The following is a 72089-nucleotide window of genomic DNA, read 5'->3' as shown; positions in this document are numbered from 1 at the left end:
ACATTTTGCTTCTATCAAGCTTATCATCACTTGGGTTCACAGGATGTGTGTAGCGATCTACTACCATATCCCGTAAATCTGCATCATATCCAAGAAAGAAGTTTTCAATTTTGTCCTTCCAATAATCAGACTTTTCTCCATCAAAGATTGGAGGTTTAACAGAGTAAAAATCATTGTTGATTGTATATGACATCTCACAAGTGGTAGATGTCATTTGTGTTTCAATAAAAAAAATTGGATCTTTATCTGACATGGTTAAGTGTTTTGATACAAAGTTGTCAATACCAGAACCGATGCTCTAATTCCAATTGAAGGTTCAAGAAACACAATAGGTAGGGGTAAATTGGGATTCAAGAATGATATTTTTCCGCAACCCAAAACAACACCTTAAAATAAAAAATAAAATGATAAATAACACAAGGATTTTTATCCTGGTTCGCCGTTAACAAGACACCTTCAGTCCACCCACCTGGGTGATTTGCCTTAGACAAGGACTTAATCCAATAATCAAACCTGATTACAAATGCAGTGAGAACCCGTCCCGTCTTTCTTCAGGAATCTGACCCAACTGATCTCCTAAGAAAACTGATGGTCACTGACTCCTTAAGACCTGACCTAATTGGTCGCTTAAGAAGATTTATCAATAATAACATGTTACTGACTTCTCGAAAGCCTAGCCTAACCTAGTCGCTTGAGGATTACAATCAAATTTGTAATAACAGTTTTTGTGTTTACAGATGCTTCTCAAAAGCAGATACACAAGTTTACAATCAAATTCTACACTTAACAAGAATATATAATGATCTTTATTCTAAGTGTATAAGTGTAAGCAACACTTCTTATTTATTTATGAGTGTGAGTGTTGATGTAGTTTAGTTCACATACCAAGTCTTTGTTTGTCACCTTCTTCAATCTTCAATGTCTTATTTAAATAGATGATGATAGACCAGTTGGAGGTGAAGATGAAAATATACTCTAAGTATCCGTTGGAGAAGATCACTTCAAGCGAAACATTAGAGTAAGGTTGTAACCTGTAGTTGGTGAAGATGATTGGATGCATAAGACTTCTTTTACACAAAGTATAATACCTCATGGAAAAAGTAGTTTTGCTTCCATACTTCCCTCACATCAAATCTTTTGTTTCCATTTGAATAACTTACATTTAAAGGCTTCTGATATTTGTTGTTGAAGCTTGAGTAGCATGTCTGTCTTCAAAATATTTTGTGAGACTTCATAGTCTTTAGATGTTGGTTTTTGAGACTTGACAAGCAGATAGTCAGAGCTATTTATATTAGAGACAGACTTGAGAACTTATGTTTAGAACATTGACTTTGAAAGATCTGAGTTGACTTATTTGAATGCTTCTTTTCTTTGGCTCAAAGTTTAGACATCTTTAGAGTCAGAATCTGTTCCAATTTTTCTGCACATTAAAGAAACTGGTTAGAGTACAAAATTGTTCTCTTAAAATTTTGTTATCATCAAAACTTAAGGATAGTCGTAGAACCAAACTTGTTCTAACATTTAGATAGACCACTTGGTTAACCTCCCAACCAAATATGGTCGATGGTGTACTTGCTTTAGTGTTATATCAGTGCGAACAATAATGATATGTGTTAGAAAGTACTATCACAACTCCTTGGATGCGATAGCAAGGGCCAAAGCTACATTATTTATCTTTTAGTGACGCTTTTGAGGCCTGATTAAGGATGTCAACATCCCATTCAACTTCATTACTTCTTTCTTAGTCGTTGGCGATGCCATCTTGATGAGTGTCTCACATTTTCCCGGGTTCAATTATATGCCTCTTTTTGTTAGGTAAAAGACCATAAATTTCTCATCACATACCCAAAAGTTATGTTTTTTTTGGATTGAGCCTCATGTTGAATACATTAGCGAGATTCCAATCATGTAGGTTTTCCTCTCTTGGCTATCTTTATGGTTGATATATATTTCTCAGGGAATCGTTGCCTTCTTTTATGGGCCACGTATTGTGCGAAAGGATTAATATTCCATTTATGGTACATCACACTGAAACCTATGTCTGACATCTAGTCAAGGGAGATTGTGAAAAGGTCGATATTGGCTCTGACACACCCAACAAACCCTTTCTTCATTATGGACGACTGATCAACACCAATACATACTGACCATGATAGGTTATCATCCAATTGGACGATTTCAAACTCGCAATTTGGAACAAGCCTTAAGGTTTTAATCTCGACTCCTGCAGACGAACTACCTTGATTATCTTGAGGGATTTTATCTTTTCACACGTCATGGTCGATTGCCAACCGCTTCACAAAAATTCTTCTTTCCCCTCTCAGAGGTGATGACAATCGCGAATGGGTTATTTAATACCTTACTATGTATAAGGAAAGCTCCACACAAATCAACTACAATAATGACTAGCTCACCCAACCTGTTATGATATTTCATTTTCAAATTGACTGTAGGGCCATTGCGTCTGATGCTTCCAGAAACGACCTTCCTATGATGTTGTTATAGAAGATCTCGCAAGGGATGATGATGAATCACACTTTCACGATTCTCTTATTTTTTCTTATCTAAATGAGACTGGTAGATCCATGATTCCACATGGACAGGTTAAGGAATCGTTGAAGCTAGAAGATTACCGCCTTCACATGACTTCAAATATTTCACGCGCAATCCTAACCTCTTGAAGACTCTTAGGTACATCAGGTTGCATGATCTTCCGTTGTCAATAAGGATCCTCAATACTGAGTAATTAATTATAACGACAATTACGACTAGTAGATGTGTCGTATTAGGATTTCCATCCATCTTCTCGTGGTCTCGAAATCTTATAATATGTCTATCTCTTTTTTGTTTTTAGACTGTTGTTGATGATTTGAGTGAATTTTTAGAATATCTTGAAGCAGTTGAATTAACGACGAAGGTAGAGCATGATCTGAATGTTAATGGAGTTATGGCATTTTTTTTGTGGTTGGATCGAAAGTCACTTTTTTTCGTTCAAGTGTAATCGTTATTGTGATTTGTGACTTTGAATTAAAAGAAACCTAATTATGAAAATTTGCAGGAATTAGAAATCGATTCTCACAGATGACGTCATTGTTCAACTAGGGAACCAAAAGTACTTGGTGAAGTGGTCGAGTGGGGTCTTGATGTAGTGAAATGGATCTCCAATACACTAACGCAGAAGTAGATATGTAAAGTTAATACTCCAACGCCTCAACCACTAACAGAATGGGGAGCAAAATGAGCTATGTGTGTGTGTGTGTGTGTGTGTGTGTGTGTGTGAGAGAGAGAGAGAGAGAGAGAGAGAGAGAGAGAGAGAGAGAGAGAGAGAGAGAGAGAGAGAGAGAGAGAGAGAGAGTCAAACCTCACGTGGATGCCTTATATGTCAATGTCGGTTATAGACATTTTCTGCCATTTTATCATGAAATACGGGAGGTTGTCCAATGACATCTAACATTAGACAGTAGCCTCTGACTTAGATTCATCGTGAAAAGTTCCAAAGTTAGGTCACATTGTACATTAGGTATTTTGATGAAATAACTTAAACGAATGATTGGACTTTCTCCTTTTGAACTAGTGGCTGACCCAAAATAAAATTCATTCAAATAAAATTTCCAAGTCTAGCATATTTTAGTTAAGCAACCCGTGAATGATTTATTATAATTATAATTTTTGAATTTTCAGCACTCTTTTATTATTATCTTAGGTATTTTTTCCACATGAAATAATTTTGTACGATCCATTACTAAATAGTAAATGTGAATAACTTTTTAATCGAAACTTAATTTCAATTTGCACTTAACCCTTTTTACTAGTCCAAACTCCACTTGACTCTTGGGTAATCATTCTATTCACACACTTGAACAAATCTCTTATTGGATATCACATATTTAAAAGATCTAATTACTATGTAACATCATGTTGTTACATTACATACTAATGTGCTAATATGATTATGATTGAAGGTTCTTATTTGTTTACACAATTAGTATTAATAAACTCATATTAATTATTACTCTAAAAGAAAAAATAATAATTATATAAGACCATCTAGATCATTACAATTAGAGTGACTAGTACTAATTTTCAACAATATATGAGGTCATGATTGAAAAGAGAAAACTAGTAGTACTTTATATAGCAATCAAATTTCTCAATTTATTATATTCTGCTATCAATTTGTCTATTTAGCAGTTAACCAATAGGCCCTATTTATAGGACAGGCCCTTGGCCCATGGGCCCCATCCCTTAACCCATCTCCATTATTCCTTCACCAACTTCACCTCTTCATTTCCTCTGATTATGTAACTGTGTCTTTATTGATGAAACCAATAAAACCCAGTCAAAGGGGCAGTGTGGGACCCACTTTCCAACCCTAAAATCTTAAAAACCCCATTTGATAAAATCTTTTCACGTCCACTAGGAAAGTTAGAGATTACTATTAGATTAGATTCCCTCACTCTTTTTTTGGCGGGTAAATCCCTAATATTTTGCCCAAAAAAAATACTAAAATAAAAATAAAAACTTTTTTGTTTTTTTTCTTTCCATTTTACACTTTTTATATTGCATCCATTTTAGAATGCAGCTACTAAAAAAACCCTCAAAAGGATGAAATTCAAACTCACAACTTTACTTTAAAACACTCTTACAAATTTAAAACTAGGGTTTTGTTTTAAGGTCTTTCATTGTCACATGTCTGCTAAAAGACACTAACTAAAAGGACAAAGGTATAGTTTTTTAAGGTTCTGTTGGCATTAAGCATTAAAGTAAATGATGGGTTTATTTACTGCTTTCAGAAATTTCAATTCTTTTTTTTAGGTTAGAAAAAGATATCACTCCTTCCATCAAAGCTTTTTGATACCAAAAAAAGTTCATGGGTCCCTTCATCTTTATTGCAACATTGATGTCAAATTGAGTATTCATTACCCTTTTTGTTTCATGAGTTGGTTGTAGCCACTACAATGCTGCTTCTTTGTACCTTAGTTATGAGGTTTTGAAAGGTTTAAACTTTGTAATGAGTTCTAAAGTTTGATACTTGAAGGTAGGGTTTTCTGTTGCAGTCTACATTGTACTTGAAAGAAATTATTTTGGTTAGAAATATAAATATTATGTTTTTATGTTTTCAGATCTCTAAAAATCTACTCTTTTTTGCTTTTCTGGTTAAGTTCAGTGCATTTATGTTTTTGTTTATTATGTGTAGTTATTGTTTTGTCTCTGTTAAATCTACATTGCATTAGTACAATCTATGTTTTTTAAGGATAAGCTTCTGGTTTTATTTGGTGGTTGTTTAGCATTTTATGACTCCAAAGTTTTTTATTAAATTTCTTATAAAATGCTGTTTTTTCTTTTTCTTGCAGAAGATTAGGTCACTGTAAATTTGAAGAAGCTATATTGGGTTTTCTGGGTTTTTGAAGATTGAGCTTACTTCTATGCTACTTTCTTCCACAAGAACAAAAAAAGGGTATTTTGGAAATTTAATTTGTACATGTTCGTTGAAACTTGTGAAAAATACTAGTTGATATATCCTTTTGAGCTAGAAGAGTGAAAGCTATGAAGCTCTTTACCCTTTTTGTGTTATCTGCATCTTTCTTTACCATTATGGGGCAGCTTCCTTCACAGGACATTTTAGCATTGTTGGAATTTAAGAAATGCATCAAGCATGACCCTACTGGTTATGTCCTGAATTCATGGAATGAAGAATCCATTGACTTTGACGGTTGTCCGTCTTCATGGAATGGTGTTCTTTGTAACGGTGGTAATGTTGCTGGTGTTGTCCTTGATAACTTAGGTCTCTCTGCCGATACTGACTTGAGTGTTTTTTCTAATCTGTCAAAGCTTGTGAAACTTTCCATGGCCAACAATTCCATATCAGGAAAATTACCTGACAATGTTGCCGATTTCAAAAGCCTTGAATTTCTTGATATTTCTAATAACCTCTTTTCCTCGTCCTTACCGGATGGAATCGGTAAATTTGATAGCTTGCAGAATCTGTCATTGGCTGGAAATAACTTTTCCGGTCCAATTCCGAATTCTATTTCAGAGATGTCTTCCATCAAATCTTTAGACTTGAGCTGCAACGCCCTTTCCGGAGCGCTTCCGCAATCGTTGACTAAGCTGGATAGTCTTGTATCTCTTAATGTGTCTCATAATGGCTTCACTGGAAAAATTCCCAGAGGTTTCGAGCTTATTTCCAACCTTGATAAACTTGACTTGCACGGGAATATGCTCGACGGTACTTTAGATCTTGAATTCATGCTTTTATCAAGTGCTAGCTATGTTGATTTAAGTGATAACATGCTGCTGAGTTCCGATTCCGGCAAATTTCTTCCGCAAATATCTGAAAGTATTAAGTATATGAATCTAAGCCATAACCAGCTTACTGGTTCATTGGTTGGTGGAGCTGAGCAACCGGTTTTCCAAAACTTGAAGGTGTTGGATCTCAGTTATAACCAATTGAATGGTGAATTACCTGGATTCGATTTTGTTTACGATCTCCAAATCCTTAAGCTTAGCAACAATAGATTTTCAGGATTTATTCCAAGTGGCTTACTTAAAGGAGATTCTTTGGTTTTAACTGAACTTGATTTGAGCGCCAACAATCTCTCAGGTAGAGATTGTTAATTCCGATTTTTCTTTTTACAGTCAAAATGGTTTCACTTTCTGTCTTATTTTGCTATTAATCTAATATTGTAATTGTCTTGCAGGACCGCTGAGTATAATTACATCCACGACACTTCACTTTCTGAATATCTCGTCGAATGGTTTCACTGGCCAGCTGCCGCCACTGACTGGAAGTTGCGCTGTACTTGATCTGTCAAATAACAAATTTGAAGGAAATTTGACGAGGATGTTTAAATGGGGGAACATAGAATATCTTGATCTCAGCCGGAATCGTTTGACTGGGAACATCCCCGAGGTAACTCCTCAGTTTATGCGATTGAACTATTTGAACTTATCCGGTAATGATCTCGGTGACAACCTTCCAAATGTGTTAACACGGTATCCAAAGCTTAGAGTGCTTGATATCAGTTCCAACCAATTAAAAGGCTTTCTTCTACCAGATTTTTTCACAATGCCAACATTACAAGAGCTTCATCTCGAAAATAATTTGATCGATGGTGGCATCAATTTATCGTCTACTCTTGACCAATCTCATCTTCAAGTTCTTGATCTTTCTCACAACCAGCTTAGTAGCTTTTTTCCTGATAAGTTTGGATCATTAACTAGCCTGAGAGTGCTCAATATCGCTGGAAATAAATTTGCCGGTTCTCTACCAACTACTATTTCTGACATGAGTTCTCTAGACTCCTTGGATATATCGGATAATCGTTTTACCGGTCCACTTCCAAATAACATGCCAATTGGACTCAAAGACTTCAATGCTTCGGAAAATGATCTATCTGGAGTTGTCCCAGAAATTCTTAGGAAGTTCCCGACTTCTTCTTTCTTTCCTGGAAATGCAAAGTTACATTTTCCAAATGGTCCTCCCGGATCAACCGTTTCACCGGCCGATAGTTCCAAGGGGAGGAAGTCTATGAAGACGGTTGTTAAAGTAATAATTATAGTGTCATGTGTGGTTGCTCTCTTCATATTAATCTTACTGGCTGTCTTCATACACTACATACGTATGTCAAGATCATCTACTCAAGAATATGATACAAATAAGGATATCCGCGGGCGCCCTCAACCGGTAATCTCTGGACCTATTCGTCCGACAGAGAGAGGCGCCCCTTTGGTTGTATCAGCTGAAGATCTCGTAGCCTCACGTAAAGGATCACCATCAGAAATAATTAGCCCTGATGAAAAAACTGCAGCTGTAGCTGGATTCTCCCCATCGAAACATAGCCACTTTTCATGGTCACCAGGATCTGGCGATTCATTGACTGCCGAAAATCTTGCAAGACTAGATACGAGGTCTCCAGATAGGTTGATTGGTGAGCTGCATTTTCTTGATGATACAATATCGCTGACACCCGAGGAGCTATCTAGGGCACCGGCTGAAGTTTTGGGAAGAAGTAGTCACGGTACTTCTTACAAGGCAACTTTGGATAATGGCGTGTTGTTGAGAGTGAAGTGGTTGAGAGAAGGAGTGGCGAAACAAAGGAAAGAATTTGTTAAAGAGATAAGAAAGTTTGCAAACATCAGGCATCCGAATGTCGTCGGTTTGAGAGGTTATTATTGGGGTCCTACGCAGCATGAGAAGCTCATTCTTTCAGATTACATTTCACCAGGAAGTCTTTCAAGTTTTCTTTATGGTAATATCTCACTCTACTTCTTTTTATTATGAATATTTGCTTGTGCTGCTAATAGATGTTTCATATTTCATCCATTGTATCTGTTTGTTATTATTCTTAAAATATTTGAAGTTTGAACTTATCGACAATTTGAAATCCTCAGATCGACCAGGAAGAAACGGTCCACCATTAACATGGGCTCAGAGGCTCAAAATAGCAGTTGACGTAGCACGTGGCCTGAACTATCTCCATTTCGACCGAGCTGTTCCTCATGGGAACCTTAAAGCTACAAACGTCCTGTTAGACACACCTGATATGAACGCACGCGTTGCTGATTATTGTCTTCACCGACTTATGACTCAAGCTGGCACTATTGAACAGATTCTTGATGCCGGTGTCTTAGGTTATCGTGCACCAGAGTTAGCCGCTTCCAAGAAGCCAATGCCGTCCTTCAAGTCAGACGTCTATGCTTTCGGCGTTATACTTTTGGAGCTTTTAACTGGAAGGTGCGCTGGTGATGTGGTATCCGGTGAGGAGGGAGGTGTTGATCTTACAGATTGGCTAAGATTACGGGTAGCAGAAGGTCGAGGCTCGGAGTGTTTTGATTCTACTCTGATGTCAGAAATGGGAAATCCAGTTGTAGAAAAGGGAATGAAAGAGGTCTTGGGAATAGCAATCCGATGTATTCGATCGGTTTCCGAAAGACCTGGTATCAAAACTATATATGAAGATCTTTCTTCTATATAGTTTGGTGGCTCATGTTAACTACTTGGAATGGAACTTTGACATGTCATGAAAATCAATGTCTCATTGGTATCATCCTATGTCTGTTTAGAGCATGGCTTTTTAACATGTTTGTATTAACCATTTTTTCTTGATGTAAAGCACATACATGGCTAGTACATGGTTGGATATGACCATTTAATTTTATCTTAAAATGTGAATGTGTCATGAGATGATCATTTGTTTGCATGTACAAGAAATGAAAGGTTTAGTAGTTCTATTTTTGGTTCATTTTAGACTAAGTGTTTATTCTAAAATGTTAGTATTTGCAATAATTCCCTTTATGCATTCTTTTTTCACCTCACATGGTATCATTTGAATCTTTTACATGATAAAAGACCTTTAAAGAACTATAACTAATCACATGTACCTACCAACATCCATCATGATACTGTCCCACCTCAACCTTTAACAATTTTTTTTCACATTCCACACTTTCCACTACACCTTCACTTCCTTCCCCTAACAATGAGAATAACCCTCAACAACTTCTTTCAATCAGAAAGTCCAACAAAGCGGTCAAATCTCCTATGCTCAGTTGTTACTCTCTACCCCTTGGCTGATGTATCATCTTACAAGTTATCATTTATGGGAGAATCCGAAAGTTAAATTTCGAACTAACCCTCGCGACAAACAATAAGTTTATTACAAATTTGACATATTTTAATGAACTTTATATTTTAAAACATTTATACAAAATATTCATAATTGTTAAAATAGTGATGCATCTTCTTGAAAAACACCCGAAACTGTAGCAACAGGTTGGACTTCTGAGTCAACAACAATGGTTATTTCACGGTTTTGAAAAACTGCCACTGAAAAATTATCGGGTTGAGTCGGGAAATAAGTTGTCCTCTTTAAGACATTTCACGACCCTGCTCAAAATTGTGCAAACGAGTCACTCAACTTTGACACATCCAAGATAAAACAATCCACCTCTATATTGTACGGTTACTACTTGCATGATAGGTAATCAATATAGAATTATACTCTCTCATGGTACTATGATCATTTGAATATGGTATAAACTAATGTTTTAAAAACTGGATCGAACCGGCCTGTTCAACCGGTTGGACCGAGAACCGGAGATGAATCCGGTTAGGTCAATCTTTCAAAATTGTTAGTGCGTTAAAACCGGAGTAAAACCTATATTGTATTTTGTTGTCAATTAAGACTTGTTTGTCGTAGTTCAACTCAAATTCGTTTTTTTTTAATGAATTATAATGTATTATTTATTTTTAATACTCTATCTTATATAATATAGGTATTCTTAATTATTTGAAATTTATTTTAATTATTATATTCTATTATTTTAATATTAGTTTAAATTAGTTTAACTTATTTTATTATAATTCTTTAATTTGGTCAAATTATTCTTAAATGAAGGTTGAAATGAAGTGAATAACTATGTTATGTTATTATAAATACTATAAATATTGTTGTATTAACTTTGTAATAGATTTTTGAAATATTTATTTTATTAAGTTGTGAACGTATGATTATGTATGATACATTTATGAAATTTAGTTTCATATTATTAGTTTATTTAATAAATGGTTCAATCGTAGGTTTAACCGGTTAAACCAATTAGACCTTAAACCGCAAATTTCACCGGTTCGATCTTCAGTCCGGTTTTTAAAACATTGGCATAAACATCACTCTCAATATCTGATTTTTATATCAGTCATAGATGACGCGAATAAGCCACTTGAAAATAAAAAACAGGAAAGAAATTTTGAGATAAAACGGAGATGAGAGAAAGGAGAAAGAGTTCGGAATTCGTAAGTCCGGAGTGAAGAAAATGAGATGGGAACACCTCTTTTTATAGGCAAAAATCTGACTCGAATACGAGAAAACATGGGGGAAAAGGAGGCGATTCGACCCAAAATTAGTCGTTATGGAACTTGGTCAACAAAGAAGTGTGGGAAAGTGGTAGGAAAGGCAAAATCGTGGAAGCTTGATAAAAAACTAGAGTTACCGTTGTGGGATAGGACACATATAATTAATTCATAATTATTAATTAATTTACAATACACAAATTAATTAACATTAATTAATATTAAATAATTTTCACCACTTTGGGTATTAAAAAATAATGGATCACCTTAGTTCAAGTCCGGTGTAGCCCGAACCGAGCCGACCAATCGTCCAGACAACACCGACATGCGTATGCATGTGATGGTTCTTGGTCGTGCGTCTTCACTTTTTTACAAAATTGTGCACCCCTTGAGGCACACCCCAAGTGACCAACATTCCATATATAAACACTACTAAAGTGTGGTATCCCTCAAACTTAGAACTTTAATGAACTTTTTCAATTTCACCTCTACATACGCTAACTCTTACTTGTTCTTATTTATTGTCAACTTAATGCCAACAATCCTTTCCAATTTCACATTAGATATTTCATTTCAAACAATCTCCCATTGAATTAAGAAAAGTTATTTTACAAGTAGCGTGAAACTTTTATAAGATTATGCATAAGCAAAAGTGTCTCCGACTTGAACCTTTACTTAGCAAGTAGAATTTTGATTCAACAAGAGTGATACAATTGTATTAAACTCTATCTCAGACATTAAATAGGTACACATCATTTTCTTAATGTGTATTCTAATAAGCTTGTGATTTAATGGCCCTACATGTCTATCACAGTATAGTGAAAGCTCTAGGAATTCTGCCTTGAAATTCCATATGAATCGATCTAAGCTCCATAATCACACATGTGAGTCTATCAAGGGTACTCATGTAGCTAGGTACTCGCTCATACAAATATATCTCATTAAGAGTTTATATCATCTCATCCTCTTTTCACTTCAGGATTCATGCTTCTCTTATTATACTAGCATGATCACCTTATATTACTCACAACTTGTTATTACCAATTGAACCTATTTCTTGGGATCTCTAATATACTAGGTCAGGTTACCACCATGAGCAACTCATTTATCTATAGGCATTAGTCCCATATTTTCATATGTATTATGAACTTTCTCTCTAACTAATCATTTCGTCAAAGAATCTGCTAAATTTTCATCAGTGTGTACATGATCCACTATTACAACTCCTTTAGAGATACAATCTCTAACAGAGTTGTGTTTCTTTCTTAAGGTGTTCCCATCCACATAACTGCATCCTTCAAGTACAACAGGAAATCTATGATGATGTAAACTGAGATTCATGGTCCTCTTAAGGTATCACATGACTCTCTCAATGGCTTGCCAATGCTCATTGCCCGATCTACTTGTAAACCTGTACAAAAATCCTACAACATATGCAATATCGAGTCTAGTACAATAAATGACATACCTAAGACTGCCAATGATGCTCACATACTCATTTTGTCTAACACTATAACCAATGTTCTCAAACAGTTTTACACTTGAATTATATGATGCGTAAGTAGGTTTAGGGTCAAAGTAATTATATTTTTTTAAGATCTTATCCACATAATGAGACTGATCCAAATAAATTCCTTATTCGAATCTAGTGAGCTTAATACCAAGAATCACATTGGCTTCTATGAGGTATTTCATATCAAATTCTTTGCACAACAATGATTTCACATCATTAACTGCATGAAGGTTTGATCCAAATATGAGTAAGCAGTCTACATAAAGACATATGATAGTGCAAGTGTCATTTTCAGAATTGTAATACATGAATTTTTCACCTTGATTCACTTTGTACCCATTCAATATTATTAAGTTATCAAACTTTTCATGTCATTTATTTGGAGCTTGTTTTAGACCATACAAAAACTTATCTATCTTAGAGACCTTGTTTTCTTGCCAATGAGTCACAAACCTTTTAATTATTCCATATATATTTCTTCTTCTAAGTTACCATTTAAATTTTTTTTAACATCCATTGGTGTAGTATTAAGTTATAAATAGCAACAATTAAAATTTGTACCTTAATGAATGTAATTCTAGTGACTAAAAAAAGGTATTGAAGAAATTTATATTTTCTCTTTGCCTAAAATCTTTGGCTATAAGGCGAGCCTTGTATTTATCAACTGTTCCATCAGGTTTTAGTTTCTTTTTCAAAACCCATTTACATCTGATTGGTTTGCAACTAGGAGACAAGTCTACTAAGTGTCAGGTCATGTTAGATTGTCGAGAATCCATCTCTATGTTAATAGCTTATTGCCACAAATCTGCATCCAGAGATGACAAGACTTCTTGAATATTTATTGGATCTTCCTCTAATTTATAGGCCGTAAATCGGGCCCATAGTCTTTAAAAAATCTTACTCTTTTACTTTCTCGAAGTTTTGTGTCTACTCCATCGATGCTTTCGGTGTTTTTTTAATCATAGGAATATGATTTGGTTCAGTGCCCTCACTATTTTTCGATTTGAAAGGAAATTTGTCTTCATATAATTAAACATCATTTGATTATATTATCACTTTAGCATTTATGTCATAAAACCTATATGCCTTACTGTTTACTGAATACCCAATGAATACACATTCATAGGCTCTACTAGCAAGTTTAACTCGTTTCGTATCTGAAATTCTAACATAAGCCAGACAACCCCAAATTCTAAAGTAAGACAAGCTTGATTGTCTTTTCTTAAATATCTCATAAGAAAAGATATTATTTTTAGACTTGGGAACTTTATTTAAGACATAATAAACTGTCAATAAAATTTCCCTCCACCAGTGATATGCGACACAAAAACTCAATGTAATAACAACGACTGGTTTAGTAAGAGTTTTATTTTTTCTTTCTACTTTACCATTCATTTCGGGAGAATATGGTGCAATCTTTTCATGTATAATTCTATGTTGTTTATAAAATTCATTATATAATCTGGAATCATATTCAATTCTCCTATCAGTACGAAGTTTCTTAATCTTCTTCCTAAATTGATTTTCAATATCATTCACATAAGTCTTAAACATGTCAAACACTTCACTTTTATTCTTCATTAGGTATACATAAGTATAATCAGAGAAATAATCAATAAAAGTGATAAAATAACATTTATTATTTCTAGTAAAAGTGACATCTAGTTCACATATATCTGAGTGTATAAGATCTAAGGGATCAAAATCTTTAATGATTGATTTATGCAAAGTCTTAGTTATTTTAATTTGATTGTAATATTCAAATTTATCTAACTCATTGACATTTAATTTTGGTATTAGACCTAAGTTATTTAAATTAGAAATAATGTGTTATTAACATGACAAATTCTAGCATGTCAAGCATTAAAATCACACAAGGAGTAAAAAGAAGGAGAAATTTATTCAATTCAACATTAAACTTAAACACGCCATACATAGCATACACTTTCCCAACATAAATACCATTATTAGAGATGTTATAAAAATATGTCCCTATAGAGTGAGTAAACTCCACCTTATTCAAAAGAAACCCAGAAACAAGATTCTTTCTAATCTCAGGAACATGCATGACACCCTTTAAGAATAAATTCTTTCCGGAAGTGAAATTCAACTTCACGCCTCCAATTTCAACAACATTAGTGGTGTGAGCATCTCCCAATATCACTTTCTTATCTTCAACATTTATGTATGTTTTAAACATAATACAATCATAACAGACAATGACGAGAGGCGTCAATTTCTATCCATCAACCATCATATCCATCAACCATATTAATATTATTGATCATAGCAATAAATTGCTCATAATTCTGGTTAACCAATGCATTATAGCCAACATCAGGTTTAGGCATGCTCTTACGTCTCTAGGCCATATGAACCATTTTTCCATAGTTAAAGCAAGTGAAAACAAGAGCTTCATTTCTTTGAGGTGGTGGATGTTGCCTAGAAATTGGAGTAATTGTGGCCCTAGAAGGGTATCTATTCTTAATTCGTCTCACATCATTAGAATTCTGATTATTTAGTGGTTTTCCATATGGCTTGAGAACAACACCAAATTTCATTTTGTTGTTAGAAACAACCAAGACTTCAATCTTATTAATCTTGTCTCCAAGATTCTTCTTCAATTTAGAGGTGAGTAATCAGACTCTCAACTGAGAATTATTTTATTTTGTGGCAAAACAAGTTTTTAAAAATCTTTCTAACCATGGGGTAGTTTGTCAATAATAACAACAATTTGAAATTGTTCATCTAAGGGCATATCATCAGTGATTATATCGTGAGCCATATTTTGAAGTTCGTGACATTGAGCTTTCACAGACCTTTCATATACCATTAGATACTTGAGGTAGCGACTAACATCATACTTCTTCGCTACTGCTTCTTCAGTATCATACTTCTTTTTCAGAGCTTTCCAAAACCTGTTTTATAGACTCGTAATTATACTAATAATCATACATATCATCAGTGAGTCCGTTTGGAATGTGATTTTTGTAGAGATAGTCATTCTCTTTCCATAGGGTGACTTCTTTCCCGAGTTGTAAACTGCTCGCCTTAGTTTGTGCATCAGAGGAATCTAACTCAATTGAATTTATAGTTCCATATGAATCCATAAATTTCTTGTTGTTAGTTTGTTGTATTGATCCAAAAGGAGCAAAAAAAATGTCCTTAGTCAGAATGTTGACAACATTTTTCATGGTTATGAAAATATTTATTTTTGTTGCCAATGTTTAAAGTGACTTTCCTCAAACTTGAACGATTTATTAGAGACAACAGTCACAAAAGTACCAATAATTTTTTGGTAGCCATGGTAGTTTGAATCATCCTAAAATTGTTATTTTATGGTTTTGAAAAATTGACATTAAAGAAATTACCAGGTTGACTCGCAGACTATGTCACTCTTTTTAAGACGTTTTGCGGCATTGCTCAAAATTGTGCAAAACAGTCATTTAACCACAATGCCTCTAGAATAAAACAACCTTATTCTATACTATACAATTACTTCTTGTAGAATAGGTAATCGATCTATAATTACACCCTCTGATGGTATTATGACCCTTCGAATATGGTATATATATCAATCTTAGTATCTGGCTTTTATACTAGTCATAAATTACACGAAGAAGCCACTCAAAAATACAAATGCAAATTTTTTGAGATGAAGCGGAGACAAGATAAAGGAGAAAGATTTCAGAATGCGGAAATCTGAAGTGAAAAAAATGAGATGGAAAACCTCTATTTATTGGCAAAATATGACTAAATAGGAGAAAACATGGGGAGAAATGGAGCATATTCGGTTCAAACTAGCCGTTATGGAACTTGGTCAACAAGGAAATGTGGAAACATGGTAGGCAATGTAAAATCGTAGAAGCTTGATCAAAAACTAGGGTTACTGTTATGGGACAACACACCAAAAGTTAATTAATTATTATTACTTAATTTACAACACACAAATTAATTAATATTAACTATTATTAAATATTTTTCACCATTTTGGGTACCAAAAAATAATGGATCACCCAATCCCAAGTCTAGCTTGAACCAAACCGAGTCGTTCCAACAAAACAGACGACAACGACGGGCACACACTGTGAGGTTCATGATGATACATTCTCACTCTTTCAAAAAATTGCGCACCCCCTTGGGGTTCGCCCCAAGTGACCAACCTTCCATATATAAACACTATTAAAGTGTGATATCCATCTAATGTGAGACTTTAATGAACTTTTGCAAATTCACCTTTACACACATTAGTTCTTACTTGTGCTTATTTATTGCCAACTTAATACCAACAATCCTTTCCAATTTCCCACTAGACCTTTCATTTCCAACAACAAGGGACACATGCTTCTGGGAAGATGATGCTAGAGACATGTGAACTCAAAAAGACGATCCTTCTGAATCAAATGAAGTGGCACCAAAAATGCGAGTTGGGTCACTCTACCATGTCTCATTATTTCTTTGTTGTAAGACAATTTTCCTTTAATTAAACCAGAAAAATCACATCATAATCAAAGAAGTCAAATCCAGGGGACAAAAGAGGCAAAATTTTAAAAAAACTATGCATATCAGAAAAATCTAAAAGTTAACTTCCGTGCGAAATGAAACCAGAAGAACACATAATTGGTTGTATTTTAAGTGCGCCCGAAGTTTAAGTTATGAATTTTAGGGACATTATTGGTTTTTCATCATGGTGGATGATTACTACAAAAGGTACAAATAAAAATCCCCTAAAAATGGCATTACTTTATCCACCCCATGGGGTGAGGGTAAACACACTAAAAACCCGATTTTTCCCTTCCCATATTCCAGAGGTGCATCTTCGGATGCATCCAATACACAAAAAAAGGTGTTACAAATGAGCCACCCCATTTCTGCCAAAAACTAATTTGGAGATGCATCTCCAGAATCACCATTTTATGTCAATGATGATGTTTTAAGTTGATTAAGCTAGTTTAATCAAACAAGTGACAATTCCGAAGATGCATCTTCACACGCACCCAATACACATAAAAAGGTGTTGCAAGTGAGCCACACTTTGTTTATGCCAAAAAAATAATATGGAGATGCATCTCCAGAATCACCAGTGTATGTCATTGATGGTGTTTTAAGTTGAATTTAGGGTCATAAAGTAGACCTCTCTTGTTGATGTGAATAATATACTAGAGAATATTCTATAATACTATGACAATGAAAAAGTTGTGAAACTCGAGTACTATTCATTCTCGATTGACAACAAAGGGATGATTCAGTTTAGTAAGTTGAGTTGAAGACGAATTAAGATTTAAGGGTCATGTGGAGTATATTTCATTGTTACGAAATAAATGGTCTAATTGAAGTGTATGCGAAAATCGCAAGATCGACCGAAGATATTCTAATGATGTTGCAACATCCTGATGAAATGTAAGGTTAAGTTTATGTTAACGACTATCTATGTAATGTTACATATTTTGATGTTAATTTATGTTTTTCTTCAACTCTCTGCATCTGTTACCGGTTTGTGGTTTAAGCTAACAAAGTGTATTCCTGAGATGCATCTTCATAAAACTCAGAGTTTTGAAATAAGAGTTATTATAGACATGCACCTCAAGATTAATCTTAATATGGATACAAATGATACATCTTCAGACATTGTTTTGGGCAACATGGGGTGACTCACTCAGGATTTCCTTGAGAGTTTTTAATATGGGTCCGTTAGGGGATGCATTTTCGAAATTTATGGCTATTTGTGACTTTTCACCATGGTGAACTAGAACCTCATGGGATGGATAAAGTAATGCCAAATAAAAAGGGAATTGTTAATTTCACCCTAACTGGTGGAAAAACACCCTATAAAAATTAAAAAATACTTCTCTAATTCCGGAAATGCATCTCCGGGCGCGTCTCATGCACACACAACTCATTCGTTTTTGTGCCAAGTCCCAATTTTATGACTAAATTTATTCAAGAAATGTATTTTTGGAACCTACTGAATATTTCGGGTGCGACTAACAACTAACTTTGCTTGAAACAATTAATTTAGTGGTGAGTGACAATGTCTCAACCTTAATGATGATCAGAGGAAGGAGTATAGTCTGTTGTTAGAGAGCCCATTAAGACAAGGTAGAAAGCATACTCAGATAAGAGATAAGAGTTATGAATCCCATATACATACAAGTAGAAGTATTGGTGTTGCACACATTCGACACGGAGACCCTATGATACTTTCTACCACTTATTCTAGTAGTATCCTAATTGTTTTATAAAAATTACAGAAAATGTTTGAGATGCAAATAGGACTCTCAGAGCATTTCGTTTTTAAAACTTTTCTTACATGTCTAACTTTTCATAGATTATAATACCTTTTCTTACATTTTAGCAGTAGGTTTTGGAAATTCATTTTTCGAATGCATTTCTAGAATTCGAAAATGTATTTCTAGACTAAATTTAATCATAAAATTAGGACATGATTCAAAAGCAAATGAATTATTTGTGTTTAACGTGCTTGCGAAGATGCATCTCTGAAATCTAATAATATTTTTTTATTTTTCACAAAAGTGTGGTAGCGAATCTTAGGATGCCTTAAGCAATTCAAAAAAGAGGTGGGATTTCTTAATGCACCATATATATTACTAGGGCACCATGTGAAAAATACTAAAATGACCCCAGATTTCAGAGATGCATCTCCAGATGCACCCCAAGCACACACAACCTATGCCAATTCTGAGTGACGCCCTATGAGTGTTCCCTTTTTTGATGCGAAGATGCATCTCTGGAATATGTCTGTAGATGCACTTCTATAACATTGTGAAACAGAAACAGAAGCAGAAAATCAGAAAGTTGTATTTTGACAAAATAAAATTACCATTCATAACATAAAATCAACATTGTATAGGTGATGTCAACATAAAATTAAACACTACATTTCAATATCCAGGTGGACGTTTCAACATCCTCACAGTATCTTTGACCGATCTTGAAATCATCGCTTATAACTCGATCGAAACTTTTGTTTCAAAACGGAAAAATGCATTCCACACAGCCCTTACATCTGCATCTGTATTTAGCTCATAGTTGTTGAGCACAATCTTGCCTTTGTTGTTAATTTACGGTGAAAGATACTCGAGCTTCACAATTTTTCAATTATCTTCGTAAGGTTGGAGATTGTGCATTTCGTATTGCAGGTCTGCAAAATATGTATATTCAATGATGGAGGCAGTGAAGGTGATGGTTTTGGATCTAAAAAATTCTATCATATATCAGTGATGGTTTCAGAGATGCATTTTCTATACCATCCTAGTATCTTATTTCGGAGATACATCTCTAGAACCTCTCTTGAATTAGGCAGAAAACGAAACTTGCGTGTTTTGTTTTGCAAATTAACAATTTTTTTGGCAAACATCAAAATGTAAAATATTTGAAATTGTATATATTACACTTCATTAACATTAATACACAATTACATACACTTAATTGATGATGAAAAACTAAAACTAATTGAAAGATTTATTGTCGGCTAAATCTATAAGTATGAGTGCCACCCCTTTAACTTTTGTGCATTTGATTCTCTTTCAATGTTGCTCAATATGATAAACTCTTGCATCCTTTCCAGAAATTGGTCCGATAAAGTCTCGACCTTTTTTGTTGAATGAGTCGTCCACTCCACCGGTGTTAGCACTATAGGGCATCCCGATTTCAAATAAACTTGAACCCAAGTGTCGTGATTTTGAAATCCACCCAATACACATACTACGATCATTTGGATTTTGAGGGGGGGGGGTGTGCAATGGGAAAAGGTTTCTAAAAAATCGTATCTTTTAAGATTAATACACACTCTATCATACACACTTACTATGAGATGACCCATTTCAGGGAAGTGCATCCATTTTTCCTTCGGTGTCGGTCCACTAATGCAAAAAACAAGAGACTCATAAATTGCATCAAAGTTTTCTTTATTTTCATAAAGTCACGTGTATGATTCTTTATGGGTCCTCAACTCATGGATAAGTTGATGGTGGATAAGTGTGTGATTATCTTCTCCTTTATCGAGTAAAGATGAAACAACTCGATAACCGCAATTACCGACATTGACGATCCGTTCGATATATTTGTGTATAAAACCTGACATCTCGTAAATGAATGGAGTTTTGGGTGGAGGCGGTGAAGGTGATGGTTTGCTAATGTGAGCTCATTTAAAAACACTTTTTTTTTTGAGATTTTGTAGTTGACAAGTCCGAAAGAACTTTGTCAACATGTTTAAAATACGAAGGAGACCGCACCGTTGAATTGTCACTCGATGTAGGCTTGAGCTTCTTCGGAGCACCTTTTGTTTTTACCAGTTAAGAGGGTGGTTTCAAGTCAGTGGTTTCCGGATAAGCAATCTTCCTCAGTTGTTCTTTGATGTGGATTTTCATATTGTCCTCGACTTTCAGAAATCTCTCTTGTATAACTTCCCATTTGGTCAAGATAGGGATATTCAATTTACCGTCTTTCATGACACCGTCATCATCAAACCTAAGCCTTTTATAGTGATTGCAAACTTCATCCATTCTTAATGGGTTACCAAGTTTCACCTTCTTTGCTATAAGACAAGCACATTGGAGTCCATAGGTTTTCACAATCGTGCAACCACACTTTGCACTATCGAAACCTACATTATCAAGATATAATTTAAACCTTCTCAAGATATGTTGCCGACCAACTGAGAATAAAGATTGTTGTCTTTAAATCTGTGTTCCAAAACTGTGATGCTCCGACCAAATGATGTTTGTATCTCATTATGCTGGTTCTGTGTCATTTGGCTCACAAAGTATCAATCTCTACACAAATCACCCTTACTATTTCCCACCCAATTCTTCAATGTAGCATGGGCAGACTCAACTTAATTTGTTGTTGTATTCCCAAGGTGTCTAACCTGATCGGTCAATGCACAAACAATTTTCTCCTTCACCTGGTCCAAACTTGTGCTTTCAACATATTCCAAGAAATCTGGATATTTCTCGCACACCTTCCTAAAATGTATAAAAGGATTAATATATAACTCTTTAGTAGAAGAATTTACTATAACATTCCATGTATCCATTATTTTTCCACTATCACGCCTGCTTTCACCATTTTTCCATCTTCGCCCTTTATCTGTTTCGTCCCTACCGTGAGTTTAACCCGACGTCTCACATTCTTTATTATGTTATACCTACAAAGTAAGGCATAAGAAATAGGAAATACCTTTGCAACCAAATTCATCAAAGCAGTATCGCGGTCAGTAACAATTACTTTAGACATCTCTTCTTGGTCCTTCAACATTGCCCAACACACCTCTAAGGCCCAAGTAACATTCTCCTTTTTTTCGCTCTCTAGAAACGCAATCCCGACATAATAGGTCTTCTCAGTAGAGGTAACACCAGTTATCTCCAATAATGGAAGTATGTACTTGTTGGTCTTTGTAAGACCCCAATTTTGTCCCTAAGATCCCTCATGGCATCATATCATAACATTGCATTGCCTCAAGGATCATTGGACACCTTGCTTCCTTCCCTGTGGGTGGGATCCCTTTGAGAGTGGTTCTTGATCACCAAGCATGGCTTGCATTTGTATATCATTTCTTTTCTTTTAATCATTAGCCAAAAATGTACAAAAATATGTCATTAACCTTTGTTACTTACAGCTTAAGCAGTCAACAGGTCAAGGCATCAGATGAATTTATGGTACAAAGAGCAGATGGTATTTTCTTGAGATATGGACCATGAGATCATTTCATTGAGCTTATGTGAGCTATGGATTCATTATGGAGCAAGTTCCCAAGTGGCAAAGGCCCCAAATTCATCAGGACATTTTCAGGTCATCTGTGAATTTGGAGGTGGGAAGTGATTAGAAATACTTCATTCATGTTCAAACAAGTCTCATTTGACATTTCAAACACTCACATTGAAGAATTTGAAGTCAAGTCAAAAATTTCCCAAAATGGAAAGTGACCCATAATTTCAACTTTCCAAAAAAAAAAGGCAAATTTTTTATCCAACTTCAACTCAATCTTACATCATCAAAAAAGCTTCAAATGAAATTTCGTTAAACATGAAAGTTGTAGATCTTTCTCTCCCATTTCCAAAAAGTCCAAGATCATGAGCATCTGATGAATGGTTGAGAAGTTATGAGCAAATCATCATCAAGTGTGCATGGCCAAAATGTGCTATGTATTGATACATACGAGTTTCGTATCGATCCATGCAGGGCAAAATGTGCTATGTATTGATACATGCGAGTTTCGTATCGATCCATGCAGGGCAAAATGTGCTATGTATTGATACATACGAGTTTCGTATCGATCCATGCAGGGCAAAATGTGCTATGTATTGATACATGCGAGTTTCGTATCGATCCATGCAGGGCAAAATGTGCTATGTATTGATACATGCGAGTTTCGTATCGATCCATGCAGGGAAAAATGTGCTATGTATTGATACATACGAGTTTCGTATCGATCCATGCAGGGCAAAATGTGCTATGTATTGATACATACGAGCTTTGTATCAATACATAACTCTGTTTTGATCATGTATTGGCTACTGTTCACGTCCATATTACTTCATGCACCACTAATTTTCAAGATTTGTCAAAACACCTCATTTTTGCCAATTACCATTAACCAAGCTTAATTAACATTTTCAATGTGATTAAGACTTCATATAAATACCATAATCATAACAGAATTGAAGGAGGTTAATCACAATTCACATTTCTAGATACAAAATTCTCTCTCCCTCCAAAATTTTCTTCCATTCATAATTCAAATTTTCTTCAAATAACATTGCAATTTTACTTCATATTCTTGTTCTCTAGCTTTGATTTAGTGCAGATCAAGTGTTGTTTTGTTGAATTCGAGCAAGAACCAAGTGAAGCAAGCTCTTGAACATGGAGATGGAATTTCTGTTTTGAGCTAGATCCAGCACCTTTCAAGCTTCAATTGCTTCATCAAACATCATTTCAAGCATTGTAGAGTGGATTTGGATACTTCAAAGCTGTGGATCGTAGCATTTCAAAGGTTCTGCTCTTCAAGAGGTCAAGTTTCGAACCTCTTAATTTTGAAATTCATTGCTATATTCTTGTAGATCTAGGTTTGCTGATAATTCTGGTGAAAAAATCGTGTGACTTGATGCATTATTGACTGAGTTATGGTTGATTCAAGTTTTGTGCACAAATTTTCTTTTGCTCGATTCTCTTTGATTATGTTGATTCATGCTTAGCTTTTGATTGATCTTTGATCTCCATGGAAAATGCTACATGTTGATGTAATTGTTTTGTATTTCTGGAAAATTTCTGGAAATTGCATGAATGTTCTTGCTACTGTTCATCGTCTTCATCATGAAGAAGATGAAGTTCATCAATTAGTGACGGACTCTGTTGATTAGCGACGGATTCTGGAGTTTTGCCATGCTGTGCTAGGGTTTGGTTGTGATTGGTCCACGCGTGCGTCCACATTGCATTTCCATGGGTTTACAGCGCTTTGACTTGGCCATGCAAGCATTGACCTGCCACCTATTAAATGAAACGGTGCGTTTCATACGCACTGGCGCGCCATTTTCAAATTCGCCCAAGGATCGATTCCCAGTGAAGGCAATTTTTTTCAAATTGTTCATGATTTTTAGTGTTTCCCTCCATAAACCATGCCATGCTTCATATTGTTTTTTTTATTTTTTTCCAAATTGTAAAATCCATATCAAATTGAGAATTGATCCAAAAAACTACTTGGTTTTTTGCTAATTGTTCCTTGAGATGTCTAGTTTTTTATGATGATTTTTTCTGAAATTGTGCTTGGCTGAATTTTTGTTTATGCTATGATCTTTGAGCATGTATCCATTTATGACATTGCCTTACTCTTTCCTTTGTGAAATGCTTGATTTTAATCCAATGGACTTCAAATTTTACATTATGATTCTAGACACACTTATGGACATTGTGGTTTTGGTTTGGTATTTTTCTCATGTACCATTTCTGTTTTATGCTTGTGTTAACATGGTGCGACAATTTGTGTCACACAATTGATTGTCCAACTTGTGCAATTTAATTTCCATGCCAAATGATCTTTGATGCTTCTGATTTTTCGTATGATGATCATGTTGGATGTGCTGAATGCTCATGAATTTTTCCAGAATTATTTGGATCATTTCTGTTTTGTTTTGGAATTTTCATTCATGATGTCCATATATGAGCTTTGAAATTGCCTTTGACTTCTTTTGATCATGAAATGCCTTTGATGATTGATTTTGATGTGATCCTTTTTAGGACATGTTAATATGTGTTTGAAGTTGCTTTGTGTTGAATTTCAGCTCCTGTTTTGAATTTTTTCTTCATCTTTGACCCTAGGCTTTGACCTAGTGATTTGTTGCTTACATGTGAGCTTTGATTTCAGGTTTAAGCATCCAAGTTCCATGGTTAATGATGCTTCATCACTTGAACATTGATATTTGCTCTTGATTGCTAACACTTGCTGTTTTGTAGGTTGATGATAACTCATTTGAGTTTGCCTTATGGCTTTTGTGTTGTACATTGGGATTGTCTGTTGGTTATTAACTGTTGTCTTGTTTATCTGAAAGTTGTACTGATTAGTTTAGCTGTTTCCACAGGTACCTAAGTTGCTTTAAGTTCATTTGAAATTTGCTTTGCTTTTGCTTGTGGTTGGCATACCACTTAGGTATAATCTCTAATCATCATGTAGTCTGGAAGACTTGTCATGTTACTTTGGCAGGCACCTGTCTGAAGCCCTCCTTAAGAGGCCATGTCTTTGATTGTTTAATTTTTGTGCCAAGCAGGTTAAGTCCTCTTAAGAGGCAATTGGCAGATAAAAGGGATGTGTAATCCATCCCCTGCTATTCAGTTGTGTCATTCACTTTGCTCACACCATGTGTTGATGCATTGTGAATAAAAACCCAAGATCTCATAGGGTCAATCATTTGTGGAGAAGAGTTCCTACATTCTGAACTCCCACACTTTCTATTGTTTAAAGCTCTCCCAGGCCAGGGATAAGAGCTATGAGGCATAACCCTCATCACCATTTCATCTGCTTCACCCTAACTCTCAATGTTAGGGTTAAGAGCTCGAAACACCCCATTCCAGTTGGCTTGTTTCTAAAGCCTAACCTTGCTTGAGCCTATTGACTGTGTATAGTGTGTGCTAACTGATTGTTTGATTGCTTAACTGTGCATCCTTCATGTTTGCTTTTGCACATCTACTTGCATCATTCCATGTGCTTGCTTTTGCTTTTCATAGCATGTTTGTTTATGGGAGGAGTCAGATGTAAGACCATTGATTGGTTATCTGTTTCCTATGATCATTTGTTGTGGAGTCAGGTATAAGTCCATAGATTGGTTACCTGTTTCCTTGTTTGTTTTGTCCATTGAGGAGTCAATTGTAAGTCCATTTATTGGCAGTTGTTTCCTATGATTTGTTGTTTCCTCTTGCTTATTGCATTTGTTTTGTCTTGAGAGACTAGTGTAAGTCCATTGATTGGCATCTGGTATCCATGTTTTGTTTTGTGAGACTGGTGTAAGTCCATAGATTGGCATCTGGTATCCATGTTTTGTTTTTGTGAGATTGGTGTAAGTCCATTGATTGGCATCCGATATCCATTTATGTTGTTTATTTGTTATTCATTTGTTGCCTTTTCCAAAGGAATCACTTGGATCATCTACATATGATCTCAAGAGGTGAGCATCTAAGAAGTTTTGCATCCCTTAACCCTCACCCTTTTTGTTCTAAACCTCCATTTGCATGTCAACTCAAACCAGAAAAATATTGTGCAAACATTTTCACTTCTTTTCAAACTAGAAACCTAGGCCTTAAGCCTTTGATTTTCAAACTAGAAACCTAGGCCTTAAGCCTTTGATTTTCAAACTTCATTTTCATAATACTTCTTTTGAATTGAATTCTAATCATACTTTGACTTCATCTTTTATGAATAAATTCTAATTGATTAATTCCACTCATTCAATTGTTTTGTGGCTCAAGTCCACTTTCTTGATAAGTTTTCATACATTAGCCATAGATCTCAATTATCTTAGTGGTTGATGTAAATCTCACCTTTTGTCCTTAGTGATTGAATTGTAAGACTTCCTTGCTTATTATAGGGCATGGTCCCTCACTAGCAAGTTGAAGCTTTTTTTCACATGGTGGACTTGTGGTTGTATAGGTTGAGTTTTCTCCCGTGGATAATGAAAGACCTTAAGGCTTTTGTTTAAAATCAACCCATTCATGTTTTGGAAATCTTTTAGCCGAACTACGAGGTTTTGATCCTGTAAAGGTACGTAGGCAATGGATCCTTCCATCCAAACACAAAAATAATAAAAATTGTATATTCTTTCCTCATCCTCCCAATCAATGTTTGTACAATAAATATGTTCATAAACAATATCTTTTGCAACAATTTGTGAAAAGGGTTCCCTAGGAGTACCTAGGATGCATTGGGTGCCTAACACCTTCCCTTTGCATAATTACCCCTTTACCCAGATCTCTGACCTTTCATTAGTTTTCTATGTGTAAAACTTCTTAGGCTTTTGTTCGCTTTTTAGCCATTCCTTTGGATAAATAAAAGTGCGGTGGCGACCCTATCTTTGTATGCTTTGCTTTTGATTTAGTCAATAAATCATAAAGTGACGAATACACCGCTACAGTCTTGTACGTTGAATTAATGATGAGCACGGTAGGAAACATGTTGAGCAACTTAATGGAATGAGGATGAGTCCAAAATATGTATCTAACGGTTATTCCATCCTTACACGTTCGGTACCTAAAAACATAATTGTTATCATCCAAAAGTTTTAATAATTGTTCCATTTCACTTCTATCCCCCCTTAGCGCCTTGTTATTTTGGTACCGAATATTATACACTTGCTTGATATTTTAGAAGTTTTCGGATATTTTACGTTTCAAACTTGCAAGGATGTTTTTCGATTGAACCAAATTCAATGTCATGTCTGGCAAACATTCCTCTCTTTCGACATGAGGCGACACACAATTGGATGACATACTAACTTTTCACACAAGTCATGGTTATGTAAACCACATATGACATCAAATCTTTATTTCTTATTTGCCAACATATAACCACACAACTTAAAGTGACACTCACATTTTCTTGAACCGATGCCATCTCGTTTAAAATTCAAGAGAAGAGGTCTATATTTCCCTCTTCTTTCACATGTCATTGTAAAAAATGCACCTCTTCTATCTGAACAATTACCGGACCTTCCGATTACCACACCAAATCCTAGTTTGGAGGTCTTAGTACGAATCCATTGAAACATGTGATCACAAAAGTCAAATTCTTTCTCATTTTTAAATTGGTTGTCAACATCTACTTCCTTCACAACAACACCTTTGACATTCTGAGACACAACATGCTTGGAGAAAATATTGGGGTGCACCATATCTAATGAAAACAGTTACAACAAAATACTCAATAAATGCTAATAATGTAAACAAAGTTGAAAAAATGATAACAAACAACCTACAAAGATGCATCTCCGGACGAGTTCATATAGAATCCATAAATGTATCTATGAAAAAACGTTTTTAAGACTACAACAAGCTTAATGTGAGCAATGAGGATCTTGAGTGAAAACAAGTATGAGTCTGTGATCATGCATGTAAGTGTTTTATCAATTTATTCCAAAAATTCATTTTCGAAAATATCTGACATGCAAACGTGACAGAGATTTCAAAATTTCGCCTAAAACCTCTGTAGATGCATTTCCGAAATATCCACGAGACCACTCAAATAACAATTTATTTGTTGAAAATATCCAGAAATGCATCTTTGAAATAGTTTTTTGTTTTAATATGGGATAACACTTGTTTGCCGCATCATAAAAGTGATGTATAGTACGTCCGAAAATATATTTCTAAAATCCGAAGACATTTTCAATTTTCTATAAAGTATTTTTTCACTCGATATAGGGTGAGATAATAAATTCAAAAATAAAAGAGAATTCAATCAACATCCTTCTCAATAGGTCCATCATCAAGAAAAGACAAAAATAAACCCATTTCAAAAATTTAAACCCTAAATCAATTTTGTAAAAAATAAAAATCCTAAGGGTTTGTTCGGATTGATGGAATTGGATAGAGCGGAATGAAATAAAGTGAAATGATATTCTATTGTTTGGATTATTTAAAATTCTATGAAGTGGAGCACAATTGAATGGTATGAATTCCATTCCATTCCATAATTTAACACCATATTTCCATTTCATAATTTAACACCATATTTCTTCACCTTCAATTTGAATGGACCAAACAACTTACCTATTCCGTTTTAAAATTTCTAAAGAATGGAAGGAGATATTCAATTTTGTTTCATTCCACTCCGCGCCCCTCCGACTTTGATATCCAAAGATAGTCTAAACTAAATCAACAAAATCATCAGCTACACTAAACTCAACTCGTCGATGAAAGAATAGGCCAGCCGGAAAACGCAGGGTTGATCTTCAACTTCCAGAAACAGTGAGGAATACAGGGTTTCCCTTTATTTTCGTGATTGATAACATATATCCCAACATTTAGTTTTTTAATCAATCAATAGTTAATTACTCCACATCTCCCTTTATATGAGCTATTTTTTCGTTTTTTAGGGTTTGTATTGGGTTCACCAACACCGTGTGTTGTAGTTTCAATCTTGTGTTTGAAATCATTTTTCCCACTAAACATAATTGAATTTTATGCATAATTGATCTTCAGGGAATTTGCATTTCAGAGGATTAAGTTGTAGCAGTTGGTGTCGTCGTCAATGTAAGAAATGACTACAAACCCTTTTGATGGCTGTGATCCGGAAAATGATGATATCTCGAAAATTGAGATAAACCAGGATTATGCTCGTAGGTTTGAGCATAACAAGAGGCGGGAGGACCTCCATCGCTTTGAAGAGTTAAAACAGAAGGGTGTTATTGTTATAAAAATTTCGGAAAGATTAAAGGGATCCAGGCTTGAATTGTGAATGCAACACTTTCCTTATAGTATTTCAAGCACTCTCGATTGTCTTAGAGTTCTGATGCAGGAATACCCAGGATAATTCAGCCTTATCGAGTTAGCGCAAGACCGACGAAAACCCGAATGCAACGAAGAGCGTCTGGAATTATTTAGAGGATTTTCGGATTTTGTGTGTTTTATTCTAAATCCGGATTTATGCTTTTATAGGCCATGTTGATATTGTTTCACAAGGTAGCGACTCTTGGTGAAGCAATGTCCTTTTCCAATAATCATAATGGTTGGCCTGCAGCATGTTTCACCAACAGTTGCATGGTTTCGCGATGTGCCTAAGTGCTCAAGTGCCATCTACAAGCCGCCACTAGCGCCCTACGCCCACGGACCCGGTCCCGGTCCCGGTCTCGGAGTCGGAGTCGTAGCCGGTGTCACCGGTGGCGACACCGGCGAGTGGTTGTAAGGATGGGACAAGTGGCATAATGCTTGGGACCACCATATGTGTTCATGTGACACTTTATCCTCTTTTGTCCTTTTGTTGAGTTAATGATATTAACTCTTTATAAGGACTTACAAAGTGAGTAAATCTTCCAATGTGGGACTTTATCTCATGCATTTATTAGCATTAACTCACTTCCACCATTTGTCATTTTGGAACACACTTGTATTTAATAAATTACAACAATCCCCCACTTGTTCTAATAATGACAAATCCAATTCCAGAATATAGAAAGCAAAAAGTGTTAATACAGTTAGGTATCTTTCGATTTGAACTTAACCTTAGTAAAGACAACGCAAAGCCTAATCGGAACGTTAGGCAGCTATTCTTTGAACCATTATCCCATGTGATCAGACCGGCGTTGCTATACACACACTTTTAGAGGTTCTTCGCCTACATATCTCGCATAGCACTATTTATGGCCATGTGCTCTTCCTGTTTTCATGAATTTTTCATGAGATAAACTCCAACTCTCACCTTAAGACGACACCATCTTGAAGTTCATATAGGTGAAGTTCAATTCGTATCTATTTCTTGAGATACGTATCCTCCTTGATATAGCACTTCATTAAGAGTTTCTTTGAAAACTCAACCCTCAGTTTGTAATCGTCAACATTATCGCGGAATGTTGCATAACCTTCCGAATCAACGACTTGTTGTTACCCATTGAATCTTAGGTTAAAATGTGTTAACTTCAGATTGGGATGCTATCATTGTCGGAACCCTTATTCAAGGAGTTTTAACCCCATACCTTTCGAGGTAGTCTTTACTAAATCTCTGGCCAGTGGTTTAGTAAATGGATCAGCCAAATTATAGCTTGTTTGTATATATGTTAGTGAAATGATCCCATCCTTTATCATTTTTCTCACGAGAGAGTGTCTAAGACCTATGTGTCTAGACTTTCCATTGTACACTTCACTGAACGCTCTAGCCAGGGTGACTTGACTATCACAATGTATCAATACTTTTGAAACATTGTCTTTAGCTAACGGAACCTCCAATAAGAGGTCCCTCAACCATTATGCTTCTTGTCCAGCAGACGCAAGAGCCACAAACTCTGATTCCATGGTTGAGAGAGTAATGCATGTTTGTTTCTTGCTTTTCCAAGAAATCGCACCTCCAGCTATCCACCCAGTTGTAGATTTATAATCTCCTACACTTGATATCCAACTTGCATTGGTATATCCTTCTAGTACGGTAGGAAACTTACCATAATGAAGGCCAAGATTTTTGATCTTTAACAAATATCCGAAAATCCCAGTTATGGCCTTCCAATGTTCATCATTTGGATTGCTAGTAAATCTACTCATCTTACTAACTGCAAAAGCTATGTCAGGTCTGGTGCATTGCATTAAGTACATTAGACATCCAATTGCACTTGCATATTCCAGTTGTGCCACGGTTCTCCCATTGTTCTTTTGAAGTTTGACACTAGGATCAAATGGAGTGTTTACTTCCTTAAAGTTTAGGTGTTTGAACTTTTCCAACATTTTCTCAATATAATGTGTTTGATTAAGTTCATAACCCCCACTATTTCGTTTTACTTTGATCCCTAGTATAGTGTCAACTAGTCCAAGATCTTTCATCTTGAATGTGGGAGTCAAAAATTTCTTTGTTTCTAATATTCCATTCATTTCATTGCTGATAATCAACATGTCATCAACATATAGACATAGAAATATCACAACACTTCCGCGCACCTTTGTGTACAAGCATTTGTCACAAGAGTTTGGAACAAACCCATTTTAAATTATGGCGGTGTCAAATTTTTGATGCCATTGCTTTGGTGCCTGTTTTAAACCGTATAAAGACTTAACAAGTTTGCATACCTTTTGTTCATTTCCAGGAAGCATGAAGCCTTCTGGTTGCTCCATGTAGATCTCCTCATCGAGATCTCCGTTTAGGAGTGCTGTTTTAACATCCATTTGATGAACAATAAGGTTATTCAAGGAAGCTAGTGCAAACAAGATTCTAATTGTCGTAGTTTTTGCTACCGGTGCATATGTGTCAAAATAATCAACACCTTCCTTTTGTCTAAATCCTTTTGCTACTAGTCTAGCCTTGTAGGTGTTTAATGTACCGTTACTCTGAGACTTTTTTCTAAACACCCACTTGCATCCAATGGGTCTTGATCCCTTTGGAAGATCAACTAGTTCCCAAGTATGATTTGACATAATTGAATCCATTTCATCTTGGATAGCATCTTTCCAAAAAGAAGCATCCCTAGAAGCCACTGCTTCCTTATATGTTTTAGGATCATCTTCTACTTGAAGAATAATAGGAATTTTATGAACATCATTCTTGCTATTTCCTTCAACTAAATAAAGAGAAATGAGTTGGGAATTGATTTCATCTGGTCCTAGATCCTTAGTTTTTCGTGCCCTTTTGCTTCTCCTTGGTTCTGATTGTGTTTCAACAATTCGTGTCGAATCTTTGTCACGAGATTCTTCAATTGTGGGATTTTCAGGCCCCTTATCCTTTGTGATGAGATTTTCAAAGAATTCCACATCTCTGGATTCAATAGTTACATTAGACTCTAGATTTAGAAGTTTGTATGCTTTGCTATTTGGTGCATATCCTATGAAGGCACATCTGATTCCTCGAGGACCCAATTTTGTCCTTTTGGGATCCATGTTCTTGTAATAAGCTACACACCCCCATACTCTGAAATAACCAATACTTGGTGGTCTTCCTTTCCATTTCTCATATGGAGAAATACCAGTTGTTTTTAAAGGAATCCTGTTCATTATGTGACATGCGGACAATAGTGCTTCACCCCATAAATTAAATGGTAATTCTGAATGCATTAACATAGCATTTATCATCTCTTGATATGTTCTATTTTTTTTTCCGGCCATGCCATTTTGTTGTGGTGTGCGGGGCGTAGAACATTCGTGTATGATGCCATATTCTTCACAATATGCATCAAATTTTGCTGAGAAATATTCTCCGCCTCTATCGCTCCCAAGTACTTTTATAATTGTACTTAATTGATTTTCTACTTCTGCTTTATATGTCTTAAAGGCATTAAAAACATCATCTTTATGCTTTAAGAGATATACATGTGTGAACCTAGAGCAATCATCGATAAACATTATAAAATAACGGTTTCCCCCACGGGTCAACATACCATTAAATTCACACAAATCAGAGTGCACAAGATCTAGCACGTTTGTTTTTCTTTCAACACTTTTGAAAGGTTTCTTTATCATTTTTGATTTAACACATATTTCACATTTTCCGAAATCATGAATGTTGCATGATATCAAACCGAATTTAATTAGTCTATTCATAGTACTAATACCAATATGTGCCAATCTAGAGTGCCATAAGGAAATAGATTCAAGCATATAAGCAAAATTAGAAATTTCATTAATAATATTGTCGGTAGTACAAAGTTTGATCATTCCTTCAGCGGAATATTAATTTGCCCGATTCATATACAAATTTAATACCCGGTTTTCCCAATAAGTCCCCACTAACAAAGTTTCTATTCATATCAGGAACATGAAGCACATTAACAAGAGTGACTTTCTTTCCAGAAGTGAAGTTGAGTTCGACGGATCCTGTTCCAACGACTTTAGATCGCACTTCATTTCCCATTTGCACTTCTTGTCCATCATTGACTTCGGTATAGGTTTTGAATGCTGTTTTATCATAAGATACATGCACAATTGCACATGTGTCATACCACCATCCTTGCACTTTGCCTTTGATTGCCATAATTTCGCTTACCGTAGCGATTATGTCGTCATCGGCATGAACAACATTGACCTCATTTTTGGACTTATTGTGCCTGCAATCTCGAGCATAATGTCCGGGTTTGCCACATAAATAACAACCATTTTTAGTACCTTTTGGTCTGCCAGAATTCTTGAACTTGTTGTGTTCTTTCCTTGGGCCGAGATGGTTTTTCATGCCATCATATTTTTTCTTTCCTTTAGCGATAACAGCATTTGCTTTAGCAAATCCAGCAGACTCAGTTTTTTCTCGATCCTTCGTTTCCTCCTCGATACGAAGGTGTTTATGAAGTTTCTCCAAAGAAAAGTCCTCAGAACTATGCAACAATTTCTTTTTGTATCCTTTCCACGAAGGTGGCAATTTTGCTATTATTGCACCGACTTGGAATGCTTCAGGAATATCAATTTTCACGGCTTTTATTTTATTCACGAGAAACTGTAACTCGTGTACTTGTGCAAGAATCGGCTTGGAATCCAACATCTTAAAATCAAAGTATTTAGATATTAAAAACTTTTTCGTACCTTCTTCTTCGGCCTTGAATTTGAATTCGAGTGCGTTCCAGATTTCCTTTGCGGATGCAGTATTGGTGTAGAGATCATAGAGACGATCAGATAATGTGTTCAAGATGTGTCCACGACAAAGCAGTTCATCTTCTTTTCGTTTCTTTCTCTCCTTTTTTACTTCATCAGTGTCATTCTCAGTTGGTTCTGGAATTGCCTCCAGATCAGGATCCAAGACATATTGAATTTTCAGGGCGGTCAGGAGAAATGTCATTTTGTCTTGCCAGCGAGTATAGTTTGTTCCATCGAAACGATCTAACTTAACAAGGTCCCGGTTCATCAGTTTGATGCTTGAAATAGAAGTGTCGGTGGCCATGATTTGAGATACTATAAGACTGTTATAAAAATTTCGGAAAGATTAAAGGGATCCAAGCTTGAATCGTGAATGCAACACTTTCCTTATAATATTTCAAGCACTCTCGATTGTCTTAGAGTTCTGATGCAGGAATACCCGGGATAATTCAGCCTTATCGAGTTTGTGCAAGACCGGCGAAAACCCGAATGTTTCACAAGGTAGCGACCCTTGGTGGAGCAATGTCCTTTTCCAATAATCATAATGGTTGGCCTGCAACATGTTTCACCAACAATTGCATGGTTTCGCCTTTGCAACATCTCATGAAGAGTTACAATCGCGACATGCCTAAGTGCTCAAGTGCCGTCCACAAGCCGCCGTTGCATGGTTTCGCCTTTGCAACATCTCATGAAGAGTTACAATCGCGACGTGCCTAAGTGCTCAAGTTCCGTCCACAAGCCGCCACTAGCGCCCTACGCCCATGGACCCGGTGGCGACACCGACGAGTGGTTGTAAGGTTGGGACAAGTGGCATAATGCTTGGGACCACCATATGTGTTCATGTGGCACTTTATCCTCTTTTGTCCTTTTGTTGAGTTAATGATATTAACTCTTTATAAGGACTTACAAAGTGAGTAAATCTTCCAATGTGGGAGTTTATCTCATGCATTTATTAGCATTAACTCACTTCCACCATTTATCATTTTGGAACTCACTTGTATTTAATAAATTACAACAGTTATTAATTCGGAAGATGATGATGATTCGGGGTCCGGATCATCTGATGATGACTATGAGCAAAATTTCAATTCTAGAAGTGAAAATAAATTCTTTGAAGTCTTAATTAAGGTGAAGAAGAAGGATCCTATTCTTAAGGAAAAGGATGTTAAGTTTTTTTGAACCTGATCATAGTATTGAAGACGAAAGTGGTGATGAGAAGCGTGAATCAAAAGATAAGGACAAAAAGAAATGGTTTTTGAAGGATGTGATGGCAAAGCATTTGATCGAGGAGGGACCAGATTTTGGCGATGAGGAGGAAGGAAGTAAGGGTAAAAAGGCAATGTCTTTGAATCAGGAAGAGACAGATTTTGTGAATAGGGATGGGAAGAAGAGTTATGTTGATGAGCAAGAGGAGTTGAAAAGGGCTTTTCATGACGCAGCAGAAAAGGACGGTTTGGAAGGCGGGGAATGGGATTTTCAGGAGAAGGGAGGTGAAGACGAAGTTGAGAGTGAAGACAAGGAACTTAATGAGAAACTGGATGAATATTTCGGTAGAGATGCAGAAGTAAATGAAAATTCTAAATTTCTAAGAAACTATTTCAAGAACAAAATGTGGATAGACAAGACCGTGGAGAATTTGAATGTCGGAGAGGATGAATTTCAAGAAATTTCAGAGGATGAGATAGAAATTGAGAGGCAGGAAGAGTATGAGCATAGATTTTAGGAAAATCTGGGAGATAGAGTGTTGGGTCATGCTCGTAAGGTGGGTGGATCAGTGAGGAAAAAGACATACAAGGAAAGAGCAGAGAAAGAGCAAAGAGGAGAGAATGGCAATAGCACAAAAGGAAAGGGAGGAGTTGAAACATTTAAAGAATGTCAAGAAGCAGGAAATACGGGAAAAGGTTAAAAAGATCATGAAAACTGCAGGGATCGAAGATGATGATGTTATCCCTTTGTCTGCTGCAGAATTAGAAGAGGAGTTTGATCCAGAAGAGTATGATAGAATGATGAAGAAAGCATTTGATGATAAGTATTATAATGCAGAGGATGCTGACCCTGAATTTTGTAGTGAGGGCGAAGAAGACATGGAGAAGCCGGACTTTGAAAATAAGGATGAATTACTTGGGCTTTGAAAGAAAAGATTGAGAATACTAGTGATGATGATATCGTCGAAAGTGAAAATGAAAAAGAAGAAATTCCCAAGGAAGGTAGTAGTCGGAAGAGGAAGCGTAAAATAGCACTTTTGGAAAAAGCTAGATTCTAGACAGTTAATGATGGATGAGTACTATAAATTAGATTACGAGGACACAATTGGGGACCTGAAGACAAGATTCAAGTATGCCAAAACAAAGCCCAACAAATTTGGCATTATTTCTCCAGAGATACTATTGATGGATGACAAGGAATTGAATCAATTTATTTCCTTGGAAAAACTTGCTCCTTACCAAGAGGAGGAATGGAAGCTTAGCAAACAAAAAAAATACATGCTGAAGATGAGGGTTAAGGAGATCCTTCGCGCAGCAAGCATGGATAAGAAGTCAAAGGTTGATTCTAGCAAGATAACTTCATTAAACTGTTAATCAGGAAATAATCAAACACATTTATTGTAAATAATTTACATTCATAGAATAGAAAATTGGTCATTAAGAGCTGTAATTAGTTGTGATTAGTCATTATGAGTTGTAATTACCGACACTATTATATATAGTATCAAATGCAATAAGAAAGACATCAAGTCAGAATTTCTAACATGGTATCAGAAGGTTCGATCTAACCTGTGAATCCTTGTTCTCTTGGCTGAAATAGCGACACCCCACTGAGTCGCTCTTACCGGCAAAAATTATTCTGCATGGGAATTTCAATTCAAGATGTATGTTAAAGGAAAGGGATTATGGAGTCATCTAGATGATGTTTCTAAGGCACCGACGGAGAAAACTGCTTTAGATGCGTGGGAAACTAAAGATGCTCAAATCATCACTTGGATTCTCAAGAGTATTGATCCTCAGATGATCAATAATTTACGCACTTTTTCAACTGCTCAAGAAATGTGGAATTATTTGAAGCGCATTTACAACCAGGACAATTCGGCAAAACGTTTTCAGTTGGAGTTAAAAATAGCCAACTATAAACAAGGTGCTTTGTCTATTCAAGAATACTATTCTGGTTTCTTAAATCTCTAGACAGAACTGTCGCATCCGCGAAAAACAACCGGCGGGAAAAAGCAAAACAAACAGAGCCGCCACCGTGTGTTATATATCCCAAAAGAGGGAAAGAAAACGCTCGAAGTAAACCTGGAAAAGACATGGTCCCGCGACCAAAGAGAGATGGGATCGGGAGTCGGTTATGCGAAGGGAAGGTATTAGCACCCCTACGTATCCGTCGTACTCGACGGGATCCACGCTCAAAAAGATAGAAGAAAGGTTGCTAAACACTGCTCAAAAGAATGCACACTCACACTAGAAAGAAACACAGGTGGAAGAAGAGGGGAAAGGGCTCGCTAGGATATCGCATCCTATGCCTACGTATCTCATCTGGAATGAGAATCAGAGCTACCGTAGTTAGGCTCACGCACGCCGAAACAAAACCAACACAGGAAACCGACTGCCAATCGCTGGACTTACGTCAGACTCCACACAAACAGGAAAACATGGAAACCGAATGCCAATCGCTGGACTTACATCAGATTCCGAACCAAAAACACACACAGGAAACCAACTGCCAATCGCTGGACTTATGTCGGACTCCAAACACACACAAAAGGTTAACCGGACGCTGAGCCGTCAAAAGCAACAAAGAAGTTGAAAAAACAAGCTAACAGGAAGTCTGGTACTCGAGCCTGCTAGCTGTCAAGCAAACACACGCAAAAAAGGAAAAGGGTGAAAGGAAACAAGCTAAAAGGGAGTCGGGAACTCGGACCTAAAAGCTGTCAAGCAAAACTCACGCAAAAAAGGAAAAGGGTGAAAGGAAACAAGCTAAAAGGGAGTCGGGAACTCGGACCTGAAAGCTGTCAAGCAAAACTCACGCAAAAAAGGAAAAGGGTGAACCGGACGCTGAGTCGTCAAAAAGCAACAAAAAAAGTTGAACAAACAAGCTAACAGGGAGTCTGGTACTCGAGCCTGCTAGCTGTCAAGCAAACATACACCAAAAAAGGAAAAGGGTGCCCGGAGAGATCTCGAACGATCTCCTGCCTACGTACCTCATCTGGTATGAGGATCAGGGTAGTTCCCCTTAACAGGGAAAGAACTTCTAACCTAACCAGAGACTGGGAAATGACAAACTAGAAGGGAGCCTGACTCGAGCCTAATAGTTATCATGCAATCCACAATGGTCCTAGGTTGAGGTTTCTATCTAACTTGCACAGGCAACAAGCTATCCTAAACAGCACAGTCAAACACAAGAGCAAGCATACACACAGTTAGCACACACTATATACAAACAAAGTGGGCTCACATAGGGTTAGGCTTTAGTCAAGGGGTCATGTCAACCTCGACAAACAAGCCACTGTAACAGGTGATGTTAGCTCTTATCCCTAACATTGAGAGTTAGGGTGAAGCAGATGAAATGGGAAGTGAGGGGTGTGCCTCACAGCTCTTATCCCTGGCCTGGGAGAGCTTCAGACAAATAAAAGTGTGGGAGTTCAGAAAGTGGGAACTCTTCTATCCACATATGACTGACACAACAAAGATCTTAGGTTAATATCCACAATGCATCAACACAAGGTGTGTGAGCAAAGTGGATGACACACTGAGTAGCAGGAGATGGATTGCACATCTCTTTTATCTGCCCATTGCCTCAAAAGAGGGCTTTTCCTGCTTGACACAAAGATAAACAAACACAAGCATTGCCTCTTAAGGAGGGCTTCAGACAGGTGTCTGCCCAAGTAACAAGACAGGTCTTCCAGACTACATGAAGTCAGAGAGTTATACCTATGTGGTTAAGCAACCAAGTAAAAGCAAGTTCAAAATGAACTTAAGCAACTTATGTACCTGAAAAAAATCTAACTCAATCAGTATACCAATCAAACAATCAAACAGACAGTTAATAGCCAACAGTCAACAGTACACAGTCAAACAAGCAATGCAACAGTGTGCAAGGCACAAGCTCAACTCAAATGAGCCAATATCCACCTAAAAAACAACTCAAAGTTAACCAATCAAGCAAACATCAATGCTCAAGTGAAGAAGCATCCTCAACTATGGACTTGGATGTGTAACCCTGAAAACAAAGCTCAAACATAAGCAACAAACCACTAGGGCAAGGCCTAGGGTCAAAGAAGGAGAAATAATCCAAAACAGAACATGAAACTTAACATGAATCAATCTTAATCAATTAAGAACACAATCCAAAAGGTCTCATGTCAATATCATTCACCAAATTCATTTCATAAACCAAACATGGCAAGGTATGCAAGTTGAAAGCACATTGTGACAACAGAATGAACAAATGCACATTAATTCAAAAATGATTCAATTAATCTCAAGAAAATTCATGGGTAAACAGAGCACACAACATGATCAACACACAAAAAATTAGAGCAATTGGGCATGATTAGGCATGGTAATCAAATTTCATAAGGCAAGGCAAACATAAACAAGCACATGTGTGACAACAAATGTCACACCAACTTAGCACAAGCCTAAAACAGAAATGGAACATGATAAACACTTCAAACCAAAGCCAAAACAAACTTTAACATGTCTAGAAAGAGTGTGCAAAATTTCACATTCATAGGATAAAGCACAAGCATTTCACAAACAATTGAAATTCAAGACACTTCAAAAGTTCACAAATGATCATCCAGAAAGAAAAATCTCAATCAAATCAGGAATCAATCCAAAAATTCCACAAAATATCATGAGCATTCACAACAACCACGTGAAGCATAATACAAAAAATCACATCAATTGGAATTCATTTGGCATGGTAAATAAATTAATCAATTTGAGCAAGAAAAGGTGTGACACACATTGTCACACCTACATTCACATGATCATATCTCAGCAACCACAAATGATAAAAATGCAAACTCAACACCAAAATGTCCAACATGAAGTCTAGTTTAAGCATGTAAAATTTCATAGGCATTGGATTAAAATTGAGCATTTCACAACTGATTTAGTAAGGCAATGTCAAGAATACATACATGTACACAAACCCTAGGGCAAAAAATAAACCAGCCATGCACAATTTGCAAAATAATATTCAAAAAATTCTAGACACAAAATGTGAACTAATGAAAAAAACCACACAATTTTTGGATGAATATTTAATTTGTTATGAATTTTGAAAGTTAAAGAAAAAAATAAAAAATCATGTAATGCATATATGAACATGTGGAAGGAAAAAAATAAGTGAAGCATTGGAAAATGACCACAGCCTGGGATCGAACCAGGTAACATTTTGAATGAGAATTAGCACGCGCTGCATGGCAAGTCCATGCAGCCAATCACAGGCAATCCCTAGCGTAGCCTAAGGGAACGGTTTTCACATGAATCAAAGCGTGGCCATGCAATTCACAAAACCGTTGCCAAAAGTCCAACTTCATCTTCAAATTCGCGCGCGGCATGAACAGTAATCTCAAGAACAACTCAAGAACAATTTTCTCAGTTCTTAAAATTGAGCACATGGACAGCTAGATCTTTCAATGTACATCAATAATCAATCAACATTTCATCAATTAACACACAAACAAACACGAATCGAAAGGAATAAGTTTCACCACCAAAACTTTAAACGCATGGATCTCACTCAATTATGCACAAAATCGCTCGATTCAAAGTGCAGAATCATCACCATTAAAAGATCTACAAGAATATATCAACAAATTAGAGAATTAAGGAAGTCGAAAAAGTGACCTCTTGAAGTGCAGCCTTGCAATTTCACGTTTTCTTGGTCTTGCAATGCTTCAATCTTCGTCTAGCAACCTTGTACAAGTGTTTGGAATGGAAATTGAGGTCCAATTGCTCTTGATTCAACAGAACTTTGATTTCACCATTGATGAACTCAAGCTTGCATATGCTTCAATGTGCACGAATTCCACTGGATCTAGCTTCAATCTCACTCACACATGCTACCAGATGATGAATCAACCAAGGAAAATGCAAAGTGTTTGAAGAAATTTTGAGAAAAAAGTGAGAGAGAATTTTTGAGATTTTGAGAATTCTAGATCTAAGATTGGGAATTGTGATGAATTCTGTTAGGATTTTCTATTTATATGCTATGCTAAACATGATTAATTAACCTAAACCAAGTGCTAATGAAAATTAATTAAGTTTGGAGGTGTTTTGCAAAATTGAACTTTTCACCTTATGCATGGACATGCATGGATGAACAGTACGAATTTGCACTTATTTTCACTCAAAAACCTGTTTTGGAGCCAATGGTGATGGTCACATGTGCAAATAATTCACCAATTTTGAATTTCATTTTTCCCCCCAAAAATCAATTGAATTTTCAAATATTTATGTGAATGGAATGCATGCCATGTAATGCCAATTTTGGAAACTAGAGGTTAAAACAAGAATGTTGCAAAAAGAGCCACTTGAGTTGGACTTATGGTTTGAAAGTTATACCCCTTTGAAGTTCAATGTTCACTTGACCAATTTTGATCCATATCTCTTCAACCACACATGAGAAAATGATGATCTTGGACTTTTTGGAAATGGGAGAACAAGATCTACAACTTTCATGTTCAACAAAATTTTATTTGAAGCTTCCTTGATGATGTAATCTTAAGTTGAAAACCTTTCCATTTTTGGCAGTTTCAAATTACAGGTCACTTTCTATTTTTGGAAAGTTTTGTCCTGACTTTATTTTCTTCAATGTTGATGTTTGAAATGTCAAATGAGACTTGTTTGAACATGAATGAAGTATTTCTAACCACTTCCCACCTCCAAATCCAACAGTTGACTTTTGGTTGACTTTTGTTGACTGATAGATGACTTGGTCATGCACAGATGAACTTGAAGCTCAATCTCTTGATAATATGGCTCCAACATGAAACCCTAGCTACACAAGCTCAATAAAACCATGTAATGATCCCCATCTCATTGAAGACCTCATCTCCTTGAAGAACCCTGATTGACATAATGCAACTGATTAGGGTTGACCAGAGGTCAAAACCCTAACCCCAAGGAACATGATCAAGCACAATGAACCTCTTGGTGATGATAAGACCATGATGATGGTGATGTACCATTTCAACCAAAATAATGCTCAATCTCCTTGAGGAACCAAGAAACCCTAATTGAAGCACAGACCTCAGATGATTAGTGATCAATTCATGAGACCCTCAAGCTTGAATCTCTTAACCTCTTTATCTTCTGAGCAAAACTTAGGAGGATGACTTGCTCATTCACATGATATGCAATATGCAATGACTAATGCCCTAAAAATGAAATGCAATATGCTAAGCTAGTCCCAAGAGAGGAGGGCAAATTTTGAGGTGTTACAGCTGCCCCTATTCAATCCACTATGAACCTGTCGATATGAATAGCCTCGGCTTTCAGATGATCAGGGTGAAGAGTGATTGAATACCAAGAACAGACGAACAATTTTCACTCTGATGGGAAATAATTAACAATGCCTGTCAGAATCGGCAAAGAAGCAATCTCAAAAGAAGAATCCGTCTGGTACGGAGAAAGTCGGTTTGAATACCGAACAGGAATTTGACCTATATACCAAAATAAACGGTAACACAGGAATACCATGGCCTGAACGCCGCTCATCAATCTGAATACTGAACATCGAAATATGAGAGTATTAATGCCGGTCTGAACACCGAGAGATTGGCCTGAATGCCCAACAACTGGCATGAATTCCGTATCGGTCTGAATACCACTTCGGTCTGAATACCACTTCGGTCTGGATACCACTCCGGTCTGGATACCACTCCGGTCTGGATACCACTCCGGTCTGGATACCAGGAAATTGGCCTGAATGCCATAAGTACTTCAACCTGATAGTCGGAAACTTCTTCGATCTGAAAATCGGAAACTGGTCTGAATATCCACCTCGGCCTGAATACCGGAAAACTTGTCATGCCGGTCAGCATTGGCAGAAATGAGGAACAGTGATAAATGAAACGGCACGTGTGCCTACGACCCATGCTTGGGGATAACAAGCCATGAGCATGCTATCCTTTATTCAACCCTAGCAGACGAACAATTTGCGCTCATCTGGGGATTATTCTCTTCTTACTTTTTTTCTCTTTTTTTTTTTGCTTTTCTTGAACCCCAAAACTTCTCTTGATGTGTATTTCCATCTCCGCCCAACAGAAACTCTTCCTCCAATATCGCACTACTGGGGAATACTATTGATTTCAAAATCACGATGCCAAACTCCTAAGAGTAACATCTTCCAACTTCCATCTCGCCCGACAAAAATTCTTCCTCCAATATCGCACTATTGGGGAATATGGTTGACCAACACCACGACGCTAAACTCCTCGGAGTAACATCTTCGTCATCCGGCGAAACCAACTCTCAAGCGGTAACCACGGCTCGAGTAACTGATACTTGCAATGCTGCTGATTTTCCAACTAGCAAAACCACTCCTCAAACGGTAACCACGGTTTGAGTAGCATCTTCACCCACTGGCGAAACCAAATCTCGAACAGTAACCACGACTTGAGACTAGCTTATGCTTGCAATGATGATGCATGATTCTTTTCATGCGTAATGCTCCATAACCATGGAAATGCTACGCAATTAGGTATGTAATATGCCATGCTTATCTAAATGATGAATGCATAAAAAAAATCCCCTTCAAGGGACCCTTCTGGGGGCTCGAGGCACTCTGCTGAGGAACTCGACAACACTCCAATCTCCACCCTGCTGGGGAATAGCACTGTTGCTGGGGAAAGGATCACCCTTATCGGGGATGACTTCCACTGAACCCGATCCACTTGGGGACTTCGCTGGGGAAGAAACCACCAACGCATTCTGCGGGGAAAACAATAGTCTTTGACATGCTGGGGAAACGCCAGCAACGGACACCTCCGCTTGGGAAACAGCAACCTTCAGGCCTGGCTGCTGAGGAAACACCGATCTCAAACATGCTGGGGGAGATAACAATCCCGACCCTGCTAGGGAAATTACAGACCTTGAATCTGCTGGGGAGATAATAATCCCAACTCTGCTTGGGGAAACAAGGAAAGTCTGGCACAGAACACCCGTCGACTCGTCGATCCCTGGTATTCAACATCCAAATCCAGTATCAGCTTTCCACTTTTGAGAGCTCCCAGACTCGTCTGGACTTTTATGATGCATCACCTTGCATTCTCGACTCCTCCGTACTCGACGGAGATCGAACTCCTTGGATTTATACAAACTTTTCAATCCTCAGACTTTGAAGAGTCTTCTTGATTAATATCCAGGATCGTCGTTATCCCTCGCCGTCTTTTCACCATTCTTCCATTCATTGTCCCTGATTGGACTCCACGGGGATCTCTTGTCAAAAAGGCTTCACATCACAACCTGCAAGTGAGTGAAAATATCTAACAGCACCTGCAAAAGAGATCGTTAGATAAAAACGTGCCCCAGGCGTGCCAAATTTCAACACCTAGGTCACTCCACCTTCCGAATAAGATTTCAAGTTCTCAATCTTATAAGCATGCATGGAAGGGATCTCCATGTTTTAAAATGCAAAGATTCTTTATCAAAATAAATGGATGTTTTTGCAATCAAAGCGGTAATGAAAACAAAAAACAAAATTATTTGACTGAATATGCATTTTATCAATTGAAAAGGTGTGGCTCAAAACCGAGCAATACAAAGGAAGCAATTCCTGAAAAGAGGTAATTGCGCACAAAAGGAAAATCTATCCTAATGGCAATGTGAAACCGCGATCTCATCGAGTTCCAACTCGGTTACACCCCATATGTCCTCAGACTCTCCGTGCTTTCTGCCTTCCGAATAAGACGTTTCCGATTGATCCCTTCCAGGGATTATCCATGTGTCATATCCAAAGCACAAACGATCATGCCAGACGCAGTTGTTCGTTTCAATCCCTCTTTTGCCTGGACCGCCCTTTCGGGTTTTCAGTCCACCAGGATACCCTTTTTGCCCAAGCCGCCTTTTTAGGTTTTCGACTCGCCGGGTGTACAGTTTTTTCCTTTTATCCCTAATTTTTGCCCGAACCTTTTTTCATTTCTTTCTTGGTTCGCCGGGATGCCCATTTTTGCCTGTACTATTTTATTCTTTTCGTCCAGCGGGTCTCTTTATATGAAGTATTTTTTAACTGCGTCCGCATTCACAGGGGATGGAAAATCCTCGCCATCCATGGTCGTTAACAACAAGGCTCCGCCAGAGAAAACCTTCTTGACCACGAATGGACCTTCATAATTGGGTATCCATTTGCCCCTACGATCGTTCTGAGGAGGAAGGATCCTTTTCAGCACCAAATCTCCTACGTGATACACACGAGGTCGTACCTTCCGGTCAAAAGCACGCTTCATCCGCTGGGTACAACTGCCCCATGACAAGTAACTGCCAGTCTCTTTTCCTCAATCAGGCTCAACTCTTCATACCGAGTCCTTACCCATTCCGCCTCTTGCAATTTCACGTCCATCAGGACTCTCAAAGAGGGAATTTGAACCTCAACCGGTAGCACTGCTTCCATTCCATACACGAGTGAGAAAGGCTTTGCCCTAGTAGATGCACCGAGGTACAATACCCCGGATACAAGCTTCATACTTGCCGCATTGTCGGCGCCTTCAAATGTTAGCCTAGCAGCACAAGGAGTGGGGTCCTTTCGGCGTAATCAAAACGACACTAACTCATCCACATTAACCTTCCCCCATCAGACATCAGAATCCGTTCGGATTCAGGGTCAGGCCCCTCCTCCGGGATCGGTTCCTCACAATCTTTCGATTTGAGCACCTCGAGATGTCCTCATCAGGGAACTCAAACTTCCTTGGTCGATAATCCTCAATGGGTTGCTGGGCGAGGTAATCAGACAATACACTCCCCTTAATTGCTTTCTGCGAGGTATACTGAATATCATATTCAATCTACATCATTTGCCCTCTCGCAACCTGTCCGGTCACTGCTAGCTTCTCAGATATGTACTTGATCAGATCCATCTTGGAAATCCACAAAGTGGTATGAACCAGCATACACTGTCTCAGTCGGCGAGCAGCCTATGCCAAAGTACAACAAGTTTTCTCGAGCAGTGAATGTATTGTTTCAAAGTCGATAAACTTTTTGCTAAGGTAAATTGCATGCTCTTTTCGACCAGACTCGTCATGCTGACACAATACGCACCTCATAGACCCCTCGAAGACTGTCAAGTACAGGGTTTACGGTCTCCCTCCACAGAAGGCATCAGAATCAGAGGTTCCTGCAACTTATTCTTTTATCTTTCAATGCCCCTTGGCAATCATTATTTCACCTGACCGTTTGATCTTTTCTTTTCTTTTCTTTTTTTCAACTTGAATGGGCTCACACGTGGATGTTAGATGAGATGTGAACCATGAAATGTAGTTCAATCTACCTAAGAAACCACGAACCTCTTTTTCTGTTTTCGGTTCAGGCATTTTCTTGTATGCTTTTTTTTATCATTCATTTTTTTTAGCAGGATCAACCTCGATTCCTCTTTCACTTACAATGAACCCCAGCAGCTTACCGGACCGCACTCCGAAAGTGTACTGATTCAGACTCAACCTCAGTCTGAGTTGTCTCAACCGGTCTAACAACTTGCCCCGGATCCACCAGATGCCCCTCTTCTGCTTGGGACTTTGCTATCATGTCATCAACATAACATTTGATTCCACGATGAATCATATCATGAAACAAAGTCACTCTGATACGTGGCATCGGCGTTCTGCTTCACTAGAGGACAGTCTTCTCTCAGTGGTAGCTTGTGCACAACGATATCGGTATCCAACCCTGGCGTATCTTGATACAACCAGACGAAGGTATCCACATGTTCTTCCAACAGGGCTACCATCCTGCTCTCGACTCGCCTCTGAAGTGGCCCCAACCTTCACTCCCTTCCTGACCTTCTTGGTGCTTGGATTAACAATCTCAACTCGCTCCACGTGCGGTTGAATCACCTTCTCCTCTTATTTCAACAACCCGGCTAATTCCAGCAGATCACAATCTTCTTCGCCTTCCTCTTCGGCATGATAGATCGGATTGTCGAAGTCATACAGAGGTGTAACCGAATTGTTATCAATAAGATCCAGAGAATACCAAAGTCGAAACGAGACAAAGCACAAAGAAGGAAAATGAAAACAAACATTGCCATTTTTTATTTTTAAGCTGTAAAAATAAATGAAAAACAGGGAACACCGCTTTTAATGTGAAAAACATCCATTTATTAATGATGCAAAACGTTGCAAAATGAAACACATGAGGTGACCCTTACAATGGACCTTTACGTTTCGGGCAAAACGTATGGCTTTCATGCAAACAGAATTGAAAAACAGAAATATTACTCTTCAGGATGAGTGACAGTGATGATCTTTTTAGGCCTCCCAGTTCTGGATTTCCATCCCTGGTACGCACGGTTTTATCTACGAGTCAAGTTCACAGTCACTGTCAGTCTCTTCACCCACCGCACAGACGTGACCTGAATCTTCAGCAATTACACCCACCATCACCTGACCATGCGCGGGCATGGGATTAGCATGAACATTCAGTGATAGTGTAAAATTGAGGGCCTTGGAATCCACCAGGTCTTGGACGGCATGCTTAAAGGCTCTACAACCTTCAATGTTATGTCCCGATGCACCAGAATGAAATTCACACTTGGCATTCTCATCATAATTAGGAGGCCTCTGATCTGATCTCAATGGAGCTAATGTCCTCAATTGTACCATTCCGAGATCTTTCAACTTCTTCAACAGAAGAGCATACGTCATGGGTGGCCTATCAAACTGACGATCAGTCCCCTTTCCTCTCAATTGGTACCCAACTCTCTGTGTTCTCTGTTGAGGGAACTGATGCTGCCGTGGTACATATTGATTACCAGCAGGAATCGTTACCACAACAGTGTGCTGGTAGTAATGATCCCCACCGTATCCTCTCTGGGCATACACAACACTCGCGCCATCCTCCTTCTTATGCTGACCATTACTAAAGGGTTTCTTCGATCCAGACGACGAAGCATTTCCTGGTATTTTCCCCTTCTTCAACCAGCTTTCAATCCTCCCCACCTTCTCGGCAGTTGCTTTCTGCTCCAAGGCGAACCCTTGCATGATGTTAATCAGCTCTCCCATCTTCTCTTTCAGCTCGAGAATGTCAGCGTTGGACGAATCCATCAGTCTGGGTTTGTTGCTTCTGGTAGGGTATCTGTGCGTGCCAGGAATAATTCTGTGTGAGCGAGCAACGATTCCTGAAACAATCAATCACATTAGAAACCGACACCTGCAAAATAGAAGGCAAGTTATTATGATTCATGCATGAATGCAATGTCTATCCATATGAGGAACACTCTGTCTTTCGATCCTGGTTTCATCGAGACAGATAAAAATTTGACCATAACATTCTGACATCAGGATGTCTCTCAACCTGGATCTCAATCGAGAATGTACCCTGAGTATGGATAGACATGAGTTAGATGCCGATGAATGCAAAATGTGGATGATGTTGATGCGTGAATGCAATGCACTGTGCCATCCTCCAAGTCATCTGAACATTTACTGCACTGAGTTACGGCCTCTGAACTGATCATAACCATCTGAAGGAATATGTAACCACAAATCCGACTTGGGGTTCCGAAATAAACGGAACGGAATGATACGTCACCATCATCATCAGAAAGTTCTCTGAACAGATAACCACAAGACCCTCCGAACCAGCCCAGGGAATCCTGAAATAAACGGATCCCCACTGATAAATACTACGGACAGCATTCCGGCGTCTCATAAATAAATCCATAAATCCGACTTATAAATAGGACTCTGATCAATAACTGAACCATTAGTCACCATCAGAACATGCATCTGTAAGAATCAACCCTCCCCTCACAGGTGAATTCTAATCAGGTCATCCTAAGGCGGATAATGGTCTCGACAACCGGGCAAAGATACTCAACGGGTTTGCCCTTTCGGGTGTGCCGTTGCAGCTCTCTTAAGATCGTCTAAACCAAAGATCTGGGAAAGCACGGTCACCGAAGTCAATAGTTCAGATGAAGTTACTCAACCAAAGTGGATACTCCACAAAGGAAGAGCTCCCTCAAAGAACCTCGTCCGGCTTGTGGTATGTCACGTCACCCAAAACATGTTGACCTAACATGAAAGGCAACATGAGACCACGCTAATCCTAGGTGTATACTCGGGCCTGGGTTTTAGCCCCACTCAGAACACCCACCCCAAATCAGAGAAACCACCTGTACAGAATCAGCACAATGATAGTATGATGCATGCAAACATTTATGCAAATATTCACAGTATAATAATCATAAATGCAATAAATAGAGCAACACAAGCAACCTAAACTATCCTAGAGACCGCTAAGAGAGACTCGCTAAGGGAAGATGGACCAGCAAGAGGTCAACTTCTCTTAGTCCCCAGCAGAGTCGCCAGCTGTCGCATCCGCGAAAAACAACCGGTGGGAAAAAGCAAAACAAACAGAGCCGCCACCGTGCGTTATTTATCCCAAAAGAGGGAAAGGAAACGCTCGAAGTAAACCTGGAAAAGACATGGTCTCGCGACCAAAGAGAGATGGGATCGGGAGTCGGTTATGCGAAGGGAAGGTATTAGCACCCCTACGCATCCGTCGTACTCGACGGGATCCACGCTCAAAAAGATAGAAGAAAGGTTGCTAAACACTGCTCAAAAGAATGCACACTCACACTAGAAAGAAACACAGGTGGAAGAAGAGGGGAAATGACTCGCTAGGATATCGCATCCTATGCCTACGTATCTCATCTGGAATGAGAATCAGAGCTACCGTAGTTCGGCTCACGCACACCGAAACAAAACCAACACAGGAAACCGACTGCCGATCGCTGGACTTACGTCAGACTCCACACAAACAGCCAAACATGGAAACCGAATGCGAATCGCTGGACTTACATCAGATTCCGAACCAAAAACACACACAGGAAACCAACTGCCAATCGCTGGACTTATGTCGGACTCCAAACACACACAAAAGGTTAACCGGACGCTGAGCCGTCAAAAGCAACAAAGAAGTTGAAAAAACAAGCTAACAGGGAGTCTGGTACTCGAGCCTGCTAGCTGTCAAGCAAACACACGCAAAAAAGGAAAAGGGTGAAAGGAAACAAGCTAAAAGGGAGTCGGGAACTCGGACCTGAAAGCTGTCAAGCAAAACTCACGCAAAAAAGGAAAAGGATGAAAGGAAACAAGCTAAAAGGGAGTCGGGAACTCGGACCTGAAAGCTGTCAAGCAAAACTCACGCAAAAAAGGAAAAGGGTGAACCGGACGCTGAGTCGTCAAAAAGCAACAAAAAAAGTTGAATAAACAAGCTAACAGGGAGTCTGGTACTCGAGCCTGCTAGCTGTCAAGCAAACATACACCAAAAAAGGAAAAGGGTGCCCGAAGAGATCTCGTACGATCTCCTGCCTACGTACCTCATCTGGTATGAGGATCAGGGCGACGTAGTTCCCCTTAATAGGGAAAGAACTTCTAACCTAACCAGAGACTGGGAAATGACAAACTAGAAGGGAGCCTGGCTCGAGCCTAATAGTTATCATGCAATCCATAATGGTCCTAGGTTGAAGTTTCTATCTAACTTGCACAGGCAGCAAGCTATCCTAAACAGCACAGTCAAACACAAGAGCAAGCATACACACAGTTAGCACACACTATATACAAACAAAGTGGGCTCACACAGGGTTAGGCTTTAGTCAAGGGGTCATGTCAACCTCGACAAACAAGCCACTGTAACAGGTGATGTTAGCTCTTAACCCTAACATTGAGAGTTAGGGTGAAGCAGATGAAATGGGAAGTGAGGGGTCTGCCTCACAGCTCTTATCCCTGGCCTGGGAGAGCTTCAGACAAATGAAAGTGTGGGAGTTCAGAAAGTGGGAACTCTTCTATCCACATATGACTGACACAACAAAGATCTTATGTTAATATCCACAATGCATCAACACAAGGTGTGTGAGCAAAGTGGATGACACACTGAGCAGCAGGAGATGGATTGCACATCTCTTTTATCTGCCCATTGCCTCAAAAGAGGGCTTTTCCTGCTTGGCACAAAGATAAACAAACACAAGCATTGCCTCTTAAGGAGGGCTTCAGACAGGTGCCTGCCCAAGTAACAGGACAGGTCTTCCAGACTACATGAAGTCAGAGAGTTATACCTATGTGGTTAAGCAACCAAGCAAAATCAAGTTCAAAATGAACTTAAGCAACTTATGTACCTGAAAAAAATCTAACTCAATCAGTATACCAATCAAACAATCAAACAGACAGTTAATAGCCAACAGTCAACAGTATACAGTCAAACAAGCAATGCAACAGTGTGCAAGGCACAAGCTCAACTCAAATGAGCCAATATCCACCTACAAAACAACTCAAAGTTAACCAATCAAGCAAACATCAATGCTCAAGTGAAGAAGCATCCTCAACTATGGACTTGGATGTGTAACCCTGAAAACAAAGCTCAAACATAAGCAACAAACCACTAGGGCAAGGCCTAGGGTCAAAGAAGGAGAAATAATCCAAAACAGAACATGAAACTTAACATGAATCAACCTTAATCAATTAAGAACACAATCCAAAAGGTCTCATGTCAATATCATTCACCAAATTCATTTCATAAACCAAACATGGCAAGGTATGCAAGTTGAAAGCACATTGTGACAACAGAATGAACAAATGCACATTAATTCAAAAATGATTCAATTAATCTCAAGAAAGTTCATGGGTAAACAAAACACACAACATGATCAACACACAAAAAATTAGAGCAATTGGACATGATTAGGCATGGTAATCAAATTTCATAAGGCAAGGCAAACATAAACAAGCACATGTGTGGCAACAAATGTCACACCAACTTAGCACAAGCCTAAAACAGAAATGGAACATGATAAACACTTCAAACCAAATCCAAAACAAACTTTAACATGTCTAGAAAGAGTGTGCAAAATTTCACATTCATAGGATAAAGCACAAGCATTTCACAAACAATTGAAATTCAAGACACTTCAAAAGTTCACAAATGATCATCCAGAAATAAAAATCTCAATCAAATCAGAAATCAATCCAAAAATTCCACAAAAAATTATGATCACTTACAACATCCACAAGAAGCAATATACAAAAAATCACATCAATTGGAATTCATTTGGCATGGTAAATAAATTAATCAAGTTGAGCAAGAAAAGGTGTGACACACATTGTCACACCTACATTCACATGATCATATCTCAGCAACCACAAATGATAAAAATGCAAACTCAACACCAAAATGTCCAGCATGAAGTCTAGTTTAAGCATGTAAAATTTCAAAGGCATTGGATTAAAATTGAGCATTTCACAACTGATTTAGTAAGGCAATGTCAAGAATACATACATGTACACAAACCCTAGGGCAAAAATTAAACCAGCCATGCACAATTTGCAAAATAATATTCAAAAAATTCTAGACACAAAATGTGAACTAATTCAAAAAACCACACAATTTTTGGATGAATATTTAATTTGTTATGAATTTTGAAAATTAAAGAAAAAATAAAATATCATGTAATGCATATATGAACATATGGAAGGAAAAAATAAGTGAAGCATTGGAAAATGACCACAGCCTGGGATCGAACCAGGTAACATTTTGAATGAGAATTAGCGCGCGCTGCATGGCAAGTCCATGCAGCCAATCACAGGCAATCCCTAGCGTAGCCTAAGGGAACGGTTTTCTCATGAATCAAAGCGTGGCCATGCAATTCACAAAACCGTTGCCAAAAGTCCAACTTCATCTTCTTCAAATTCGCGCGCGGCATGAACAGTAATCTCAAGAACAACTCAAGAACAATTTTCTCAGTTCTTAAAATTGAGCACATGGACAGCTAGATCTTTCAATGTACATCAATAATCAATCAACATTTCATCAATTAACACACAAACAAACACGAATCGAAAGGAATAAGTTTCACCACCAAAACTTTAAACGCATGGATCTCACTCAATTATGCACAAAATCGCTCGATTCAAAGTGCAGAATCATCACCATTAAAAGATCTACAAGAATATATCAACAAATTAGAGAATTAAGGAAGTCGAAAAAGTGACCTCTTGAAGTGCAGCCTTGCAATTTCGTGTTTTCTTGGCCTTGCAATGCTTCAATCTTCCTCTAGCAAGCTTGTACAAGTGTTTGGAATGGAAATTGAGGTCCAATTGCTCTTGATTCAACAGAACTTTGATTTCACCATTGATGAACTCAAGCTTGCATATGCTTCAATGTGCACGAATTCCACTGAATCTAGCTTCAATCTCACTCACACATGCTACCAGATGATGAATCAACCAAGGAAAATGCAAAGTGTTTGAAGAAATTTTGAGAAAAAAGTGAGAGAGAATTTTTGAGATTTTGAGAATTCTAGATCTAAGATTGGGAATTGTGATGAATTCTGTTAGGATTTTCTATTTATATGCTATGCTAAACATGATTAATTAACCTAAACCAAGTGCTAATGAAAATTAATTAAGTTTGGAGGTGTTTTGCAAAATTGAACTTTTCACCTTATGCATGGATGAACAGTACGAATTTGCACTTATTTTCACTCAAAAACATGTTTTGGAGCCAATGGTGATGGTCACATGTGCAAATAATTCATCAATTTTGAATTTCATTTTCCCCCCAAAAATCAATTGAATTTTCAAATATTTATGTGAATGGAATGCATGCCATGTAATGCCAATTTTGGAAATTAGAGGTTAAAACAAGAATGTTGCAAAAAGAGCCACTTGATTTGGACTTATGGTTTGAAAGTTATGCCCCTTTGAAGTTCAATGTTCACTTGACCAATTTTGATCCATATCTCTTCAACCACACATGAGAAAGTGATGATCTTGGACTTTTTGGAAATGGGAGAACAAGATATACAACTTTCATGTTCAACAAAATTTCATTTGAAGCTTCCTTAATGATGTAATCTTAAGTTGAAAACCTTTCCATTTTTGGCAGTTTCAAATTACAGGTCACTTTCTATTTTTGGAAAGTTTTGTCCTGACTTTATTTTCTTCAATGTTGATGTTTGAAATGTCAAATGAGACTTGTTTGAACATGAATGAAGTATTTCTAACCACTTCCCACCTCCAAATCCAACAGTTGACTTTTGGTTGACTGATAGATGACTTGGTCATGCACAGATGAACTTGAACCTCAATCTCTTGATAATATGGCTCCAACATGAAACCCTAGCTTACACAAGCTCAATAAAACCATGTAATGATCCCCATCTCATTGAAGACCTCATCTCCTTGAAGAACCCTGATTGGCATAATGCAACTGATTAAGGTTGACCAGAGGTCAAAACCCTAATCCCAAGGAACATAATCAGGCACAATGAACCTCTTGGTGATGATAAGACCATGATGATGGTGATGTACCATTTCAACCAAAATAATGCTCAATCTCCTTGAGGAACCAAGAAACCCTAATTGAAGCATAGACCTCATATGATTAGTGATTAATTCATGAGACCCTCAAGCTTGAATCTCTTAACCTCTTTATCTTCTGAGCAAAACTTAGGAGGATGACTTGCTCATTCACATGATATGCAATATGCAATGACTAATGCCCTAAAAATGAAATGAAATATGCTAAGCTAGTCCAAGAGAGGAGGGCAAATTTTGAGGTGTTATAAGAACACTCTTCTATTATACATGCTAATGTTCCCAAGACCTCTCTCGCGGCTGTTCAAGAGGTTTACAACACCAGTGGGCGAGATCAATTTCTCATGAAATTACGTCCAGAATTTGAGGTTGCCAGAGGTGCCTTGCTGAATAGGAATCCTGTTCCTTCTTTAGATACATGTGTTGGAGAACTTTTAAGGGAGGAACAACGTCTTATTACTCAAGGAGCCATGTCTCATGAAGCTACCATTTCCGAGCCCGTGACGGTTGCATATGCTGCTCAAAGTAAAGGTAAAAGTCGTGATATGAGACAGGTTCAATGTTTCTCTTGCAAACAATTTGGTCATATTGCTCGTAGCTGAAATAAGAAGTTTTTTAATTACTGCAAGCAACATGGTCATATTATCTCTGAGTGTCCCACACGTCCTCCACGACCAACACAACGTTCAATACAGGCATTCCATGCAACTACAAATCATGCGGTTGGTCCATCCATTAATGGGGCATCAAACAATAGTGATATACAACCTGAATTGATTCAACAAATGGTACTTTCCGCTCTTTCGGCATTGGGAATTCAGGGTAAGTCTTCTAATGTTTCTAGCCCATGGTTTCTTGATTCGGGTGCATCCAATCACATGACAGGTTCTTCAAAGCATTTGCACAATTTACATTCTTATCATGGTAATCAGAAAATTCAAATAGCTGATGGTAATACTTTATCTATTACTGAGATTGGCGACATAAACTCTGATATTCGGGACGTGCTTGTATCACCCGGACTTGCGTCTAATTTATTATTTGTTGGTCAATTGGTAGATAAAAATTATGATGTTAACTTTTCTAGTGATGGTTGTCTTGTGCAGGAGAAGGTGTCGGGGAAGGTGATCGCGAAGGGGCCTAAAGTGGGAAGATTGTTTCCACTCCAGTTTATTTCTAATCATATATCTCTTGCTTGTAATAATGTTTTGAACTCTTATGAGGATTGACATAGAAAATTAGGTCATCCAAACTCTGTTGTTTTGTCCCATTTATTTAAAAATGGTTTGTTGGGAAATAAAAATGTTTCTAATGCCTCTATTTCATGTTCTGTTTGCAAATTGGCTATGAGTAAAACACTTCCTTTTCCGTCTGGTGTTTATCGTGCTTCCACTTGTTTTGAAATGATTCATAGTGATGTATGGGGTATGTCTATTGTAGTTTCTCATTCTCACTATAAATATTTTGTCACATTTATTAATGATTATAGTCGTTTTGTTTGGCTATATTTCCTTCGGTCTAAATCTGAAGTGTTTTCTATGTTTAAGAAATTTTTGACATATGTTGAAACTCAATTTCAAGCAAGTGTTAAAATTTTTCGCTCTGACTCTGGTGGTGAGTACATGTCTCATAAGTTTCAGGAATACCTTCAACAAAAAGGCATCTTGTCGCAACGATCTTGTCCCAATACCCCTCAACAAAATGGTATGGCAGAACGTAAGAATCGTCATTTGCTTGATGTAACACGCACATTGCTTCTCCAAGCTTTTGTACCATCCCGATTTTGGGTAGAGGCTCTTTCCACAATTGTCTTCTTGATCAATCGTCTTCCTTCTATGGTTATTGAACTTGATTCTCCTTTCTTTCCTCTTTTTAAAATTCATCCTGATTATAGTGCTTTACATACTTTTGGGTGTGTGTGTTTTGTTCACTTGCCTCCTTTTGAAAGGCATAAGCTTGGAGCACAATCTGTTCAATATGCATTTATGAGATATAGTCACTCTCATAAGGGATTTGTGTGTTATGATGTCACTAACCATCGTTTTCGTATTTCTAGAAATGTGACATTTTTTGATAATCAGTTTATGTTTCCCTGTGTTTCTCCTGCCATTAATGATACTGTTACTCTTCCTAAGTTTTCTATTATGCCTCAATCTATTGAATGTTATAAACCAGGTCATGTATATGTTAGACAAAATAGGCAGCAGGTTCCCACACCCCTTCCCGACGCTGAACTGCCACCTGATCCTATACGGGTTGAACCACAGCGTTCTGGTCGAATATCTCGTGCACCAGATAGATATTCACCAGACAAGTATGATTCCTCACATACTTCTTGAAGGAGTATTGCCATCCAAGGCGCAGCGGAATTTAAAATTTTCTCCATTTAGTGATCCTTACGAATGAGCATGATCAGTGATAGAATCGTTACCTCTTGTGGCGATTCAAACTTTTGGTGCAGATCTCTTGTAACGATCAAAACCTTGGATACAGATCCACGGAGCGATCACGAACGTTGAACGATGACAACGTCTCTACTCAGTCCACACGAACAGATTCCTTCAATCTCAGTGCTAGCTGGTACGAATGAAGACTTTGAGTGAGAGAGAGAGAGAGGGAAACAAAATTCCAAGTCTTCACTTGAGTTTTAGTCTTAGTGCCAATGCTTCTACCCAAGGGTTCTATTTATAGAACCACTTGTGTGGGCTTCAAGCTAAAAGGCTCACTTAAGTGTATTTTGGCCCATATCTCATAATATGCCAAAATCACTTAAGTATTTGGTACCTTACCATATTTCGTATTCTACTTAAGTACACCGTACCTTACGATGTTCCTTAGTTACTCTATCTCTCATCAATCCGTCCTTTGTGTGTGACCCTGTAGGTTTTCGCGACGTTGACAATTATATTAAATCACGCATTTAACATAATAAACAGTGAGCGGTATCTAGCAACACATCACTGCTACCCAAGACACGAAAATGCCATGTGATCTGACAAAACCTCATGTGATAATAATTATGTGTATAATTATCCTTTTGCCCTTATGTCTATATTGAACACAAGGTATAGACCGTGTCATCCTTGTCCAGTTCAATATTGGGCCCATAGACATTTATCCTGTTACGCAGGATGGACAAATTCCATCTAGGTCACTCATGTCCCTCAGCATGCTTTGTGGAGTACCCATCAACTGTCTTTATGGTCATCCAGTTACGGACAACGTTGGATCAACAATAAAGCACTCGACTCTACATCTAGGGTCCATAGTGGTTTCAGGTCAAAGAGTGGTATACACTATTATCACCATGAGAATAACTTATGACACTTTGCATAACTTTCTATATAGTATTCTAATAGCGAGTCAATCCAGTATAAATATTACTCTTAATATTCATACCTATGTTTAAGACTTGATAACTCTTTATCCATGATCCATGAGGTGTGATCATCAGTCTACAAACATAATAGTCTTAATGCTTTAATGTTATCCCACTTCACAATAAAGCTCGACTACGGATACTTTAAGAATAGTGTCCTTATGTTTAATGTGATCTCATGATCAAGTCATACTTGATACATTAAACGGACTATCTATTCCAGGGACTTTATTAAACAACCATAATAAAGAAAAATCCTTTTATTATTAATAAATAATTCGATACAAGTACCAAAAGTATTGGCCTCTAGGGCTTACACCAACACTTCTCTGACTGCCACACTCTCTAGCATATCTATTCCTACTATTACTCACAGGCTGTTAAGGATGTGCGATGGATAAAAGCAATGAATGAAGAGCTTCAAGCTCTTCAAGAGAATTTCACATGGGATATTGTCTCTTGCCCTCCTGATGTAAAACCTATAGGTTGCAAATGGGTGTATTCTGTGAAATTGAATTCTGATGGGTCCCTCAATCGTTACAAGGCTCGTTTGGTTGCGTTAGGAAACAAGCAGGAATATGGAATTGATTATGATGAGACATTTGCACCGGTTGCCAAAATGACAACTGTCCGCACGATCATCTGTATAATTGCTTCTAATGGGTGGACTCTTCATCAAATGGATGTGAAGAATGCTTTTCTTCATGGTGATCTGACAGAAGATATTTATATGACTCCACCTCAAGGCTTATTCTCTTCATCTAAAGGCGTGTGTAAGCTCAAACGCTCCTTATATGGTTTGAAACAGGCACCTAGAGCGTGGTACGAGAAATTCCGCTCCACTCTACTTGGATTCTCCTTTACTCAAAGTCAGTATGATTCATCTTTATTTATTCATAGCACATCTGCGGGTATTGTTTTGCTTCTTTTGTATGTTGATGATATGGTTATTACTGGTTCGGATCATGCTTCCATTCAGCAACTTAAGCAACAATTACAAGCATCATTTCACATAAAAGATCTGGGTAATCTACATTATTTTCTTGGTCTTGAGGTTCATTCTACATCCAAGGACATCTTTCTCCATCAACACAAGTATGCTAAAGATTTGATTTCTATGGCCGGTCTCGAATCGGCTAATCCGGTAGATACTCCTCTTGAGGTTAATGTTAAATATCATCGTGATGATGGTGATCTTTTGCCTGATCCCTTATTGTATCGATAACTTGTGGGTAGCCTCAACTACTTGACTATTACTCACCCCGACATATCTTTTGTTGTTCAACAAGTAAGTCAATTCATGCATTCTCCTCGCCATCTTCATTTGGCTGCGGTTCGTCGTATAATTCGCTACTTAAAGGGAACCTCTCACCGCAGATTATTCTTTTCCGTTGGAATTTCTCTTCAGTTGAGTTCTTATAGTGATGCTGATTGGGCAGGGTGTCCTGATACTCGTCGATCTCTTACTGGTTGGTGCATGTTTCTTGGTTCTTCATTGATCTCTTGGAAAAGTAAGAAGCAAGCAAGAGTTTCTAAATCTTCTACTGAATCAGAGTATCGTGCCATGTCTGCTGCTTGTTCAGAAATACTTTGGCTTCGTGGTCTTTTGTATGAACTTGGATTTCCCCAAACAGAGCCAACTTCACTTTATGCTGACAATACAAGTGCCATTCAAATTGTTGCAAATCCTGTTTTGCATGAACGCACCAAACATATCGAAGTTGATTGTCATTCAATACGTGACACCTACGGTGATCGAATAATATCACTTCCTCACGTCAGTACTCAGTTGCAGGTTGCAGATATTCTTATCAAGGCTGTTCCACGCCCACGACATCAGTTTCTTGTTAGCAAATTGATGCTCCTTGACCAGCCGCATCAATTTGAAGGGGGAGGGGGTGTTAATCAGGAAATAATCAAACACATTTATTGAAAATAATTTACATTCATAGAATAGAAAATTAGTCATTAAGAGCTGTAATTAGTTGTGATTAGTCATTATGAGTTGTAATTACCGACACTATTATATATAGTATCAAATGCAATGAGAAAGGTATCAAGCCAGAATTTCTAACATAAACTATGTTGCGGAGGATGAAAAAGCAAACACAGCAAGTTTGGATAAGAAGAAAAATAAGAATTTAAAGGTTGATTCTAGCAAGATAACTTCATCAAGCAATGTTAGAGAATCGGGTATGATAATCCTGGATAACTTCGAAGAATCGTGTTCGTACACTTTCTGAACAAAGTATTTCGACCCTATTCTTGCCTGGGTTCACGAAATCTTTGTGGGGATAATTCTTGAAGAACACTTTGTTTCTGGCAAAGAGAAATGTTCAGGAATGTAGAGAGAACGTTTGGTTTCGTTATGTTCTTTAAACTGAGGCCAAATGACTCCTTATATAGGAGATCAATAACAGAAACCGAAAAGACGCAACTGTTCAGAAACGGTTACGTCGGTTGGGAAAGGATTCAACTGTTCAAAAGAAAATTTCGAACGGGCCGCTGCCCCGCACCCCGCCAGGGGCTTCGCCCCTTGGAACCCCGTTTCAATTATTCGCATTCAATTATACGTTGGCTCGACGAGCGTGCACTCCGCACTACCCCTAACTCGTTTCCAAGCTTTAACGCATAATTGCATCGGCCTATAGTAAATCACATTACTACTAAAATACATTGATGATACTAAAATCACCAACAAATCCCCCCCATTTTAGTGTAATCCTTGATTTACTCAGTATATACAATAATATATACAAGGGTATAACACACAGGTATAACGAGCAAACAAATGCATAAATGAAAATGTCTTGCGATTGAATTTTCATCTTAGTACAAATACACATTCCAAATACTCGAAAATCGGGGTGTCATAGCGATTGAACCCGTTAATCCATTTGAGTGTCTGAAGATATAGTACACATATGTTTCTTACAATACTCTACTATTCATACTTGACACTTTACAAGCCATGTGTCCTTATCCATTAATAAGCATATAGGAAGCCAAGTCCAAGCTTCTTGAAGCGGCAAAACTTCATGCTCACATAGGTGATTCTTTTAATCTTGCACCTGCATTTGCAATTTTCCAAAAGAACCATTAAGAAGATATAATTCAACCTAGCCATCACTTGCAGGTCTGAGCACATACCTTGGGAAGATAAACACAATTGCTCCAATCTCTAACTATGATCTTTCCACATTGAATTTTGCTTCTAATGTTGTATTAGAAGGGAATTGGGTATACCATAGCTAATAGATTTAAATGGACTTTAATCCCATCCCAATTACCGACTTCTTCACTAAGTCTCTAGCTAACCCCTTTGTCAAGTGGTCAGCTAAGTTTTGTTGCGACCGAACAAACTCAATAGATATCACCCCATTCATGATTAATTCCCTAATCATACTATGTCTAACACCCAAATGTCTAGACTTTCCATTGTATATTTGACTATAAGCTTTAGCCAATGTGGCAGTACTATCACAACGGATAGAAATTGGTGATATCGGTTTAGGCCATATCGGAATCTCATATACCAAATTCCTTAGCCATTCCACTTCTTTACCAGCAGCAGCTAATGCTACAAACTCAGATTCCATTGTGGAACCAGTTATACATGTTTGCTTCTTGGAAGCCCATGAGATGGCACCTCCCCCAAGCAAGAACACCCATCCACTTGTAGAGGATGAATCTTCAGCATTATTTATCCAACTAGCATCCGAATAACCCTCTAACACCGAAGGAAATCCCATATATGACAATCCATAATTCATTGTACCCTTCAAGTACTTGAATACCCTAGTTATCGCATGTCAATGATGTCTACTAGGATTACTAGTAAATCTGCTCAACTTTCCAACCGTATAAGCAATATCCGGTCTAGTGCTAATCATAGCATACATCAAAGAGCCTATAACTTTTGAATATTCGAGTTGATCCACAGGTTTATCTGTATTTGGCATAAGCTTTTCTCCCGGATCCATGGGAGTATTTACTAGAGAACAACTTTCATAATTGAACTTCTTGAGTATTTTCTCAATGTAATGAGATTGCGTAATTACAATCCCCTTATTCTCCCGTTTAATCTTAATACCAAGAATAACGTCCGCTTCTCCCATATCCTTCATGGAGAACTTTGATGACAAGAAATTCTTTGTTTTATCAACTTGATTTTGGTCGGTGCCAAAGATCAACATGTCATCAACATATAAACAAATGAAAACTCCTTTACCGGAAGTATCAAATTTGCTATATACACATTTGTCAGCTTGGTTTAGAATGAAACCATAAGACAAAACAACCTCATCAAACTTTTGATGCCACTGCTTCGGAGCTTGTTTCAGCCCATACAACGACTTAACTAGCTTACACACTTTATGCTCATTACCAGGCATTACAAATCCTTCAGGTTGCTTCATATACACTTCTTCCTCCAAATCACCATTCAGAAATGCTGTTTTGACATCCATTTGATGAATCACTAGATTATGAATAGCCGCCAAGGCAATCAACAATCTAATAGTAGTGATACGGGCAACAAGAGCATAGGTATCGAAATAATCAATCCCTTCCTTTTGTCTGAAGCCTTGGATAACTAATCTAGCTTTAAACTTGTCAATTGTACCATCGACTTTCATCTTCTTTTTGAAGATCCATTTGCAACCCAATGGTTTGCAACCTGGTGGTAAATCAGATAATACCCAAGTATTATTTTCCATGATAGAACCAATCTCTTCGTCAATTGCTTCTTTCCAAAAAGCAGAATCTCGAGATTTCACAGCTTCATCATACGTTCTTGGATCCTCCTCTATACTATAGCAATAATAGTATTGAGTGTCAATCTGATCCTTTGATCCCTCAACTAAATATAGTTGAAAATCAGATCCATAAGATCTAGATTTTCTAGCTCTTTTGCTCCTACGGGGTTCAAGTGTCTCACTTGGCACATCATTTGAATGATCATCCCTTAGAGATTCATCTGAATTAGGTATAGAGTCCTTTGGTCTAGGTATAGAAGAGAAACAATTCTCATCAAATATGGCATCTCTCGATTCTATAATCGTGTTAATAGAAATCGAGTCATTAGGTTCTATAACATAAAACCTATAGGCCTTGGAGTGCTCAGCATATCCAACAAAGATGCAAGCTACACCCTTTTCACCCAAAGTTTTCCTTTTTGGGTCCGGGAGTCTAACCACGGCCCTACAACCCCAAACACGTAGAAATGTTAAGTTGGGTTGTTTCTTATACCAAAGTTCATATGGGGTAGTCTTGTTCCTTTTATTAGGAACCCTATTTAACAAATAACAAGCCGTTAACATAGCTTCTCCCCAAAACCCTTCACTCAAACCAGAGTAAGATAACATGGCATTGACCATTTCCTTAAGCACTCTATTTTTCCTTTCAGCCACACCATTTTGTTGAGGTGTATAAGGTGCCGTAGTCTCATGAATGATTCCCACGGATTGGAAAAATACAGGATCATAATATTCACCACCTCTATCTGTACGTAATGTTTTAATCAACACATTCTGTTGCACTTCAACTTCAGTTTTATAAATTTTGAATTTATCTAAGGATTCGTCCTTAGCGTGCAGCAAATAAACATAGCAGAATCTAGATGCATCATCTATGAAAGTGACAAAATATTTTTTATGTCTTAATGATGGAGTAGCATGCAAATCACATAAATCACTATGTATCAACTCAAGAATGACAAATTTCCTTGTTATACTTTTAAAAGGTTGCCTAGTGATCTTTGTTAACATGCAAGTTTTACAATTTTCTACATTTTTATCAAAACCAGGAATTAAATCATCTTTAGACATTTCATGCATTCTTTTATAATGTACGTGTTCTAGACGAGCATGCCATAACGATGAATTGATAACATTCGAAGAGGACATAAACACAGAACCAGAATCATTAGGAACTCCATTCAAATTCATCATAAACATACCATTATTATAATATCCAAATCCTACAAACACACCAGATTTCGATAAAACATATTTATCGGATTCACACACTTGCTTGTATCCAAGCTTATTTAATACAGGACCGGAAATTAAATTCTTACGTAGTTTAGGAACATACAAAACATTAAACAAAGTAATAGTCTTTCCAGAACTGAATTCTAGCACCACGTTTCCTTTGCCTTCAACGGGAGCGAAGTGATCATCTCCCATGTAGAGGACAAAACCATCTTCCACTGGAACAAGAGTCTTGAACCAGAAACGATCCTTGCAAACATGTGTTGTAGCGTCAGAATCAATCCACCACGCGATAGCATCATCCTGCACATAGAATGCTTCAGAATTTAGTGAAACCGAATGTTTAATCAAACTATTCAAATCACGAATTGATTTCTGACCTTGGTTTTCGGATTGGTCCTTAGACCCCTTTCCTGAACCACTTGCATTCGCGTTATCATGCTTTTTGTCGGAACGACAATCCTTCTTGAAGTGGCCTGTTTTGCCACACTTCCAGCATTCTAGTTTCGGTTTCTTGTTAGCACCGAAACTGCCCTTATTGTTCTTGAAAGCACGCTTCTTTCCTTTGTTTTTGTTGTTACCGTTCTTACCACCCTCTTCGACCATATTAACCGAGGGTCCAACAATTTCTTTGCCTTTTCCTTTGTCATCCTCCTGCGCTCTTAGAGATTCTTCTATGCGCAAGTGACTTCCAAGTTGGATCAAAGACAGTTCGTCTTTTCCATGCTTCAGATTGTGTTTGAAATCCTTCCACGAAGGAGGCAACTTGTTTATGATGCTTGAGACAAATATTGTTTCATCCATCTTCAATCCGTGTTGTGTGAACTGTCCAAGGATTCGGAGGAGTTCATTGAATTGTTCCATGACAGACCTCGATTCAACCATTTTGTAATTGTTGAAATCGGTTACCAGGAACTTTTTACTGGATGAGTCCTCTGCCATGTACTTGGATTCGAGACAATCCCACAATTCCTTTGCAGATTCTATGTTTTGATAAATACCAAATAAGGGATCAGACATATCGTTAAGAATGTGCCCTCTGCATATGTAGTCGTCGTTCTCCCATTTTGATCTGCGTCTTAGATTTTCAACCATGTCTTCCTCCAGAAGTTCTGGAATCGGTGTAGACAGGACGTGCACCACCTTCAACGTTGTCAACATGAAATGCATCTTCTTCTGCCAATGCCTGAAGTCTTATCCTTGAAACTTGTCCAATTTTCCGAAGTTTGTAGTCATCTCCTTGACGGTGCTTCCTCCAGCCATGATTATCAGAAATTACTTTGTTCGTTTGTTAGAGAATCGGGTATGATAATCCTGGATAACTTCGAAGAATCGTGTTCGTACACTTTCCGAACAAAGTATTTCGACCCTATTCTTGCCTGGGATCACGAAATCTTTGTGGGGATAATTCTTGAAGAACACTTTGTTTTTGGCAAAGAGAAATGTTCAGGAATGTAGAAAGAAAGTTTGGTTTCGTTATGTTCTTTAAACTGAGGCCAAATGACTCCTTATATAGGAGATCAATAACAGAAACCGAAAAGACGCAACTGTTCAGAAACGGTTACGTCGGTTGGGAAAGGATTCAACTGTTCAAAAGAAAATTTCGAACGGGGCGCTGCCCCGCACCCCGCCAGGGGCTTCGCCCCTTGGAACCCCGTTTCAATTATTCGCATTCAATTATACGTTGGCTCGACGAACGTGCACTCCGCACTACCCCTAACTCGTTTCCAAGCTTTAACGCATAATTGTATCGGCCTATAGTAAATCACATTATTACTAAAATCACCAACAAGCAATGTCCTGGAGGATGAAAAAGCAAACACAGAAGAATCAAAATCAAGGAAAGCAAAGAGAAGGGAAAACATGTCTAAGTTAAAGTTATTAGAGTCGAGACGTAGAGCATATGGAAAGACAACCTGAAAATCTAAGCGTGATGGCAAGTAGAAGTCAATGGTTAATTTGAATTAGTAGTATAAAAATGTTGGCAACTATTGTTAAATAATGGTGATTTTTGTGAGCATTTCCTTTATGCGTAAAAGGCAATTTAATTTAAATTGGTATGATGTCTGTGATATTTATTTACTTTTTTTTTCTTTCTTCTAAAAAGAATTGCCATACTTTGTATCTTTTTTCATTCTGCTAATACATGTTTGTGTTTTCACTGTTATTGTAATATTTGTGTTTCCAAACTTGCATTCAGTTTAGTATTGATTTAGGCTATTCACAAGTTACTTGTAATTGCAAAACAAAAATAAGAACGTGTTTTATTGATTGTTTTGACATACTAGTACAAGAAAACAACTATAGCAGGTACATGATATATGTATAATTTAGTTGTCAAGAGGTTCGTCCATTCCTGAGTAATAATGACGAAATGCACATGAAAAGTCTTTTGTGTCATGTCCTCCATTGCAGAGCTCTGTATATCTGTGCAAAACAAAGGCTATTATTGGTGAGCAAATTTGTAATAATACTCAAACTTTTGGATGTATTTGTGATGATAAGGTTGCCATAGAAAAGTTCTTTAAAAAGTCCATTGTTTTTTAATGAAAAGTGTGTTTGCATCTTAATGCTTCGCCAAACACATTAATTTCTTGAAAATTTTCAGTATTAAGGTTAAGAAGCAACACAGTTCTCACAAAGTATTAACAGTAAGATACTTGTCATAGCATACTTTAAGGTTATGCAAGAGAGGGAACTTACATCTCTTGAGCTTGAGATGTTAGAGGGTATTTACATCCAGCCAGCTTAGCTGACTCCACGGCTAGGTTCAAGTCTTTGGCCTGAAGCATACGTTCAAATAAAAGAAATAAACAGCAAAAGATTACATGTACATAATTTGTATTATAGACTTCAATCCATATCATCCAAATAAACGAGAACAATTGAAAGTTGGGTTAAATCTCAGTTATTTACCATAAGCTTAGATGCAAATCCTCCATTATAATCTCTTGAAGAGGGCACTCCTTCCATCAGTCCAGGAACTGGATTGTAAGTATCACTGTAAGAATGCAACAATTACCTACTAATTTTACCATCAAAGTACTAAAACATTAAATCTAAAATAATCCATATGATTGTAAGATAAGCTATGTAAAATATTATGAATGTTAGACTACTGTACATGATGCTGAAAAACGAGTAGTATTTCTGTTAACAGAGAAAAATAAAAGTAGTCTCGACTAATATTACAAGACGATTTTTGAGGAAAACACTAATAAACCAGAAATGATTCAAAGACTCCTTGGAAATATCACTCACAGTGGAAACTCTATGCAATTACTTTTGTGTTCCAAAAAAAAGTACTTCAACCTTGTGAAAAATCGAACTTTATGGTACTTTCTACTAAATTGTGGAAAACTATACTCCTACTTCTAAGAACTTTTGCTACAACACATTATTAAAGATATAGACAAATGTTCACAGGTAGCTCGGTTGGTGAGGTAAGGGTTACCAACGTAGTTTTGAGAAGGAAATCCAGGTTCAAATCCTGGAAACTAAAGTAACTAACATTGTAACATATGCTTACAACAGCAAAAAGATGCAGATAAATGCACAGTAGTCCTGCAGCTAATTGTCACACTGGATTGAGAGAGAGAAGTGATGCGTACCTACTCCAACAGCGAGCGCTGGAGCAGTTAAATATCTCTGTCAAGGAGCTAGCAGAAACACCTAGAGACTGGCCTAGAGCAAGGGCTTCTGATATTCCCAGCATGCTCACAGCCAAAGCCAAATTGTTACAGATTTTTGCAGCCTAATAACAAAAACCAGAGACAAAATATAAATGCAACCAAGAGTGCTAATAATCCTATCCCAATTTTAAGCATGTTACTTACAGAACCACTGCCTGCTCCTCCACAATATATTGTACTTTTACCCATTGAAAGGAATAAGGATTTTGCGGCGAGAAGTGCTTCCTCAGAGCCACCAACCTGGAAAAATCCATATCTTGTTCATTATTAATTTTTTTTTTGCCATAAACACGAAAAACTCTGCTGCAACTGTTTTAGCAATGTTATGTGATTATCCTACAAGACCGTAATAATTAATTGATCATAATTTTTAATGCATTAAAGCGCTCTAGGAACCTTGAGGCCTTCCCTGACCCTGGTAAGCTCCTGGACCCCAACTCACCTAAACTTTCGTTTGACAATAACAGAAGCGAAGCATTACCATGAAAGTAAGTGTTCCAGCTTCTGCTGCAATTATGCTTCCAGAAACAGGAGCATCCAACTTGACAGGCATTTCCCAATCACCTACACAATGCATAATCATTCAGTATCACGACATTAAAAGGAGTAAATAATTCAGCATAGTATACACAACAAGTGAAAAGATATTCACATAAAATTGTGAAGGAATTTTCATGAATGATCAATTACTCATGTATGATATATATAAGTTCTATGGTGCTAGAAAGAAAAATAAATTCACAATTGGGATTCAAGTTAAATGTAATTTACTTGGAGGGCATTTCATTTTATGTTACCTTTCTTTTCTTTTAGAATATAGTTAGATATTGTAGCAGACAGATTTCTTGAAGTTTGTGGATCGATTGTGGACGAATCTATCAATAACCAAGGCCTTATGAGTTTCCCACCATGAAGCAAACCATTTGGTCCAGTATAAACATCAATCACCTACTTTAAGTTAAAAAAGGATGTTATTCTGGCATCCGAAACTTGCAATCTAAGATTTTTGTTTCTTAATCAAGGATCTGTAAGGTGAAATCAACAATCATATCATAGCTATAGTTAACTGAAAATTGAAATCATAGCTCCAAAAGTTGTTGCAAGACTATAGAGGAAATTAAATCTACAAACAAATGATGTGATGTATTCAACGGAAAGGAAACAACGCTGGAATGAATAATACTCACATGAGCCGAAGAAGGTAACATTGTAATTACAACATCACTTGCTTCAGAAACTTCATATGGCGTTTTCTTTGTAGGAACTCCCATCTGAGAGAACATCTCAAGAACATCAGAGTTTCTGCCAATATTTTATAAACAAAAGTAATTAAAGGACATGTTAGTGTCAGAAAGCGTGATAAGCGTCGGTGCTACATTAACACCATATACATTCCTTCGAAATTAACGAAGACAAAACAGCCTAATCATTTTATTGGTGCAACCAACTCAAACTCCTCATAAGAAGCACATATTCACACTCATTACCCTAACCAAATATTTATATCATATGCATTGCACCTACAAATGAAACGAGAATATTCTACGACACCTCCTAAGGCATATATGGTTGTTAAGTTGAAGAAAAGGGTTTAAAACATTACTTGTCATGAACTATAAGTTTGAATCCAGCTTTGATTAGATTATTCGCCATTCGTGATCCCATGTTTCCAAGGCCAATGAATCCAACATTCTGAAGTGAAACCATAGACAGTGTCATCAGCTATGAGCCTATGACAATGTATAGTAAATTTACAAAACAACAAGCATCAAATTCACATCTCTATCAACATGAAAAATTGTAGTTAAACCTATAAACAAACAGTTAATGGTCTTTCAACACAATCACGCATTGATCAACTTATAAAGGCAAAACCAATCACTTTAATTACTCATTTTCAGATAAACACAAAACCCCAAAAGGTAAGAATGAAAAAAACATAAGAAAAGTCATTACAATTATCAATTGAATAAATATTGAAGTACCCAGATGAGAATTAACATGAAAGATTCAAACTTTGCATGTTATAAGAGATGAGAAGAAGGGTTTAGAAAAAGGGCATGTTAAGAAAAGACAAGTTTTGTGTAGGGGTGATCGTGATTCGTGATCATCAGAGCAGAGAGTACTAGAGAGCTGACCTGCAAGTGATGATTGGTTGAAGAGAAAGTGCGTGGTGTTGTTGGTGGGAAGGTTTGAGAATTGCATTTGGCAAGAGAAAGCAGAGATCTCAACCTGCAAAACTTCATAGCTATCCTCTTTATGCCCACTTCTGGCGTTTTTCATTATAAAATGATGATCATGATGAGTTGGTTTGCTTTGCTAATTTAGTACTAATAATTAATTTCAAAAGTTGGATTTTTTTTAATGAATATAGTAAAGTGATAATTAATGAATTTACTGTATTTCTGTTTTCTTTGCGATTATGGAAAGTAAAACATCATAGTTTTTTTTATCCATCTTAATTTTCTATTTTATCATAATTATACTTGCAAATACTGTATAACTGTTGAAAGGTATATTTCGTGTCGGGTTTTTGTTATCGTATCCACAGGGATTGTAAGATATCACCGCCGTTCGATGGTTGTATTAATCTTAGCTCAATGTAACAATAGGGTTTTGGTTTTAATCAAGTTATCTTGCATAAAAAGTAATAAATTGCGGTAAAAGTTATGGTTTGATTAAATGAGAAATATTGTCAAAGTTAGGTTTCAATGATCACTTTGCATGTATTTGCTCGGTCAACAATCTTATAAACTCCTTTAGATGATAAATCATTTCACAAAGTCCTCTCAATATGTTTCTCTCGAACACATATTGTGAGTTTTGCCATTTTGATCCATTGTTTCTCTCGAACACAATCTATCAAAATGACAACTTTTTGGTTCAACCTTATGGTGAACAAAATCATTCGTTACTATCTCTAGCTAACAAACAAGTTTGGATGAAAACCTAGGTCAAGAGTTGGTAAACATCTCTCGATCATAAACCAACACAAAGAGTTTTAAATAGAAACAAAGTTTTCATCATATATTTACCGTTAAAGAGTTTACATATGAGGATCCTTACATTTACACACAAAGCTAGTAATCACCTACATCTAACCTTGACAAATGGATGACTTAGCTACTCATTTTCATGGTAGCTTGGTCGGCAAGTAAGGAAAGAAGGTTGATCAACATCCAAGTCGGATAATCGAAGTTGGATGGGAATCCACCTTCTTTTTGTAGAAGATGGTTCTAAGATGAAGAGAAAATGAAAACTAGGGCATAAAGATCCCAAGAACAATGCTGCAAAAATATCTAGAAGAAAGTACAAAAGTGGAAAAAGTTGGTAAAAATGAGGTCTGGTGCTCAAAAGTGGCACCTGCTACTTATAGACCACTGCTGGGCTGTCATGTTCGCTAGGCGAGCAGAATGGCTCGCCTAGCGAGGGTCTAAAATGGGCACAAAAGGCCCCTGCGCCCAGAGAAAACAGGGCCTGCTGAACTGTCATGTTCGCCTAGCGAACATACCTTCGCCTAGCGAAGGACACGCTTCAACCTTCGCCCCAGCGAGGTTGAGAGGTTTTGCTACTGGAATGCTCGCTGGGGACTCGCTAGAGCTTCGCCTAGCGAGTGAGTGCTGGCTGCGTTTTTCACCAAAACAGAATGAACTCGCTACCACCTTCGCCTTCAGCTCGCCTAGCGAATTAATTTGACAATTTACTGGAGCTGTTCGCCTGGAACTCGCCTAGCGAACCAATGCTTCGCCACAGCCTCGCCTAGCGAGCAGGCTGATGAAATGCTTGTATTCTTTGGTTCCTTTGCCAATTTTCTTGTGTCTTCATTTTCAATTAGTTCATGTCTTTCCTGCACAATAACACACAAATCAAAGGCACCAAGCTTGTTTATCAATGTAATGCATTCCATGTAAAACAAATGTGGTTTTGACAGTTTTAGCAAGGAAAAAGAGTGAAAGATGCCCACATATGATAGCTCTAATAAGCACTTTTGGGCATCTAACAACTCTCCCCAACTAGATTCTTGCTTGTCCTCAAGCAAAGTATGCCTCTTGAAGGACAAGAGGATTTGCTTTAAGAAACTGGTTTCTCCGAAGTTGGATAAACGGCTCAAACACAAGCGAAATCAGCAAATACAAGTTCCCAACGGTTCGAATAAAATAATACATAAGAACTAAAACTTAAATAGCAATGCAAAATATTTATCTATCTACAACAATACTATTCTGAATGAATCATCCTATCTCTCCTCTTCGAATAAGGAATGAAGATTTTGCGCGTTTGCAACCGCGGGACTAATCTCACTCTCTAACAAATAATGAAGAAATCAAATAGATTCATACAATGTCTAACAATTAAAAATGGTACTGTGGAAGC

General features: G+C 37.5%; 2 protein-coding genes and 1 pseudogene across 5 annotated transcripts; 2 read left to right on the top strand and 1 right to left on the bottom strand.

Moving 5' to 3' along the window:
• The first annotated feature begins 4547 nt into the window (after positions 1-4547).
• LOC127075314 (LRR receptor-like serine/threonine-protein kinase GHR1) lies at positions 4548-9245 on the top strand. 3 transcript variants are annotated; one of them, XM_051016809.1, is made up of 4 exons: positions 4548-4724; positions 5355-6604; positions 6702-8252; positions 8395-9245. In XM_051016809.1, the coding sequence occupies exons 2-4, from the start codon at positions 5548-5550 to the stop codon at positions 8976-8978; spliced, it is 3192 nt and encodes a 1063-aa protein (XP_050872766.1). In that variant the 5' UTR covers positions 4548-4724; positions 5355-5547; the 3' UTR covers positions 8979-9245. The 3 variants fall into 3 exon arrangements, with proteins under 3 accessions (XP_050872766.1, XP_050872760.1, XP_050872773.1); XM_051016803.1 differs by lacking the exon at positions 4548-4724 and adding an exon at positions 4789-5038; XM_051016816.1 differs by lacking the exon at positions 4548-4724 and adding an exon at positions 4789-5087.
• Positions 9246-29127: 19882 nt separating this feature from the next.
• LOC127111156 (uncharacterized) lies at positions 29128-65943 on the top strand (annotated as a pseudogene).
• Positions 65944-66261: 318 nt separating this feature from the next.
• LOC127075300 (probable 3-hydroxyisobutyrate dehydrogenase, mitochondrial) lies at positions 66262-70045 on the bottom strand. Of its 2 annotated transcripts, none has more exons than XM_051016787.1 (10): positions 69854-70045; positions 69319-69407; positions 68903-69017; positions 68513-68663; positions 68197-68279; positions 67860-67955; positions 67635-67777; positions 66940-67024; positions 66727-66806; positions 66262-66450 (listed from the first exon to the last, which is right to left on the bottom strand). In XM_051016787.1, exons 1-10 carry the CDS (start codon positions 69959-69961, stop codon positions 66354-66356), a joined length of 1047 nt encoding a protein of 348 aa, XP_050872744.1. In that variant the 5' UTR covers positions 69962-70045; the 3' UTR covers positions 66262-66353. The 2 variants fall into 2 exon arrangements, with proteins under 2 accessions (XP_050872744.1, XP_050872753.1); XM_051016796.1 differs by having other exon boundaries at positions 69319-69445; positions 69854-70017.
• Between the last annotated feature and the right edge of the window lie 2044 nt (positions 70046-72089).

This window comes from Lathyrus oleraceus, chromosome 1 (assembly GCF_024323335.1).
Source record: "Lathyrus oleraceus cultivar Zhongwan6 chromosome 1, CAAS_Psat_ZW6_1.0, whole genome shotgun sequence".
NCBI classification, from domain to species: domain Eukaryota; kingdom Viridiplantae; phylum Streptophyta; class Magnoliopsida; order Fabales; family Fabaceae; genus Lathyrus; species Lathyrus oleraceus.
Note: the sequence above shows the minus strand (reverse complement) of the source record. Positions and strands in the feature narration are given on the sequence as shown.

Coding starts and splice junctions, on each gene's coding strand:
- LOC127075314 (XM_051016809.1), top strand. CDS start 5,548: ATGAAGCTCTTTACCCTTTTTGTGTTATCTGCATCTTTCTTTACCATT. Junction 6,605..6,701: donor GAGCGCCAACAATCTCTCAG/GTAGAGATTGTT, acceptor ATTGTCTTGCAG/GACCGCTGAGTATAATTACA. Junction 8,253..8,394: donor TCTTTCAAGTTTTCTTTATG/GTAATATCTCAC, acceptor TGAAATCCTCAG/ATCGACCAGGAAGAAACGGT.
- LOC127075300 (XM_051016787.1), bottom strand. CDS start 69,961: ATGAAGTTTTGCAGGTTGAGATCTCTGCTTTCTCTTGCCAAATGCAAT. Junction 67,956..68,196: donor CTGGAACACTTACTTTCATG/GTAATGCTTCGC, acceptor GGATTTTTCCAG/GTTGGTGGCTCTGAGGAAGC. Junction 66,807..66,939: donor GATTTGCATCTAAGCTTATG/GTAAATAACTGA, acceptor CGTATGCTTCAG/GCCAAAGACTTGAACCTAGC.